At 42.1% G+C, this 69,802-nt stretch overlaps 5 protein-coding genes and 2 non-coding genes across 8 annotated transcripts; 6 read left to right on the top strand and 1 right to left on the bottom strand.

Moving 5' to 3' along the window:
* Positions 1-2,610: 2,610 nt before the first annotated feature.
* kel (Kell metallo-endopeptidase (Kell blood group)) lies at positions 2,611-15,375 on the top strand. The gene is made up of 18 exons (XM_072461305.1): positions 2,611-2,818; positions 3,021-3,249; positions 3,321-3,569; positions 3,639-3,760; positions 4,209-4,367; positions 4,436-4,507; positions 4,580-4,768; positions 4,835-4,995; positions 5,074-5,152; positions 5,214-5,318; positions 5,420-5,518; positions 5,580-5,654; positions 6,463-6,566; positions 7,857-7,946; positions 8,015-8,082; positions 9,543-9,703; positions 10,571-10,660; positions 15,095-15,375. The coding sequence occupies exons 1-18, from the start codon at positions 2,783-2,785 to the stop codon at positions 15,227-15,229; spliced, it is 2,223 nt and encodes a 740-aa protein (XP_072317406.1). The 5' UTR covers positions 2,611-2,782; the 3' UTR covers positions 15,230-15,375.
* A 2,120-nt stretch (positions 15,376-17,495) lies between these two features.
* On the bottom strand, positions 17,496-19,825 carry emg1 (EMG1 N1-specific pseudouridine methyltransferase). The gene is made up of 5 exons (XM_072460404.1): positions 19,635-19,825; positions 19,444-19,545; positions 18,706-18,847; positions 18,283-18,488; positions 17,496-17,635 (listed from the first exon to the last, which is right to left on the bottom strand). The coding sequence occupies exons 1-5, from the start codon at positions 19,779-19,781 to the stop codon at positions 17,522-17,524; spliced, it is 711 nt and encodes a 236-aa protein (XP_072316505.1). The 5' UTR covers positions 19,782-19,825; the 3' UTR covers positions 17,496-17,521.
* Positions 19,826-20,054: 229 nt separating this feature from the next.
* Positions 20,055-25,515, top strand: nop2 (NOP2 nucleolar protein homolog (yeast)). The gene is made up of 17 exons (XM_072460679.1): positions 20,055-20,118; positions 20,823-20,949; positions 21,026-21,068; positions 21,324-21,382; positions 21,463-21,615; positions 21,808-21,920; positions 22,392-22,590; positions 23,046-23,245; positions 23,329-23,418; positions 23,509-23,596; positions 23,669-23,809; positions 23,892-24,031; positions 24,145-24,234; positions 24,317-24,439; positions 24,518-24,615; positions 24,685-24,821; positions 24,894-25,515. The coding sequence occupies exons 2-17, from the start codon at positions 20,844-20,846 to the stop codon at positions 25,295-25,297; spliced, it is 2,184 nt and encodes a 727-aa protein (XP_072316780.1). The 5' UTR covers positions 20,055-20,118; positions 20,823-20,843; the 3' UTR covers positions 25,298-25,515.
* Positions 25,516-26,128: 613 nt separating this feature from the next.
* ing4 (inhibitor of growth family, member 4) lies at positions 26,129-39,448 on the top strand. Of its 2 annotated transcripts, XM_072461089.1 has the most exons (9): positions 26,129-26,207; positions 27,568-27,639; positions 27,710-27,876; positions 28,531-28,645; positions 28,891-28,956; positions 29,073-29,184; positions 29,654-29,798; positions 38,086-38,147; positions 38,229-39,448. In XM_072461089.1, exons 1-9 carry the CDS (start codon positions 26,171-26,173, stop codon positions 38,266-38,268), a joined length of 816 nt encoding a protein of 271 aa, XP_072317190.1. In that variant the 5' UTR covers positions 26,129-26,170; the 3' UTR covers positions 38,269-39,448. The 2 variants fall into 2 exon arrangements, with proteins under 2 accessions (XP_072317190.1, XP_072317191.1); XM_072461090.1 differs by lacking the exon at positions 28,891-28,956.
* Positions 39,449-41,000: 1,552 nt separating this feature from the next.
* Positions 41,001-63,936, top strand: ncapd2 (non-SMC condensin I complex, subunit D2). Its single transcript, XM_072460716.1, has 31 exons — positions 41,001-41,118; positions 41,202-41,277; positions 41,417-41,475; positions 41,551-41,726; positions 42,192-42,334; positions 42,831-42,958; positions 43,040-43,163; positions 43,236-43,383; positions 44,992-45,189; positions 46,130-46,264; positions 46,338-46,425; positions 47,501-47,696; positions 48,072-48,190; positions 48,426-48,626; positions 49,172-49,346; positions 49,618-49,702; positions 49,768-49,904; positions 51,219-51,351; positions 52,080-52,155; positions 52,216-52,428; positions 52,877-53,037; positions 54,369-54,477; positions 54,684-54,807; positions 55,687-55,842; positions 59,068-59,245; positions 59,712-59,806; positions 59,902-59,982; positions 61,671-61,854; positions 62,714-62,870; positions 62,948-63,061; positions 63,838-63,936. Exons 1-31 carry the CDS (start codon positions 41,001-41,003, stop codon positions 63,918-63,920), a joined length of 4,170 nt encoding a protein of 1,389 aa, XP_072316817.1. The 3' UTR covers positions 63,921-63,936.
* On the top strand, positions 44,585-44,880 carry LOC140374702 (small nucleolar RNA U85). Its single transcript, XR_011929106.1, has one exon. It is a non-coding gene; the product is annotated as a small nucleolar RNA U85 (small nucleolar RNA).
* Positions 46,631-46,927, top strand: LOC140374701 (small nucleolar RNA U85). Its single transcript, XR_011929105.1, has one exon. It is a non-coding gene; the product is annotated as a small nucleolar RNA U85 (small nucleolar RNA).
* Positions 63,937-69,802: the final 5,866 nt, after the last annotated feature.

Below are 69,802 nucleotides of genomic sequence, written 5' to 3'. Positions count from 1 at the left end.
TTTAACTGCTCCGCCAATCCGTGTCGGTTTGTGAATGTCGCCGTTCTTTTGTGACGCGAAGCTCGTTAGAAAGGCCACGCTTAATTTAGCCCAGAATAAAAGAATAATAAAAGGTGTGCGGAGCAGTCAGTGTTACATTTGAGATGCATGGTGATGTTAGAGCGACAAAGAACTCACGAAAAGCACAGATTTTTCTAAAGAACAATCCCAGAGAACATTGCTCGAGCGCTGCATGGCATAAACGGGACCCATCCAGAAGATTTGATATAATAGTCGTATGTTTTATAAGCGTTTTCCATGATTGTTTTAAATATTTAATTGTATACATTTTGATTTGTGTCCAAACCACGTGTTATTCCAGTGTTAAGGCGCTCAAGGAATAAAAGACCAAATATTTGGTAGAAAAAAGGGTATTTTGAAACGTAAACTTTTTTTTTTCTTCATCTTTTTCTGACTCCAGTATTTGATTGCCACACGTTGTACCACTATTCTGTGACTGTACTGTGTTATTGTACGTGTTCTGTTGCTACTTCATGTGTGTTTTTATCTTTCATCGGGCAATGTGCCTTTGACACAGCAAAATACTTTTAAGTTCTCTAATACCAAACTGTTCCTCTGCTTTATGGTGCAGCCGCTGCAGAAGCACCAGGACAACAGTAACTCAGCGCCATCTGCTGGCTGTAGGCGGTAGCATTTTCCTTATTGCTGTAGCAGCTGCTTGTTTTATCAATAGTTTATCATGAGATTATGTGACCATCAAGATGCCTTTGCTATTACTTTTATTTGTTGTGACATTTTATAAATTGTGTTTTCATATCTGTGGATTTGTACATTCAAAAAAAAAGTTAGCCTCAACTTGTGCTTTTTGGCTGTATTAAATAAAAGAAATCTGCTATTAAGGTGTGTTTTGTATTTTGTAACGGTGCCAATTTCAAGGAAAAATGGTTCTGTTTCAGTTAATGAAATGTAAAGATTGCTTAACAAAGTAAGCAAAAACTAGGAGAGCATGAATACTTTGTTTTGTACGATCATTCAAACATTTACTGCACAGAACAGATATTTTTAAATGAAAAGTTGTTGCATGAAATTACAGTTGTATTAATCATTTCTAAATTTAATACCAAATCTTTCCACGTGCAACATTCACCCACGTGTTCTAATTATATTATTTATATTCAACTAATTCTATGCTTTTATTTTTTTTTTTTAGTGCTACAAAATTGCTGATTGAATAGATTTATTTTCACATGGTAAAAAATAAAGCCTAAATCGAGGGTATTTTTACAGGCCTTGAACCTTAAACTTAAAGGTTGAATGGATGATTTTTTTTACCCAAATCTGAGTCTTATTTCCTCGTGGCGTAGACTGCCGATTAGTCCTGCCACGTATCAATCATAAAACGCACCTACCGCTCACCTGCAGCCTCGTGCGGCTCGTCCTCATGAGCAGCACGTTTCCCTGTGTTTAAATGCATGGATCTATCATAATATAGTTCCCTCAGTGTACGGGACGAAATGAAGACGGAGAAAGACTGTTTGAGCTCAGAAGAGACGGAAATCTACGGGAGACGAGAGATGTGATGCGATCCGTCGCACTAATAAACAAACGCACGGGGGAGTGGCATTACAATACGTATCCCGATTTAAAAAAATTAAAAAGGGTCTTAAAAAATTACCAAATGGGTTTTTACTCTGGATAAGACAATGTATAAAATGTCATGTTTATCCACAAAGCACTTCTTTATAAATCCATTCTGCTCTAATAACTTCATACATCCAACAACTGATCCAAATAGAAATATATGGAACACATTCTAGTAAAGTATTGTATGTTTCATGGTCTGAACAGCTGCAGCAGCATCTTCTGCACAGACACAGCTTCAGGTCCAGCTCCTTCTCACCTCGGCCAGAGGAGCAGCACAAACACATGATCAAAAGTACTATACTATAAGTACTCTCTATTCCGCCTCGTTTGAAGCCTACGGGCCACAAACTTTTTTTAAATAAAAAAATATTGATACTGTGACTATCGATACTGAGTCTGTGGCGATATATCGCCGTATCGATATTTTGAACACAACCCTAACTCAGATGGTCATTGACACACTTCAGATGGATCAGAACCTTCTGTGTGATGCATGATTTTAAACCAGGATCGTGGTCAAAAGAAATCCTCCTCATTCCAGTTTTAAAATCCATCCAAAACAAGTGTTATTTGAGCTCTTTTGGAGTCATGTGACCAAACCGTTCCATTACAAACCAATATGATTTATTCAATGTCTTGTTAAATATTTCCCAGATCCATTATCTCAAAAAATCATGATAAAGGGATTATTGTTCCCCCAAACACGTCCCCCCCTCTGTGACGCTGCTGCTGGTTCAGGCCGTGGGTCGCGGCTCTATCAGCTGTGTCCAGCTGTGTCCAGCCATGTGCGGCGCTGATAATGACGACAGCTCGTGTGCATTTAGCCTTGTTTACTGACGAACTTCTTTACTGAGAACTGTGAGACCCCCTCAGCCTATCGCAGCGCTGCACTGGGCCTGTTATGTACAATGTGGAGGTCTGCACTTCCCAAGAGCCACTGCTGGAGTATTGAATAAACAGAAGGTATGAAGACAAAGTCCACCGTTTATAAAGATTTGGAGATGATTTCTGGCACGAGCTGAAGAGGTTTTGTCATCGCCACAGAAGAAGAGCGTGAGGAGAGATAGTGAGCTCAGAGCACAGCTGCTTCACCACCGCCGAGCCGACCAACAATGCAACAGGACAGCACAATCCTCCTATGATGACTATGCCTGACACTCCAGCAGAGCCTCAGGTACGAGCTCATTTACTGCTGTAAGTTAGTCTAAGTGTGGGACAATTTAAGGCTTTGTAACATGTAAAGTGAAGAGACAGTTTATACATTTAAGTTAAATGTATTTTGTAATAAGAATTGTATTAAGATCAACTCTTTTACAATATAACCTTTGTTTGTGATCAAATGTGATGATTTATGATTTTGATTTCCACACAAACAGCAACCGTCCCAGATCAAACTGGACATCTTGTCGCAGACTCAGATCACAGAAATATCCTCTGAGCTCCAACAGAGCGACCCGACGGATGAGGACGAGGCTCCACAGAGAATACAGCTCAAACGGCTCTTCACTCTGCTCTTCATGGGCTCCTGTCTCTGTGCTCTTATTATAGGACTCATTTACTATGTTCAGCACCTTCAGACCAAGAGGAACGGAGCGTTCGGGCCTGGTAAGACCACTGTGTGTGTCCTCGTTATCTACAGTGTTTCTAAAGTGTTTCTAAAGTGTTTTCTCTTGTAGTCCGGCCGTGTGAGTCTGAAGCTTGTGTGAAGGCCTCAGCTCACCTGTCTGATGCCGCTGACCCTTTCTCTCAGCCCTGTGACTACTTCCTGTTCACCTGCCTCCCTGACTGGAAGAGGAGCGGGCAGAGGGTCCCGGGACGTCCCGAGGACCAAAGACCAGGTCCGGAGCAGGTGGACCGGCGGCTGAGGGAGGAGAATCTTACTGACAGGAAAACACTGCTGCTGCAGTATCTCAGGGACACTTTAGGTACAAACTCTTTACTGCATTATACAAATACATATATCAATGTGACATCACAGTATTTCTTCTTGTCAGACTCTCAGGAGAGGCCGGCCAGCTCTGCAGAACAGAAAGCCCAAATGTTCTACCAGTCGTGTTTGGACAGCAGGTCCATAGAGACGGCTGGAGCAGAGCCCTTCCTCACACTCATTCAAAATGTGAGTTCTACTTTTCCTTCTCTGATTTAAAAACATGAAAACAGAAGCTGCACGGTGGTGCACGGTTGCAAAGGCGGTTAGCGCTCTTGCCTCCCAAGAGGGATCATGGGTTCGATTCCCGGACCAGACCAACATCACATGATCTCTCTGGGTGGAGTCTGCATGTTCTCCCTGTGTTACCGTGGGTTCTCTCCGGGTTCTCCGGCTCCTCCCACCGTCCAAACACATGCATGTGTTAGGTAAGATTGGTAACTCTAAATTGGCTCCAGTGAATGAATGTGAGAGTGAACTGTCTGTCATGTCTCTGTGTTGGCCCTGCGACAAGTTGGCCACTGTCCCCGCCTAAGGCCCGAAGTCACTGGGATAGGCTCCAGTCACCCGCGACCCCGAAAGGGAACAAGCGGTAGAAAATGGATGGATGGAAAACAGAAGCTTTCTCTCTCTACAGCTGGGAGGCTGGGCCGTGTCGGGCCAGTGGAACCAGACCGACTTTAATTCCACTTTGGGATTGCTCATGAGAAACTATGGCACCTTTCCCTTCTTCAACCTCCTCGTGGGCAAAGACCCCAATGAAACAACTCAAGAAACATCAAGAAAATACATACAGGCCAGTAAAAAGCTTGACTGAAATATAACAGAACAGAGTGTGAATAATCCTGTCACTTTGGACCACAGATTGACCAGCCGGATCTGTTGATTCCCATCGAATGGAACAGTCAGTTTGAAAAGTCTGAAGTGAAGACTGAGGTTAGAGTCATCCTCATGAACTACGTCATGTCATTACACTTGCACTTATCTGTCACCTCTCGTCTCTCAAAGACCCTCCGGCCGTTCTTTTCGCTGTGTGAGAGGTTCCTGGCCCTGTTGGGGGCCCCGGTGAGCAGCCGCATGTATCACGTGGGCCTGTTCATCTCTCTGTCGTCTGAGCTGGCCGTGGCCACAGCGCCGCTGCAGTATCGCCTCAGCAGAGGACAGTTGTACCAGCGCATGACAGTCAGGGACCTGCAGGTGCTCACAGAACACACACATTTATCCTCTTTGGAGTTCATCTGTCACTCATACATGTGTTTGCAGAGTCAGGCTCCTCTGATCGACTGGCTGGGCTGTCTACAGACGGCCTTTGAACCTGTGACTCTCACTGAAGACGACCCTGTTCTTGTGCATAACCTGTTTTATATCATCAAAATGTCCCAGATCATCAGCAAATGGTTAAACAAGCCGGATTACAGCAACAGGTTCAGAGCACCAGAGACACAACACATGACTGTATACACATATTCAGGCTGTTTAATGGCAGGTCTCTCCTCCCTCAGCGGTCCTCTCCACACCTACATGCTCTTCAACCTGCTGCACACCATGATACCGGCGCTGGACTCCAGATTCACTGAAACGGTAAGACGCTTGTGCCTCTGGAGCTAAAAACACAGGCCACTGAGCCTTTGGTTTGAATCAGGTGGAGCAGGTGGAGCCTCGATGGAAGAGCTGCGTGCTGGAGACGGAGCGAGGGTTCGACTCCGTTCTCACACACCTTCTAGAAGAAAGGACGGCGCGGGCAGAGGTGAGAACACGAGACAAACGAACGTCTTGTACAGCAAACAACTGTGAGGATTTTACACACGCATATGTCTCCAAATTACAAGGACGATTACCTCTCCGCAGGCCACGGAGATGATTGAAAAGATCCTTTCCTCTCTCAAGCTCACAGTCCGCGGGCTTCAGTGGAACAATCAGAAGACTCTCAAGGTCGTTCTGAAAAAGGTCAGAAGGAATTGGTAAAGAAAGAGTCGTTTCACGGCGTCTTAAAGAGAATGTGTTTCAGATCCACTCCCTCGCTCCCAGACTGTGGAGCTCAGAGCCAACAACGGAGGCAGCGCTGGACCAGTTCTTTGCTGAGGTATCACAAATATATCATCAAACTGTAAATGTTCGAAAAAGTTGTATGACAGATACTAGTCAAAGTGCTGGTGATGGTACTTTTTAATGCAGTTTTAGCAGCATTTCAGGTCAATATTCTACACAAAACTTGGTCGATTTAACAGTTAAGACACAACACTGGTTTAACCTTTTTCCAAAATGGACATAAAGATCAGCACCAAACTTTACAGTCTTCTACATAACAAGATTACAGACGGGTTTGTTGATATCTATATATATAAGTCTGATTTATGCAGGTTTTTACTCCAGAAAATAAAGTAAAAATTAAAGTTGCTGCGCCAATTTTCGGTCAGATTTAGTCTAAAATTCTAAAATACTATTCAAAATTCCCTTGTAAATGTGTTTCTAATCTAATGTATCTAATCTAATGTTGTATCTAATGTAATCTAACAAAGGGAAGCGAGACATTTAAACCGCAGAACATCCAGATTTCAGACATGAAGAAAAAACCTGATAAGTTTTTGTTCTTACATTCGAGAAGAAGATATAAAACAGCAGAAGTTTCAAATTGATATTTCTGAATTCAAGATTTTTTCCTTTTCATCTGCAGCGTCTGAGTTATATTTTTAATAAGTTTTTTATCTGCATAATCTCTGAGCAGATGTTTGTAGAGAGAGAGAAGTACAGTTACAATCTTTGCTTTGCTTCAATTTGACCCAAAATATACACTTAAAGAAGTACAATTACTCCAAAAATCCTCTCATTCACAGTAATAACACGAGTATTGGTTCCATTGCAGTCGTTTAATCGTCTGAACCTGTTTCCAGATAAACGTGGGCTCGGACTTCTTTTGGAATTACGCTCAGCTTCTTTCGTTGTCGCAGAAAAGGAGAATTAAACTCCTGGAGGAGCAGCGCGAAGACCACGACGTGTGAGTGTGACACTGGAGGGTCCGCCACCTCCTTTGTCTGGAGTATTCCACACTACGGCATTACATTTATCTTTACAGGTGTTTTTATTGCTCAGAAATACTTTAAAATACTTGCATTGTTACTGTGAGTGGGGTCGCCGCTCCACAGATCCGGCCTCCAGGGAGCGAGACTTCCCAAATACTTTTAAAATCTTTTTCTTTGACTGCTACTTTGTATTTCTACTGAGTAATATTATTTTTGAACAAAGAGTACTTGAAGAAGACATATTATTGTAGTATTTAGTGGTAAACTTTTTTGTAAACTGCAATATTGATCCTAAACTTCTTAATAATCGTAATGATGTAAAGTGCATTGGATTTTACTTCATTTTTCATGTTGTTATGGTTGAAAAATGGCTGTGATATTTTAACCGAACCTGTTTTGACCCAAAGTCAAACAATTTTTATTATTTAAGATAAGCAAGAGACAACAACATTTTCTGTAGTATAGTAAGTAGATAGTAGATATCTGTAGATAGTAAGTATCTCTGTCATGATACTGTTCACGAAAAATATCAAGATAACATTAAAACTACCCTAAAATAGGATAATCTCTGTAACATGTTTCTAAATCTACAACATTGTTAAAAAAAACTTGAGCAGCAACAAATACAAATGAAACACGTTAGTATCAATAATGAGTCACAGAAGTATTCAACCTTCTTCAGCTCAAATATGATTGTACTTCAGGGAGAATATTAACAGAAAATATCACTGGTTTGGTCCTGTTTTACTCTCGCTTATCGATTCCACAGAAATGTCTAAAAACGTGTCTTTAAATGTGTTTGATGACTAAAATTACACACAAAAATGATCAATATCACTTTATACTCTTACTTTTGATTGTGGTCGCATATTTACTATTCCACAAAAAGTGCCATATTCCAATTTTGCACATCTTCAAAACAACATTCACATTCATATTATACTTTTTTTTCATATTTTGACCCCAAAAATTCCTCGTTAATGCAAATAAAACATCCACACGATGAATACTGAGCCCCAAAAAAGCAATTTCTTATTGATCGATAAGTCAACATCGTAATTATTGTAACAGACGAGTAAAAACACGGTTAAAAGCTCAGAAAAGTAAATTTTTGTTCATCACATGTCCCCTTTCAGTACAAGATTTACCCTCTGAACATAAACATAAATATAAATATAAACATAAACATAAATATAAAACCTAATGTAAGTTCAGTTATTGTTACTTACTTATAATAATCTGAATCTTTTGTCTTTTGTCTCAAGCTTGTCTGTGAGGCCGGTTCTCAATGGGAACGAGCTCGTCTTTCCACCGGGAATGTTTGTCCCGCCTCTCTTCCACCCCTCGTATCCACGGTAACCATCGTCTCCTCGTTCAACGCTTTCGCTCGCCAGCTTCACGTTTAAACTGTTTCCTCCGACAGGGCCGTGAACTACGGGCTCATCGGTTTCGTCGTGGCGAAGGATCTCCTGCACCTGCTGCTTCCCGACAGTGAGTACGAGGAAATCAGACTACTGGAGTAATCTGATAACCCCAGATCTGATTGTGGCGTGGTCTTTACATCTGATGATCACACGTCAGTTACAGTTAATCCATGACTTTTAGAGGAATGACAATAACTCTTTAGATCTTTCAACGTTTTCTCTTTTGTTTTGTCTTTGACGCATTAGTTTGTAGAAATCAGACTACCGGTACTCACTAAACGGTTGGATTTCAGTAATCTGATAACAAACATAATCAGATCTTTACATCTGATGATGAAGTATCAGTTACAGTTATTCAATGACTTTTAGAGGAATGAAAATAACTCTTAATTTCTCTTTTGTTTTGTCTTTGCCATGTTAGTTTGCAGAAATCAGACTACGGTCTTCACATCAGATGCAACTGTTTACATTTCAGTAATCTGATAACGAACGTGATCAGACTTTTGGCGTGTATCTTGAAGCTAACTACGTGTTCACAGATGCATTATGGTCCAACATTAGGCATTATTCAGGGTTCTTGAACTTCTTCTGGACACATTATTAAAGTATTAGTAAAGGCAAAACCAATAAAAGGATTTCAACTCAGATTTTTATCAACTTTGACAAACCAAAATGTCAGTGAGCAGCGAAGGACGAGTCAAACTGAAACGAGAAGCAGTTTAAACTAGGCACAAAACAGTATCTGATCTCTGAACATAAGAATACACTAGAATAATCAGACAACCAGTAATTAGTTCTAATTTTGGGCGTGAAATCTGATTATCAAAAACACCCCTAACATTAATTTGTGGATTTTTAGAGTAACTGTGTAACTTTGCCGCGTTGGTTTTACCTATGTTTGCATCGTTTTCCAACAATCATAAAGAAATCAGATTACTCTCATCAGATGTTTACGCTGCATTTCAATAATCGACAGAAAACCGATAATGATCAGATTTTATAGCATCTGAAAAGTATAAATGTTGAAATGAAGCTAAAGGATCTCAGGGAATTTGTTCAAGTTTATTATTTGTCTTGTGCAAACAAAGGAATTCAAAGGAAGTCTGATGAAAAACCACCTCAATTTATTATAAAAAACCTAAACTTAAAAAGAACAGTTAGAATAATACATCACCTTTAAAGCTCATACAGAGGTTTAACTTCTTTGCTTTTTCCCACCCATTTTTCACACGTGGAGCTTTAGTTTAGCCCAAATTAATGTTACACCTCAAAATAAAGAGCTTTTTTTATATTAGCTAACGTCAGGGGGAGATAAAGGACACTTGAGCTCCCCTCACAACACATGGACACGGTTCCTGTTGTTTATCTGGTTTTGTGTGACTGTTTATTCAATTTTCGTTCTTTAAATGTCAGTTGCAAACCAAACAGAGCTGCAGATCACGTACGTTGTCAGACTGCAGCCGCATTTATGTCGTGAAACTCTCTCACTATCGACTGTTCCCTGCTGTGTTTCCGCGCCGTTCGCAGTCGGTGGCCACAGCCAGAGCGTGCGGGCGGTGGCGGAGTGCGTGTGGAGCCGTTACCTGGGTGCCACAGGAGCCGGGAGCGGGGCCGGGGGCCGCTCGCTCTCCCCCGAGCAGCAGCAGGAGGTGTGGGTGCAGTACTCGGCCCTGGAGGCGGCGCTGCAGGTGAGGGTCCACGTCACAGCTCAGGCGACACAAAAAGGCCTCGCGAATGGTCCGAGTTCCACGTTACAGCATTTATTTTGTCATAATTTCAGAATTTACGGCTTTTTCTTGCTATGGACGACAAACTTAACAACAACAACAGTTTTTATAAAGGTCCAGAGTTATTCCTCACTTCTCTAAAGCCTTCAGAGCGTCACGATTCTTCACTGTAATGACTTTAGAAGCGCTTTTCACAACTTTCAGAGGCCATTTTAATGCTAACAACAACTTGCATGCGACCAGCGCACTTCCTGGTCAATACGCACTGTAGATAATGAACCGCAGACGGCACACAGCGGTCTCATTTTGACACTAAGTCATGTTTTTACGACGTATCTGTGCTGGGGCAAAATAAATGTTACTTTATAACATGGAAATAATCGGTTATATTGCCTTCAAAGCTGATGAAAGAAAATCAACGGCCAATTAAACAAAATAAAATTAAAAAAAAATCCAATCTTATTGAATTAAATTCATTTGTGTAAAGCCCAAAATGTTTTGTAAAGCAGTTTCCTCACAGGGACGACAGAAGGTCAGAAAATCAGACATTGTCATTGGTCAATAATGGAGAAGCAGATTAATCACAGTAAATATTAAAGTCCTTTCAACTGACCACAATGTCGCCTTCTGAGTAATAATGAGGCCACGTTCTGGAGCTACAAATAAATCATGATTTTCTCTCAGTTTGTGCCAGTTTTACTTTCATGTGGATTCAAGGAAGAATATCTGCATTTCGACAGTTACAAGACAAACTCTGAAAACCATAGAGTCTCGGGCTCCTGAGAATGAACTCAAAGTGAACCCAGTGACCTTTGACCTTGTCCTCAGGCGTATCACGGGCGTTTGGAGAGCGACCCGAGTGACACGTCCCTGTCTGGATTCTCACACACAAAGCTGTTCCTCACGGCGTTCTCTCAGGTAAAGCACGGCTCCTTTATACTTCTTTTTATTGGATTTGATCATAACAGTGTGAAGCTCTTTGGGTACAAAAAAATAAATAAATAAATTAACTAATAAATGATTTCCAATATTGTGAAGCCTTAATACTTGTAATTAGTATAGCCTGTTTTATTTATATTCATATACAAACAGAATAGTGCTCAGTGAACCAAATGTTAACACTTTATAACATAATTTTTTCTGCTATTAGATATTCATTATTTGTTTTCTTATTAGTTGAACTCAGATTTTGTTGCAATTCCAGTCTGAAGCCTGTAGGTGGCAGCGTGAGTCAGGGAAATACATGTTTGTATGGAGGGTGGTCTATTTATGAAACAATGTGAACATCTTATAACATGCTAATTATAATGTATCTGTCACTGTCACTGTTTATCTTTATTATAACATATAACACACACATACGTCATGTGACTAAAACTGAAATCTGAGGATTCACACTACACTGTGATTGGTTAACTCCACCTGTCATTTACTCAGAGCCGGACAGAATGGCCAATAGGGGGCGTGGGGGGCGTATTAGAACAAAGTAAATCTCAAAGTGATAATACGACGTAAATAGCCGATTGAGATGACGGTTCAGTGTTTATGACCACGTGGCTCGCCCGTCGTCCTGGAAACGTGAGGCTTTCCCGTGCGAGTTTACTTTACATACGTGTGCGTCGTCATGGAAACGTGAGGCTTTCCCGTGCGAGTTTACTTTACATACGTGTGCGTCGTCCTGGAAACGTGAGGCTTTCCCGTGCGAGTTTACTTTACATACGTGTGCGTCGTCATGGAAACGTGAGGCTTTCCCGTGCGAGTTTACTTTACATACGTGTGCGTCGTCATGGAAACGTGAGGCTTTCCCGTGCGAGTTTACTTTACATACGTGTGCGTCGTCATGGAAACGTGAGGCTTTCCCGTGCGAGTTTACTTTACATACGTGTGCGTCGTCATGGAAACGTGAGGCTTTCCCGTGTGAGTTTACTTTACATACGTGTGCGTCGTCATGGAAACGTGAGGCTTTCCCGTGTGAGTTTACTTTACATACGTGTGCGTCGTCATGGAAACGTGAGGCTTTCCCGTGCGAGTTTACGTTACATACGTGTGCGTCGTCATGGAAACGTGAGGCTTTCCCGTGTGAGTTTACGTTACATACGTGTGCGTCGTCATGGAAACGTGAGGCTTTCCCGTGTGAGTTTACTTTACATACGTGTGCGTCGTCATGGAAACGTGAGGCTTTCCCGTGTGAGTTTACGTTACATACGTGTGCGTCGTCATGGAAACGTGAGGCTTTCCCGTGTGAGTTTACTTTACATACGTGTGCGTCGTCATGGAAACGTGAGGCTTTCCCGTGCGAGTTTACTTTACATACGTGTGCGTCGTCATGGAAACGTGAGGCTTTCCCGTGTGAGTTTACTTTACATACGTGTGCGTCGTCATGGAAACGTGAGGCTTTCCCGTGTGAGTTTACTTTACATACGTGTGCGTCGTCATGGAAACGTGAGGCTTTCCCGTGCGAGTTTACTTTACATACGTGTGCGTCGTCATGGAAACGTGAGGCTTTCCCGTGTGAGTTTACTTTACATACGTGTGCGTCGTCATGGAAACGTGAGGCTTTCCCGTGTGAGTTTACGTTACATACGTGTGCGTCGTCATGGAAACGTGAGGCTTTCCCGTGTGAGTTTACGTTACATACGTGTGCGTCGTCATGGAAACGTGAGGCTTTCCCGTGTGAGTTTACTTTACATACGTGTGCGTCGTCATGGAAACGTGAGGCTTTCCCGTGCGAGTTTACTTTACATACGTGTGCGTCGTCATGGAAACGTGAGGCTTTCCCGTGCGAGTTTACTTTACATACGTGTGCGTCGTCATGGAAACGTGAGGCTTTCCCGTGTGAGTTTACTTTACATACGTGTGCGTCGTCATGGAAACGTGAGGCTTTCCCGTGCGAGTTTACTTTACATACGTGTGCGTCGTCATGGAAACGTGAGGCTTTCCCGTGCGAGTTTACGTTACATACGTGTGCGTCGTCATGGAAACGTGAGGCTTTCCCGTGTGAGTTTACGTTACATACGTGTGCGTCGTCATGGAAACGTGAGGCTTTCCCGTGTGAGTTTACTTTACATACGTGTGCGTCGTCATGGAAACGTGAGGCTTTCCCGTGTGAGTTTACGTTACATACGTGTGCGTCGTCATGGAAACGTGAGGCTTTCCCGTGTGAGTTTACTTTACATACGTGTGCGTCGTCATGGAAACGTGAGGCTTTCCCGTGTGAGTTTACTTTACATACGTGTGCGTCGTCATGGAAACGTGAGGCTTTCCCGTGCGAGTTTACTTTACATACGTGTGCGTCGTCATGGAAACGTGAGGCTTTCCCGTGCGAGTTTACTTTACATACGTGTGCGTCGTCATGGAAACGTGAGGCTTTCCCGTGCGAGTTTACTTTACATACGTGTGCGTCGTCATGGAAACGTGAGGCTTTCCCGTGCGAGTTTACTTTACATACGTGTGCGTCGTCATGGAAACGTGAGGCTTTCCCGTGTGAGTTTACGTTACATACGTGTGCGTCGTCATGGAAACGTGAGGCTTTCCCGTGTGAGTTTACGTTACATACGTGTGCGTCGTCATGGAAACGTGAGGCTTTCCCGTGTGAGTTTACGTTACATACGTGTGCGTCGTCATGGAAACGTGAGGCTTTCCCGTGCGAGTTTACTTTACATACGTGTGCGTCGTCATGGAAACGTGAGGCTTTCCCGTGCGAGTTTACTTTACATACGTGTGCGTCGTCATGGAAACGTGAGGCTTTCCCGTGCGAGTTTACTTTACATACGTGTGCGTCGTCATGGAAACGTGAGGCTTTCCCGTGTGAGTTTACGTTACATACGTGTGCGTCGTCATGGAAACGTGAGGCTTTCCCGTGTGAGTTTACTTTACATACGTGTGCGTCGTCATGGAAACGTGAGGCTTTCCCGTGTGAGTTTACTTACATACGTGTGCGTCGTCATGGAAACGTGAGGCTTTCCCGTGCGAGTTTACTTTACATACGTGTGCGTCGTCATGGAAACGTGAGGCTTTCCCGTGCGAGTTTACTTTACATACGTGTGCGTCGTCATGGAAACGTGAGGCTTTCCCATGCGAGTTTACGTTACATACGTGTGCGTCGTCATGGAAACGTGAGGCTTTCCCGTGAGTTTACTTTACATACGTGTGCGTCGTCATGGAAACGTGAGGCTTTCCCGTGTGAGTTTACGTTACATACGTGTGCGTCGTCATGGAAACGTGAGGCTTTCCCGTGCGAGTTTACTTTACATACGTGTGCGTCGTCATGGAAACGTGAGGCTTTCCCGTGCGAGTTTACTTTACATACGTGTGCGTCGTCATGGAAACGTGAGGCTTTCCCGTGTGAGTTTACTTTACATACGTGTGCGTCGTCATGGAAACGTGAGGCTTTCCCGTGTGAGTTTACTTACATATGTGTGCGTCGTCATGGAAACGTGAGGCTTTCCCGTGCGAGTTTACTTTACATACGTGTGCGTCGTCATGGAAACGTGAGGCTTTCCCGTGCGAGTTTACTTTACATACGTGTGCGTCGTTTAGGAAACGTGAGGCTTTCCCGTGCGAGTTTACTTTACATACGTGTGCGTCGTCATGGAAACGTGAGGCTTTCCCGTGCGAGTTTACTTTACATACGTGTGCGTCGTCATGGAAACGTGAGGCTTTCCCGTGCGAGTTTACTTTACATACGTGTGCGTCGTCATGGAAACGTGAGGCTTTCCCGTGCGAGTTTACTTTACATACGTGTGCGTCGTCATGGAAACGTGAGGCTTTCCCGTGCGAGTTTACTTTACATACGTGTGCGTCGTCATGGAAACGTGAGGCTTTCCCGTGCGAGTTTACTTTACATACGTGTGCGTCGTCATGGAAACGTGAGGCTTTCCCGTGCGAGTTTACTTTACATACGTGTGCGTCGTCATGGAAACGTGAGGCTTTCCCATGCGAGTTTACGTTACATACGTGTGCGTCGTCATGGAAACGTGAGGCTTTCCCGTGTGAGTTTACTTTACATACGTGTGCGTCGTCATGGAAACGTGAGGCTTTCCCGTGTGAGTTTACTTTACATACGTGTGCGTCGTCATGGAAACGTGAGGCTTTCCCGTGTGAGTTTACGTTACATACGTGTGCGTCGTCATGGAAACGTGAGGCTTTCCCGTGTGAGTTTACTTTACATACGTGTGCGTCGTCATGGAAACGTGAGGCTTTCCCGTGCGAGTTTACTTTACATACGTGTGCGTCGTCATGGAAACGTGAGGCTTTCCCGTGTGAGTTTACTTTACATACGTGTGCGTCGTCATGGAAACGTGAGGCTTTCCCGTGTGAGTTTACTTTACATACGTGTGCGTCGTCCTGCAGATCAACTGTGACTCGGATCCGTACCACGAGCTGATGCCCCTGGAGCCCTCGTTCCTGGTTGAAGTTCTCTGCTCCAAGTCTGAGGTGTGCGAGCTCCAGTGCTCCAGAGACAAACATGTGTTAAAGTCATGCTGATGTCACGGGACTGATCTGCGGAGGGCGAGCACGTTCAAGCACATTCAGCTGGAGAGAGAAGACACCTGAGCATCTTCTGTACAGCAATGTTATTTCATATGTTTGTGCATTTATGTCGTTTTGTCATTATAGGTTGTTTCAAATAAACATTTTATAAAATATGTGTGAAATAATATGATAAAACAATGGGAGATTTTAAGATGCTGATAACTAAACTCTTCAAAACTATTCTAACATTATAGAGTGATAAATGTATTTACCAGCAGTGGCTCAGCTGAATATCAGGCTGTTCCACTGCTTTTGTTTACTCTTTCCATGTCTCTACGGCTGTTTGGAACACCGGCTACAAACATGGCAGGTTTCCATGGTAACGGATGTTTTTTGACGTTCCATCCTGAGCAAAGCAACAACGCAATGGAAAACAGAAGCGGTTATGTTTAGTAAAAAATATAGCGGTATAGCTTAAAACATATACTTTATACTTTGAAGACGTACAACTACAGAAGACGTACAGTAGGGGGCGGTAAATACACTTTTTCAGTTGACCGTAAACGCCATTAAAAGAAACACAAAAACAATAAAAACAACAACAAACACTAGATTTGTTTTTATTTTATTTTTATTCAGTTTTGTCGCTACAAATATATAGACTTCAAATTATAACTTAAATCAGATCTTACCCCTTAACAGTTACCCTTTAAAATACTTTTTACTTCTACTTTGGCAATACTACGTTGAAATAACGTAACTCTTACTTGAATAACATTTTTGGGTACTTTGCCCGCCTCTGCAAATATTATATCTTTTTGAACTGGTCCTTGTGGCTGCATGATTTGTGGTCATTATAATGATGATAGGTGTTGATTAAACTCTGATAGAAGTGTTTTATATTATGTAATTTTATATTATGTAGCATCACCGCAGCATTGAAAAATATATGAGCCTTCATTAAAAAAAAAATTAAGATTTGTTATGTATTTTTTTCCTTTCATGATTTTCTCTAAAATACTTAATAATTGGACTTATCATATTTGTACGTCATCCAATACTCTACCGTATTATAGTAAATATAATTATTATCAATGGTTGAGTCTATATGGTGTGAGGACATACACATGGCTAAATTCAAAATAAAATACAGACCATTGCAGTATTTTAGGGTGAATATTAATTTTCATAATTAAGAGATAAAATGGCCATTTTGCTATAGATATGTTGAAATAATCATATATGAATGTTTTGCCGATTCTTTTTTTCCTCAGACTCGGATTTAAAATGACTAAATGATTATGTAAAAGCAGCGGCTCCCTCAAAGTCAAACGCAGTTACAAGCACGTTATAACCTCCAAAAGCTCGAGAAGAGCCCCTAAAGTCACAGAACCGGAGAGCAAACGATTGTAAAGCGCCACGAGCAAAGACGAGAAGAGCGAGGACCCCCACAGGGAGATCTCAGCTAAAGGCCGCTAAGGAACGTACGGCAGTGTCGACAGAGGACGAGCGGAAGGACAATTAAAACCCAGAGGAATAAAACAGACAAAACGTAACACCCAGAATAAGTCAGACCACTCGGGACAGAAAAGGACAAGAAATGGTCGCCGTTGTTATTCTTTAAGACAAATAGACTTATAGTTATTGACTATAGAATAATACAGTGTTCTTTTGTATTGTATGAAGATTTGTTATTGTGTTGTGCAATTTTAAGTACCGTATTTTCCGCACTATAAGGCTCACCGAATTGCAAGGCGCACTTGTCAATGAAGGGTGCATTTTTGATCCTTTTTCATATATAAGACACACCGGACTATAAGGTGCATTAAGAGACACAAAACGTGTACCACACAAAATCGCTTCGAGGTCAGTAAGCACATCCAGAAGTATTCCATATATAAAAGGCACACTGTCACAGGTCGTTTTTTTGAGAAAATTAAAGGCTTTTAAGTGCGCCTTATGGTACAGAAAATACAGTACGTTTGCTCCACTCAATGACAAAGATTGTGTGATTGAAACACAAAATATGCAACGGATGATCTAATCTGCAGCAGCTTTCAAATCATGAATCATAAATCAAAAATATTGAGTGAATTTAATGAAGCTCCAGTTTACATCTTCCACATATCACAAAAGAATCCATATAAATGTATTTCCCAAACGACTCATGAAGTACTTTCTGTGTGAGAAGAAACACTGTGAACATGTATATTTATAATCGATGGCGGCTAATCAGCGTTACACAAACACAGTCCACTAGAGGGCGTTATAGATGTGAAACACGAGTCCGAGGGCTGCACTTCGTCACAAGATTCCCCACACTTCTTCAAACGCTGAGCACATCTTTGCACAGGTCAGTGCTGCAGACAGAGGGTAGTTACTGATGGAAACGTTCTTTTCTGTGTAGTCCACGTTCACCTGGGCAAGAAGGAAAAATATCACATTATCTGTTGTAACTGTTGGTGTGAGAGACGTTCTGGTGAGCAAAACTAAAGCGTTTGTTTAACCGACGATTGTAGATGTGTTACAACAGCTTTAGGCCAACTACTATTTCAGCATAACCTAAGCTAAGTGTGCTCTATTTCACTTTAAACGATTGGAATCAGGACAAGAAAAAACACACCGAACAAGCCGTCGATTGTACTGGATTAATGCACAAAACTAAATCAAACTGAACTAAAACTGTACAGCACTTTAACGATCTATGACCTATTTTTAACCCACAGTTTGAGAATCACTGCTCTAAAGCTACTTTCACTTGAACTTTACAGCTTCTAATAGCATTTGAAAACTCACAATAGGCCAAATACATGCTTAGACCTCTCAGCCTCTGCACAAATGAACCTCTTCTTCTGACAAACAGATGCTCTTTGTGAGGAGCTATTTGTGAATCAAGTGTAATAAACAGTGGTCTCCAGAATGCACCTAGGCCCAGTCTTCCCCTGGCACTACGGGAATCTTTTGTAGTTCCCGGGACTTTTTTTTGGTACATTCTCAATGAAAGAAACGTCCCAAGAATGAAAAGCGTCCTGCAGTGTGAAAATGCAGAGGACACTATCACTCACCGCTCCGTGTGCGAACGCTCCTATGACCACGGCGGCCGGGCCATCGGGCACCATTGTTCGAGGGCAAACGGCTTCTCCGGCAGAAAAGGAGGTGCAGATCCGTGGGCAGCCGGGAGGAAGGTGGTCCGACACAGGGTTTTTGATCATTCTCAGGAGCTTCTGAGGACCGTCGGCTGCTCGGACACTTAACTTATGCAGCAATTGAACTAGAATCGATACATAAAATCTATTAGAATGGATTACCATGGAGGATAAACTTACGTGTGACAATAGGGGTGGGTGATGTGTAGTCGAAGATAAAATGTGTTGTTTTTAAGCCGTGCAAACTTACAAGACTGATAATGGTAAGAAAGCTGCTAAAAGGAACTGACTTAAGAAATCGCCCAGCCCTATTGAAGCGCAGTGAAGTGCAATAACGTTTACCCATTAGGCCACAGAAACGAGGGAATGTTCTCGGGATACGAGTTTGTGGGTTGATCTCTATTAAGGCGTTCTTCTCTGTGTGAATATAAACCTGCAATAAGCCGGCTCTGTTCAGAGGACTGTCCATCAGCATCAACAAACACTGGAAGAAAGAAGGAAAAGCAGAATAATATCAAGCAAACAGGTTATTATTTTTAAGTGCTGTACACTGGAAAAGAAATTAGGGAAGGATCAAAAACTGAGTATGTCATCAAACAGAAGGTCAATTTTGGCAACACATTTTGTTTCATAGATGAGTGGAAAGTAAGAATTATTCCAAATCAGTACATGTATCACATCAGACTTCAATAACTTTCTGCCACGGCTACTTGGAATTGGAACCTATTTAGTCACATTTCTATCCCCTGAATTCAAAGTGATATAATCTGGATTGGAGGTACTTGGAAAGCCAAATATAATGTGTGATCTAAAGTGGTACTTGGTGTGAAAACGTTTTAAATCACTGCTCTAAACTATGCAGAGGCTCATTTAAAGCCAGTTAGTCCCACTTCCAGCCACTGTTGATGCAAGCAAGGGGGACTGGATGGTTCCTCTGACTAAAAAGGGACTGTGGCATTATAGGGACTTAACTCTTGGTATTATCTATGTGCAAAGATGTCATATAGTGCGGCCATATTCATTCTGTAGTCAACAAAAAACAATAATTGGTTCCTGTAAACACAACAACAGCCCAAATACCTGATGAGTGATGTCAGGTCTTATATGTCCGGGGTCTCTTCCACTTTTGACAATGATGTTTTTATGTAGATCACAGTTCAACAACTCAAACGTTTTTCCAACCTGAAAAAAAAAGTGTTTAGTATGATAATGATTATTGTGGGAGCAGCAGCACAGTCGCATCTCACTCCACACACGTAACTCGTCTTTACCTTGACAGTCTCCAAAGAAGCTCCCTCCAGAATAACCACGAGTCTCCTCTCTGCCATACGATCGTGCAGGCTGCGGAGATATTTGGCTGGTTTAGGTTCATATTCGTCCAAATGCTCAAGACCACGCTTTTTGCCATCAGACGCCATGTTGCTGCTGAGCTACACCGCGTTTTTGTCGCACAATCAACGTCACACGAACAAAATGTTCAAAATGTTTTTTTTTTTTATTCGGCAAGTATCAATAAAGGATAATTTATTGATACTTGGCAAAGAGTTTTGTGTAGTAATCAATTAAAAAACATTTATATAGGCAATAAATTAAGATTAATATCTGCTGTTTACGTTGTGGATGGCCGGTTTACACGTCATCAGTGTGCGCCGGATGTTAGTCTATTCATCGCGCAGAAGAAAATTCACGTGTGATTTTACCCCGCATCGTGTACGCACCAAATCTGGATTTAACCGTATTTAACTTATTTAATTGGTGAGTATTTGTGCAATTATTTAAATGTGCGCTAACTTAATGTCCATAACTTCACCATGAAATGCGTGAATAGTTGCTAAACTAAGTTGTGTTGGTAAAAGCTGTCACCAGGCCTGAACGCTGCACTGGCCAAAAGCAGCATGTTCATTTTACTCTTGGCAAATAACTATGTCTTTAATGTTCACCTTAAGTTTAATCAATATTGTGCCAGCCTGTTAAAGTTAATTTTAAACGTGATTTGTTTGAAATGAAGAATGTAGAACAAGATGCACAGTATAGTTCAGATTCTGTTGCAATAGTCAAAATTCTTATTGTCTAGTTACACAATAAAACTTCCTAATTGCTTTTAAAACGTTGACTAACCTGGCAGTAAAATGTTAATGTTAAGTTTATTATGTAATTAAATTATCATAATATTATTTATTTAATTTATTATTATTAGTTTATTTTTGGTGGGGACGGTGCATGTTTATGAATATGCCGGATTGTAGTCATGGGGTAATTTCCATATGTTTGTCACAGAATGTATGTCACACAAACATTCTCCTTCATACACTGGACACAGGAGGCAAAGTGGGTGAAGTGCCAAAGTACACTGAGTATGCACTACCCACTGTTCCATCGCCCACTGTTCCCTCACCGGTGTTATAATGGTTAGAATCATGCGGTCATCTTTTGTTCTGAATTCGTCTTCTCTTCCTCAGGTGTAGTTTTAAGTGTGAGCAATGGGTAGAAAACTTGACCCAACAACTTATGTGAAAAGGGGCCCAGGAAGAAAGTCCCGAAAACAAAAAGGAGCAGAAACTGAACTGGCCAAGTTCTTAACTGAAGGTATTTTTCACTAATGAAAAAGAAACAAATGCTCTGTTTGTTCTATTTGACTCACCAAAGAACTGCTTTTCTACAGATGACAATGAATCCAAACGACTCTCAAGTAGAGGCAGGAAAAGGTAAGCATTAGATTCAGCTGTGTGCATTTAACAACACATCTCACTAAAACATACAATGACAATGTAGCTACATCACTCCCAGTTTTAAAATTTTGGTGTTCAAGTTACCAGAAAAAAAATCCTAGTTTAAAAAATTTCTTCCCATATATCCACTTTACTATCTCACCTAATTAAGTAATAATTGCAAACACATATATATTAAAAAAAACATCTGTCAGAGAAGCACTCTAACTTTTATGTTGTTTTCTTTCACAGAGCTGCAAAAAGAAACCAACCTAAAAAGCCAGAACAAACTGACCAGAAGCCAACAAAGGGTAAACAAAAACTCTGACATTGGACTTTGAAAATGTTTGTTGTCTAAATATATTTATATATGTTCGTCCCCATTATCTAGGATTCACTGACGAAAATAAGAAATGGCTGACACCAGCGAAAAGAAAGCGAACTGACGAACCAGAAGACGAGGACGACAGCGATGAACACTGGGAGGACGAAGATGATAAAGAGGTTGAAATGGAAAAGTCACAAACAAAGGGCAAGAAGAAGAGTATAGCTATCAAACAGGAAGAGGAGGACGATGATGAGGTCAAAATGGATAAGTCACAAACAAAAGGCAAGAAGAAGAGTATAGCTATCAAACAGGAAGAGGACGATGATGATGAGGTCAAAATGGATAAGTCACAAACAAAGGGCAAGAAGAAGAGTATAGCTATCAAACAGGAAGAGGAGGAGGAAGAAGAAGAGGAGGAGGACGACGATGATGATGATGATGATGATGATGATGATGATGAAATGGTGGATGACTACGGCACACAGGAGGCTGAATCTGAAGAGGAAGAAAGTGATGAAGAGGTACAGTGCCCTCTAATTATAATACTTTTAATGAGAAGGAAAATGTTGATGTCGTTTTTATCAACATATTCATGAATTTACTTTATTTAGTTTTAAAGTTTATCCATCATTGTCCTATGAATGTGTGTAAATATGGAAATTCATAAAGTCAAAAAGTCCCATTCAATGCATAAGTCCCAAGAAGACTGTTTTGATTTGTGTTCACAAAATAATAAGTACAGAAATGTTCATTTGCAAATCAGGACATTGCCCACTAATGTAAGTTTAAGATGACTGGATTTGTTATTTACACAATTTGAGAAAAGAACATTCTGAAGTTTTCTCAGATCAATAAGACTCAAAATCAAAAAAAAAACTTCTAAATTTACCTTCAAAAATGACCCTTTCTGAAAAAAAGATAAGATAATCCTTTAATGTCCACACAAGGGGAAATTTTGTTGTTGAAAATGTGTTGCTGTATATGTTTTTTAGCTTCTTCCCATTGAGCGGGCAGCTAAAAAGGCAAAGATGAAACAATCTGTGAGCCCTGAAAGTGACGAAAATGAGGATGATGAAGAAGTGAAAAGGGAAGACTCGGACGCAGAGGAGGAAGACACGGTACAAACAAACGTCGATGAAACGGACGAGGACTCCTTTCGACTTCCCAAAGCTGAAGAGCGTGAAAAAGAAGGTAAACGACTCATTAATGTAGTCAGTGTGTTAAAGGTGGTATGGACAATTTTTTTCAGCAAATTTTTTATCATATTTCCTCGTGGCGTGGATAAATCATTTGTCCTGCCACGTATCAATCATAAAACGCACCTATCGCTCACCTGCAGCCACGTCAGGCTCGTTTCCGCGTGCCTAAGCGCATAGATCTATCATAATATAGTTCCCTCAGTGTACGGGGCAAAATGAAGACGGAGAAAGACAGTTTGAGCTGACGCAGAAGTGGACAGAAATCTACGGGAGACGAGCGATGTGATGCGCTCCGTTGTGCTAATAAACAAACGCACGTGTGTGTTGTATCAGTCCACACGGGGGAGTGCGCATGCGCACTTCCGCCTGCGTTCTCAAATCGCCGAAAAATCGTCCATACCGCCTTTAAGTGGATCCATTGTCTGAACTGTCGTTTCTTGTTTCTAGGTGTCTTGCCTTTGGATCTGAAGCTGATCTATCAGAGAATCAAGGACAACGTCGAGGTTTTGTGTAACTTCTCAACAAAAAGAGAGGAAGGCAAAGATCGGTCTGAATACATCTCTCTCCTGAAGAAGGATCTTTGCACGTACTACAGCTACAACAACTTCTTAATTGAGAAGTTAATCGACCTGTTTCCTCTGTCAGAGGTTAGTTGTCTTTCAGGAAACGACTATTGCTCTACCTTTTGGTCATTTGCAGATGTTCATTTGTTCCTGTTGTGATTTTGCAGTTGGTCGAGTTCCTTGAAGCTAATGAAATCCATCGACCCGTCACGATTCGAACCAACACTTTGAAAACGAGGCGGCGAGACCTTGCGCAGGTAATGACCCGCTTCACAATGCTGGTTTATACTTTTCATTGAATATGGGATGTAAACGTGTATTTGTATATGTTTCTGATCTCGCTTTAGGCCTTAATCAACCGAGGAGTGAACCTTGACCCTTTGGGCAAATGGTCCAAAGTGGGTTTGATCATCTATGATTCCTCAGTTCCTGTTGGTGAGTTTGGTTTATATGTTTAATATTACAGTATATGTTGGAGATGTAACCGTGCGATGGTCTTGTTTCTAGGTGCCACGCCCGAGTATCTGTCTGGTCAGTATATGCTGCAGGGAGCGTCTAGTTTACTGCCCGTCATGGCTCTGTCGCCACAGGAAGGAGAATACGTGCTGGACATGAGCTCGGCCCCGGGAGGAAAGACCACATATATTGGTAAGACAAGTCATTTAAAGATGAGAGGACTATGCTGCTGATTATTCAGGGTAATTAAATGAATCTGTTATTTGTTCCCCAGCACAGCTCATGAGAAACACTGGGACTATTGTGGCTAATGACAAAAATGCAGATCGGTTGAAAAGTGTGGTGGGAAACATCCATCGTTTGGGCGTCACAAACACTGTCGTTTGCAACTACGATGGCAGGCAGTTTCCAAAGGTACATTTTTCTCACAGTTTGTCAGTACTTTTGAAGAACATTTATTAACGCTTGTCTAATGGTTCCTTATGTACTCTGAGATAAGGTTATGATGTAATGCTTTTTCCACACAGGTCATGGGTGGGTTTGACAGAGTTTTGTTGGATGCTCCATGCTCCGGTACAGGGGTCATTGCTAAGGATCCAGCTGTAAAGACCAGTAAGGTAAACGGTTTGTTTTATTTCATACAATCTGTGAAGTTTAAATTGTTGCCGTGGTGTTTATCTGTGTGTTGTTTTCCGTCAGGACGAGGCCGACATCCTGCGCTCGGCTCATCTACAGAAGGAACTCATTCTGTCGGCCATCGACTCGGTAAATGCAGAGTCTGCAACTGGAGGATACTTGATCTACTGCACGTGCTCAATAATGGTGTGTAAATTAAGTCGGAAATGTCAGTCTATATCTCTATGAATGAGATCATGACAGTTCTTGTTTTTTGTTGAGTAGGTTGAAGAAAATGAATGGGTGGTGGACTATGCTCTGAAAAAAAGAAATGTAAAGTTGGTTCCTACTGGTCTTGACTTTGGCAGCGAGGGCTTCACCAGGTAAATATCTAACAAAACCAATTACACATTTATTTATTTACTTAATATATATAACTTATTGTATTTTAGGTTCAAAGAGCGCAGGTTCCACCCGACACTGCGCCTCACCCGCAGGTTCTATCCTCACTCTCACAACATGGATGGATTTTTTGTAGCTAAATTTAAGAAATTTTCCAATGTGATTCCTGTTGTACCTCCAAATAAAGGTAACAGCTTCCTAAGTCATATTTAATGTTATAAACTAAATGGCGCAATGACTAAATCACACTTTTCTTTAGAAGGGGCAAAATTGGGAGCTGACGATGCCACTGCAGCGACGTCTTCAGAGGAAAAATCTCCAGAGGAAAAATCTTCAGATCAAATCGAGGTAAAGTCCACCAAAGGAGCAACTTCCCAAACGAACGGAAAGTCCACCTTGAAACCGGCCGCAAAAAAAGACTTGCCCACTGGAGCAAAGAAGGCAAAGATCCAAAAAGCTGATGGAAAAACTGTAGCGAAAGCTAAAGTGGCAGAAGCGAAAACGGACAAAAGTGGCACGTCAAAGTCTGAGAAGAAGGAAGGCAGCAAATTTGAGAAAAAGCTGGGCAAAATGAGTAAAACGCCCATGAAAGCCACAAAGAGGATTGGAAAGAACAAATTCAGGAAGTTGAAACATCTGTTGGAGAAAGCCCAAGAGCCGTAGTGTACATTGAGCTGTTAAATGTACATTGAGCTGTTAAATGTACTTTGATCAGTCTGTGAAATGTTGAAAATGGACTGGGCTGATTATATTGTCTCAAGTTATAGTAATACTCGAGTTTTCAAATGGATTGTTGATATTTTCTACAGTTCTTTAAGGGTAAAGCTTAATTATCATGAGCTAAACTGTGTATTTTGTATGTGTAATACAAAAGACAAAAAACGTCAGCGTATGACAAGCTTTGTATGTAGAAGTTGTCAAAAAAAACAATTTAATAAAGTTGTTACACATTTATTATATGGCTTGTCAAATATAACCAGATAACTGAATTATGTTCTGACTTTTGGTGTGGGTTTACATGCCGAAAAGAAATCTGATGATCATGTAATTAATCATTTGATTCTTATAACTGTTTGATTTGAAAGATAAAGTACAATGGATTTTAAAATGCCTGTTTCCCTTTCCCCTTTTGTTTTTACCAGATTAGTTTACTTTGTCTAAACCTGCACAGGTGTGAATATTCAGAAAGAAATCAAATGTAGGGGTGGGGAAAATAGGAATTTTCTGTGCAATAGTTGAACATGCATGGATCAATCAAAATACAACTTTGAGAGCACTAACGATTAGGAAACGCCGTTATTACGAGGGTAAAAGCTAGTTTTAAGTTTATTGAGCATATGTGAAGTTGCGCAGAAGATTGAATAAAGACAGTAACCCACATTGTATTGCCAAACATTTTATATATTTTTTTTATTTCTCCTTTAGATATTCACAAGTGCCACCATAGTATTTAAAAATGTGTTTTTGGAAATAAAATAAAAATGAATGAATCAATTCCTGTCCAGACCGGAAGCTGTTTTGTTTACATTGTCCAAGATGGCGGCCGGGATGTACCTGGAGCATTATTTGGACAGTAAGATCATTTTGCAGCTATTGAGCGGACGAAGTCGTTGCATTAAAACACAATTACGTTTCATTTTGTGTTTGAGGTGAAGTGACCGGGTTCTGTCCGTCTTTTAACGGCGCAATCCCAGTTATGAACGCGGTTCCTGGGATCCTCCGCTTTAGGCGCAGACTACGCGCTGGAAAATGAAATGACGGGGAAATAGATTGAAATAATCACCAGATCTCGGCAAATAATGACAGAAATTACAATGCTGTTCAGTCGGATATGGTTTAAAAGTGCTCGTTTGCTTGAGAAAATGAGTTGTGTTCGTGCTAACGTTGATGCTAAGCTAAAGGCTAAAGCTGCTGTGCGTCTTTTATTCATCTTATCTTGAGTTTATGGTTCATTTCGTCGATTTACACGAGCTAACGAGCTAAAAATCTCCTAGTTTCTTGTATGTTTGGAGTTTGTACAGTTTGTTCGTTTAACGTGGATAATTGTGACGTGTCTCTTCAATGAAATCTACTCATTGTGTAAGTTATAATCTGTTTGACAAATTAAAACATAACAGAAAGGCTGTAGTCGAGTAATGAAATCCTTGGTCGACTAATGACATGCCTGCAGACCGATTAGTCGACTAAAAAGGGTCCTATCAAAGGATCTTGTATATCTGACTATACTCGATTGTCGATACCAATTTTGATGTCACAATAATATATAGAAATGCTCTTTTAAGGTCAAGTTTTTAGACAATAGACTGACATTCTGAAGACAAAATCATAGTACTTTATTTGTTAAACATTGTGGCCTGATTCTGATCTGATTCTAGTTTTGATTTAGCTCAAGATCATTTGAAAACTGTTCATAAAATCCCACATTTTGTCTTCTTATTATGAGTTTTTTTAGTTCTGATACTCATACTTTTGACAACCCAACTGCACAACAAGAGAACAAAACTGGGGGTTCACGCTAAAACAAATACAGAAAAGTATCAGGAAACCATGTATTTATTTGTTAAAGTTTATTAGCAGCATGATTCACTCCGATATCAGCTTACTCACCTTTTTCCTGTTGTCCCATAACCACTTTTATTTGTTCCACAGTGGAGACATTCCAGTGTTGTAGCACAAAGTTCAAGAACAGCAGGAAAATATGGACGAGCAATCAAAAATCAAGATAAATAGCTTAAAAATAAACCTAACTCTAACCTAACTACGGCTGCAGTATCTACTCGACAATAAAATAATCATAGTCTTTTTCAATCACAGTATATTCGTACACTCTAGTTAAATGGTTAGATTGAAGTATATTTTTACTTGATTTTTTATTTCTTATTTCTTATGGACCTGCAGTGTCTCACCATTCAATCATTTGTTAATTATTTCAGGTATAGAAAACTTGCCCTTTGAATTGCAGAGAAACTTCAATTTAATGAGAGATCTCGATCAACGCACAGAAGGTAAGACTCGTCCTCCGAGTCCGCGTTCAACTATTAAATGAACGTAACATTTCGCTTTGGCGCGTTTCAGATCTTAAATCGCAAATTGACTCGTTGGCCAAAGAATACACCTCCAACGCCCGGACTTTTTCCTCCGAGCAAAAACTCTCCGTTCTGCGACAAATCCAACAATCCTACAGTAAATGCAAAGAGTTCGGAGATGATAAGGTGCAACTGGCGATGCAAACCTACGAGATGGTAATACTGTCTATTTATTTACAAAATACACTTCACTTTCTCCAACGGCTCGATTAATTAGTGCTCTAACAAACAAACAATTACAACAGTCCTGGTGCAATATTTTCTATCCATATAAATCCATTTAAACATTTTTTAATTTGTTTTAATTATAATTAAACCTGTTTTGTCTTTTTAAATTATACTATCTGTTATATTATACTATCTTAAACTATCTTTTTTAATTATTATTTTATATTATACTATATTATACAAATAAAAGTGATCTTATCTTATTTTATTTAAGTGATTGATCTTTTCCATTAGCCAACTATTGCTATTGGTACTATTTATATTCTTTCTGAGACTTTTATCAACCAAATACGTTGAAATATGGTAATTTACGGCTTCAAGAGCAATAAAATTTATGAATAAAGTGAAGGTCAGAAATAGTTATTCTTTCAACATTCAGATTTTTTGTTATGTCACTGTAAATACTATAAAAGATCTTTCAGTTTTAGCATCTGTGTTGATTGTTTTTCATTGTTAAGTCACAGTTAGACAGTGAATTGTTGCAGACCTTATTTTTATTGTGGCAGAAATGGATGTCGAAACCTCTAATGGCTGTTGTTTTATTCCTCCTTGTGCTTATCTCACTAAACTGTCTTATTCCAGGTGGATAAACACATCCGGCGCCTGGACACGGACCTCGCTCGATTCGAGGCCGATTTAAAAGAGAAGCAAATTGAGAGCACAGATTACGACTCCACATCGAGCAAGGGAAAAAAAGGTCTGTACGTGCGTATGCAGTTTACGACGGGACTGTGAATATTCTCTACATGTCCCAAATGTCTCTTCCCACTCTTTACATCTGTAATCGCTTCCAGTAATGCAGTGGTTCCCAACCCATTTCTGTTATTTGAACCCGTGGATATGTTGAGTCTTCATAATCATCTTGATGGCTGTAAGATGTTGTGCCATCGCTTCATATCATATTTCTAGAGTTCTAGTTTCGACCTCTTTTTTTGTTTTAAGAATCCCCAGTCGAAACCACTCCAATAGAGACAAAAAATCGTATAAAAACAAACTACAAAAAACAAGGTAAAGGCATTTTAAAAATGACTCACTGTATTTTTAAGCTTTCTAACCCAATTTGTGCTTTTTGACGCCCCGTGTTGTCCATTTCGAAAGTCTTAAAAGCGATGTCTTGATTCCAGGCGACACGAGACAGAAAGAGAAGAAAACGGCCAAAACGAGGTCCAAAGTGAAGAGTTCGGACGAAGACAGCAGCCCCAAGAGTGCTCAGAAGAAAGTGAAGCTGCTCCAACCGTATGCACTTTCTTTCATTCCATTCACTGCTTTCTGAAATCTACTGATGGTTTTCTTCAAGGTTTAGACAGAGTGTGTTGAAAGTGCTTATTCAGTTTAAAACGTGGCTGTGGGTTGCCTGTGACTTAACTTGGACATAGAGAACACAAACGCACATTTCAGCTCCATACTCTTGCTCATGGACCTCACGTGGACGCTCAGATCCTTTAGAGTTCACTCACTGAGCGCTAAATGCCAGAGTCTATATCAATAAACTGATGAACGGTTTGGGCTGTAGATCTTTAGTTGATCCGACGGTCGGTGGCGTCTCGTGTACGGGACATCAGCAGAAAGAAGACACGGAGTGAGTTAGCTTAGTGTGATTCCTGAGTTTAATCAGACTTTTCACGTGCAATTGTAGTATTTCAGTGGTTAATAGCTTATGTTAATGTATAAAGTGTGAATCATCCTGCCTTGTGCCCTTTATCAGTGGAGAGTTCAACAGTCCTTCCTCCAACTTCGGGAACGTGCATCCGTCTGACGTCCTGGACATGCCCGTGGACCCCAACGAGCCCACCTACTGCCTGTGCCACCAGGTTTCCTACGGGGAGATGATCGGCTGTGACAACACCGACGTGAGTTTATATTTCCCCTTTTGTTAAGGGAGAACGTTTAAAGGGTGAAATGTAGTATACAGTAATTCAATGTTGGTTATTTACCTCTTGGTTCTTTTACCAGTTGTCATTGTTGTCAAAAACTAACTAAAATTATTAAAATCATTGTTTTATGTTTGGTCATGAATCCTGTTTCTTTCCAGATTGTCTTTTATTAGGCCCGAGCCCCAGCAGGGCGGAGGGCCTATTGCTCCCGCAACGCTGCCGAAGGCAGCGTTGCAACTGTCTTACCAAACATGCGGGTGCAGCCCGCATGTTTGGTGCCCCGGCGCCCCTGGCAAGTACAGTGAACTAGCCCATGCCGAAGGCATGGATCATGCATACTTACTCCTGCTATGACAGAAACAGTCAACAATTAGTGAATGGGCGTAGCCCATTCACTAATTGTTGACAACAGCAGCGCGAAGCGCTGCATTCCTTCAAAAACCCTCCTGGCATCGTCCCGTATGCGAGAATCCATGCCGCAGGCATGGGCCATGCTTGTATCTGCTCAAATCAATGGAAGTCTATGGGGAGTGGGCGGGGCATCCCGACGGAATAGGGAGTGACGAGCGCGTAAGCGCTCGTAATGATGATTCCACCCCATGGCGGCATCGGGAAGGCTTAGAGCTTTCAAACAATGTATAATTTGTTGTTATAGTGGAAACGGCTATATTGTTTTTGCTAAAAATATTATTAGGCCCGAGCGCCACAAGCTGGCGAGAGGCCTATTAATCTCGTAAGGCCGTGCGAAGCACGGCTGCGAAAGTGCGCACATAGTGCGCACGAAATCGAGCGCGAAGCGCTCGCCCACTTCCAAACACTCACTAACGCACTCCTCCACTCATGCACGCCCCGTGCATACTAATTAATAGTAGGAAAATGGAACATTACCGTTGTAAACGGGCGAAGCCCGTGCAAAAGTGCGCACTAAACGCACTCATTTGCCCTAAGTAGCTCACGAATACGTTCCCCATCTCTTGCATGTTCCGTGCATATAAGCATGTAATGCAAAAATTGAACATTATTACTGTATAGAGGGCCAAAAACACAAAGTGGGCGGAGCCCACTCAAAATTAACGAAAGTACCCGTCAGTGACCAGGGACCCACACCATGAGGTAGGAAAGCACGAGCGTATAAATATATGTCAGAAATGGGAAAACAGCGAAATCTCTAAAATGACCACATTTTTACGCTTCACACTTTAACGAACTCCTCCTAGGGCGATTGCCCGATCAATCTCATATTTGGGGAAAATCATCTACACAAGCGGGGCATCAAAAGTCAGTCATATTTTGATTTCAAGTGGTACGGTCTCTGTGCCGTGGAGCTGCAAATATACTGTCACAAATGGGAAAACGCCAAATCTTTGAAATGTTCAAATTCATGCTTCACACTTTAACAAACTCCTCCGTGGGCAATAGCTCGATCAAGCTTTACTTTGGGAAATATCATCTACACAAGCGGGGCATCAAAAGTTATCCATATTTATATTCTAAGTGCTACGGTCTCTGTGCGGCGGCACAGCAAATTTGACTGACACTGTAGGCGTAATAAAAGGACAATTGGGGCGCGTTAACGCCCCCTCCTCTTGCGGCGTGGCGGCGGCGGCGTGGCGAGGGCCGATCATTGCCGCTTGCGGCTATATTTTTTCTTGTTCTTCTTCAGCGCTTTGAACTCTAATTTGACCCCCTGAACATGCTCAAAAACTCACCAAACTTTACCCAAAATTCAAAATCGGCGAAAAATTTAGTTTTTTCTGGGCCATTTTTTTTTTCGTTAAAAAATGGCGCGACAGCGCCACCGACAAAAGTCAAAATACATTGCACCTATGGGAGACGCCCCGAGGTCAACTTTGTCGTAGAGCTACGAAATTCGGAACACGCATTCCTCTCGTGAGGACAAAAAACAAATATTATTGTGGCCACGCCCCCAGAATTACCCTATGCCCGCCATCTTCCTTTGAAAATGAAAACACGCTGTGTTAGCCATTTTGTTCACGTCAAACTTTGACGAACTCCTCCTAGGGCGTTTTGCCAACAAGAAAAATAATAATAAATATAGCCGCAAGCGGCAATGATCAGCCCTCGCCACGCCGCCGCCACACCGCCGCCACGCCGCAAGAGGAGGGGGCGCTAACGCGCCCCAATTGTCCTTTTATCACGCCTACTGCTGAATCTGTGACGCTGTCACATGTTCTCCCCTTTGTTTTACCATCAAAAAGCAATTTTATTTTGAATTCTTGGCAAAATGTGCGGCTTTGCCGCACAGACACCGTGACTCTTTGAATGAAAATGTGGATAACTTTTGATGGTCCTGAAGATGAGTCTCACCAAATTTCAGGTTAATAGGGCTGACGCCCTGGGAGGAGTTTGTGAAAGTCTAAAGTGTAAACATGTTCTGGCCCCATTGGAATAACATGGGAGGTTTCGGTCATCGTTACGGCAACGCCATAACAATTATGACATGGGTCTCATTGACTTTTTTGATGGGGATGCTAAAATTGAGTTGTGTGTCAAATTTCATATAATTTCGCAAAACTAAACATTTAACCTCCATATAAAATCTGTAGGGGGCGCTGTGGCGCCAAATGAATTTATTTCACTTCAAGTAGGTTTAGGGCAAAGAGTTTAACAACTGATTCTAATTTGACGCAATTCGGACTTTATCTGCGCAAACGGCAGAAATTTTAAATATGGGAGATTTCTGAAATTTTAGTTACAGTTTGCGGCTTCGCCGCACAGAGACCGTGAGAGGTATCAATGTAATTTGGATAACTTTTGATGTCCCACTCCTCAGTAGCATTTTCACCAAATTTCAGCTTTTTAGGGCCAACGCCCTGGGAGGAGTTCGTAAAAGTACGACGTTTGGAAAGACTCCGAAGTCATGTTTAGCCATTTTTGAAGCAATATGGCCGACATTTGGTTCGGGGGACGGCGTTGCCGTAATAATATTTTTTACTTCTCTTGTCACCATCTACCTCTGCGCCAAATTTCATGATTCTACGATCAGATTTTTTTTGGGTCATTTCCCATCTCTCAATGCATTTTTGGTACATTTGGTGGCGCTGACGCGCCAATTTTTTTTATTTTAGAAAAGGGAAATAGCCAGAATGTAGAGAGGCACGATTTTTAGAGGTGTGCAAATTTTTGTGACTTTTCGTCAATGTTCACTGGGTGAAAAATAGGGGGGTTGGTCCCGAGAAGAAGAAGAAGAAGAAGAAGAAAGAAAGAAAGAAAGAAAGAAAGAAAGAAAGAATAATATTCCGATGCGAAAACAATGTTTCCCATTTTTCAAATATCATAAACTATACATTTTCGGAAAGCGCTCGCGCTTTCCTACCTCATGGTGTGGGTCCCTGGTCACTGACGGGTACTTTCGATAATTTTGAGTGGGCTCCGCCCACTTTGTGTTTTTGGCCCTCTATACAGTAATAATGTTCAATTTTTGCATTACATGCTTATATGCACGGAACATGCAAGAGATGGGGAACGTATTCGTGAGCTACTTAGCGCAAATGAGTGCTTTATATGGGGATGACGACCGCTTCGCGGTCGTCATCCCAATGTAAAGTGCTCGTTTAGTGCGAACTTTTGCACGGGCTTCGCCCGTTTACAACGGTAATGTTCCATTTTCCTACAACTAATTAGTATGCACGGGGCGTGCATGAGTGGAGGAGTGCGTTAGTGAGTGTTTGGAAGTGGGCGAGCGCTTCGCGCTCGATTTCGTGCGCACTACGTGCGCACTTTCGCAGCCGTGCTTCGCACGGCCTTACGAGATTAATAGGCCTCTCGCCAGCTTGTGGCGCTCGGGCCTAATTAAAGCCGCAAGCGGCATCCCCCCTATTTTTCACCCAGTGAACATTGACGAAAAGTCACAAAAATTTGCACACCTCTAAAAATCGTGCCTCTCTACATTCTGGCTATTTCCCTTTTCTAAAATAAAAAATTGGCGCGTCAGCGCCCCCAAATGTACCAAAAATGCATTGAGAGATGGGAAATGACCCAAAAAAAATCTGATCGTAGAATCATGAAATTTGGCGCAGAGGTAGATGGTGACAAGAGAAGTAAAAAATATTATTACGGCAACGCCGTCCGCCCAACCAAATGTCGGCCATATTGCTTCAAAAATGGCTAAACATGATTTTGGAGTTTTTCCAAACGTCGTACTTTTACGAACTCCTCCCAGGGCGTTGGCCCTAAAAAGCTGAAATTTGGTGAAAATGCTACTGAGGAGTGGGACATCAAAAGTTATCCAAATTACATTGATACCTCTCACGGTCTCTGTGCGGCGAAGCCGCAAACTGTAGCTAGAATTTCAGAAATCTCCCATATTTAAAATTTCTGCCGTTTGCGCAGATAAAGTCCGAATTGCGTCAAATTAGAATCAGTTGTTAAACTCTTTGCCCTAAACCCACTTGAAGTGAAATAAATTCATTTGGCGCCACAGCGCCCCCTACAGATTTTATATGGAGGTTAAATGTTTAGTTTTGCGAAATTATATGAAATTTGACACACAACTCAATTTTAGCATCCCCATCAAAAAAGTCAATGAGAGCCATGTCATAATTGTCATGGCGTTGCCGTAACGATGACCGAAACCTTCCATGTTATTCCAATGGGGAAATCGCCAGAACATGTTTACACTTTAGACTTTCACAAACTCCTCTTAGGGCGTTAGCCCTATTAACCTGAAATTTGGTGAGACTCATCTTCAGGGGTGGACCATCAAAAGTGATCCACATTTTTATTCAAAGAGTCACGGTGTCTGTGCGGCAAAGCCGCACATTGTGCCAAGAATTCAAAATAAAATTGCTTTTTGATGGTAAAACAAAGGGGAGAAGATGTGACAGCGTCACAGATTCAGCAGTAGGCGCAATAAAAGGACAATTGGGGCGCGTTGGCGCCCCCTCCTCTTGCGGCGTGGCGGCGGCGTGGCGAGGGCCGATCATTGCCGCTTGCGGCTATATTTTTTATTATTAGGCCCGAGCCCCAGCAGGGCGGAGGGCCTATTGCTCCCGCAACGCTGCCGAAGGCAGCGTTGCAACTGTCTGACCAAACATGCGGGCTGCGCCCGCATGTTTGGTACCCCGTCGCCCCTGGCAAGTACAGTGAACTAGCCCATGCCGAAGGCATGGATCATGCATACTTACTCCTGCTATGACAGAAAAAGTCAACAATGAGTGAATGGGCGTAGCCCATTCACTCATTGTTGACAACAGCAGCGCGAAGCGCTGCATTCCTCCAAAAACCTTCCTGGCATCGTCCCGTACGCGAGAGTCCATGCCGCAGGCATGGGCCATGCTTGTATCTGCTCAAATCAATGGAAGTCTATGGGGAGTGGGCGGGGCATCCCGACGGAATAGGGAGTGACGAGCGCGTAAGCGCTCGTAATGATGATTCCACCCCATGGCGGCATCGGGAAGGCTTAGAGCTTTCAAACGATGTATAATTTGTTGTTATAGTGGAAACGGCTATATTGTTTTTGCTAAAAATATTATTATTATTTTTCTTGTTCTTCATCGCTTTGAACTCTAATTTGACCCCCTGAACATGCTCAAAAACTCACCAAACTTTGCCCAAAATTCAGAATTGGCGAAAAATTTTGTTTTTTCTGGGCCATTTGTTTTTTTCTAAAAAAAATGGCGCGACAGCGCCACCGACAAAAGTCAAAATACATTGCGCCTATGGGAGACGCCCCGAGGTCAACTTTGTCGTAAAGCTACGAAATTCGGAACACGCATTCCTCTTGTGAGGACAAAAAACAAATATTATTGTGGCCACGCCCCCAGACTTACCCTATGGCCGCCATCTTCCTTTGAAAATGAAAACACGCTGTGTTAGCCATTTTGTTCACGTCAAACTTTGACGAACTCCTCCTGGGGCGTTTTGCCCACCAACTTTAAAATCGGCGTACGTCCTCTGGACAAGTGGGGCATCTAAAGTTATCCAATTTTTTGGTATACCTCTTACGGTCTGTGTGCGGCGCAGCCGCAAAGTTGGACAACTTATTTTGGGATATTGCAGATCTAAAAATTGTTCCCATTTGATCAAAACAAGTCCGATTAGGACCAAATTTGAATCAGTTGTTCAACTTTCTAGTTTGGACCAGTTTATGATGACAAAATTGAAATGGGCGCGATAGCGCCCCCTACAGAGTGACCTTTAAATTAACATTGAAGGTCAAAAATTAGTTTAACCAAATTTTTCTAAACTTTACCCAAAATTCTATTTTGGCGTCGCGATCAAAAAAGCCAATCAGACAAATGCCTTAATTTTTACGGCGTAGTCGTAGCGATGACATAAACCTCCCATGTTATCCCTATGGGAAAACCGCTAAATCTCTCGAATATCCACATTTTTCTGTTTCACACTTTAACTAACTCCTCCTAGTGCGTTTTGCCCACCGACCTCAAAATCGGTGTACGTCCTCTAGACAAGTGGGGCATCTAAAGTTATCCAAATTTTAAGGATAGCTTTTACGGTCTCTGTGCGACGGAGCCGCAAACGTTTCCCAGAATTCTGACTATTTGGCCTTCAGAGTGGCCTATAAACAATAGAGTTTTTCCAAATGACATGATATTTTGAACAAAATTCTAATTTGCCATCCTGATCATAAAAGTATGAGAGCCAAAGTCATATTTTGTACGGCGTAACCGTAGCGATGACAGAAACATCCCATGTTATCCCTATGGGAAAACCGCTAAATCTCTCGAATATCCACATTTTTCTGTTTCACACTTTAACTAACTCCTCCTAGTGCGTTTTGCCCACCGACCTCAAAATCGGTGTACGTCCTCTAGACAAGTGGGGCATCTAAAGTTATCCAAATTTTAAGGATAGCTTTTACGGTCTCTGTGCGACGGAGCCGCAAACGTTTCCCAGAATTCTGACTATTTGGCCTTCAGAGTGGCCTATAAACAATAGAGTTTTTCCAAATGACATGATATTTTGAACAAAATTCTAATTTGCCATCCTGATCATAAAAGTATGAGAGCCAAAGTCATATTTTGTACGGCGTAACCGTAGCGATGACAGAAACATCCCATGTTATCCTTATGGGAAACTCGTAGAATCGCTCAAATCACCACATTTTTACGCTTCACACTTTAACGAACTCCTCCTAGGGCGATTGTCCGATCAAGTTCATATTTGGAGAATATCATCTACACAAGCGGGGCATCAAAACTTATACATATTTTGATTCTAAGTGCTACGGTTTCTATGTGGCGGACCCGCAAATATATGTCAGAAATGGGAAAACAGCGAAATCTCTGAAATGTTCACATTTACGCTTCACACTTTAACAAACTCCACTGTGGGCAATAGCTCGATCAAGCTCATATTTGGGGAAAATCATCTACACAAACGGGGCATCAAAAGTTATCCATATTTTTATTCCAAGTGTCACGGTCTCTGTGCGGCGGACCCGCACATTTGACCGACACTTTTGTTCATTTGCACTGGATTTGCCATGTCAATTGTGTCGCCGTCTGTCAAGTTCTTTTTTAATTCAACACACAATAAGGGCGCCATCTTTATCAAGTCGAAAGCGCAGAGTCGGAAGGCCGGCGGCCCGCGAGGGCCGTTGGATGCCGCTTGCGGCTTTAATTTTGTTTGTTTTTTCAGTTTTTTTTATGTGTTATGTTTGACCAAAGAGTTTTAAATGAATAGGAGTTAATTCAGTACAGTTGGTCCAATGGCGAGTCGCATCCTTTAATGCTGACATTGACGACATATTAAAGACATTATTTATTTACAAGAAACTCATTTAAATCAGAATCAGAAAAGGCCATTGTCAATGAAGATAGGAACTTGCTTTGGTGATTTGACGCAACATAAAACAATGAACAATGATAAAACAACCTATATAAGTCAAAAAGCAAAACAATCAAAATCTGCTATAAGATCAAAAATAAAAAATAGGCTTACTATGTACACAAATTTATAGTTGAAATGTCATATTGAACACCAAAAAAAAACAACATCTGGCTTTACTAGACTAGTTGCAATATTGATTTCAAGTCAAATTACATTTGAACAGAGTTTTGACCAATGTAAATGTCTTGTGCCGTGTGTGCCATGTTTTTGTTGTTCGTTAGATTATTTGGAGGAGCTCATAATATGTTTTTAATCAATATAAGTCTCACAAATGACCTCTAACGTGTCCTTTTGATTCTCAACCTTACATTAGAACACAATGTTGCAGGTCATTGTTTGTTTTAACTCAAGAACGAGGCCTTAATGATCCTTTATCTCTCGTCTCTAGTGCTCCATTGAGTGGTTCCATTTCGCATGCGTGGGTCTGACCACCAAACCAAGAGGCAAATGGTAACCACAGAAACATGAACATCAACCGTGGACCTCCATTCATCACATCCGCCCTAATATTGTAATGTCTGTGTTTTATAGGTATTGCCCCCGATGTTCCCAAGACCGAAAGAGAAAGTGAAAGTATTTGGACGTCGCGACACGATAATAAGAAACACATGACTAATACTTCATCATTAATGCTTAGATTCGTTTTCCCTCATCCCATAACATTTGGTGCTTCTTCTGGTTTACATGTTAGCAGTGTGTTTGAAGGAACTACACGGTGGTTACTAATGTATTTATGTTTTTTTTATAACCATAGTTAGTTGTTTTAGTAATCTTCGGTGCTCTTATTTTTTTTTTTTACATTTCGTTTGGTTATTAATGAAACACTACAAACGCCCTCGATGAACTTTATAACGATACTGTAGGATGAAATTGATGTAATCCCTCGTTTGGAGTGGTCTGTGGTTTCAAGGGTTTCAAAGGTTTCAAGATTCAAATCCATAAGTTGTTTTCAACCTGATGGAAATGGTTTGAGCGTCCAGTGCCAAAAAAAGAGAAACAGAACCAAGGTGGCATTCTATTCTTCATGTGTCTGGTCTGAAAAACTACCAAAGGATTTTTAGACACTCTAATCAGGGCAAACAATCAACCGTTCATCTTCATTTAAAAGCAACAAATCACACGTTCGAAGACAGTGAGGTAAACAAAACATGAACGGGGAGAAGAGATGGTTTGAAAGAGACGCCATATTTTGTTAATAAATAAAACTCATCTCGAAATAAGAACAAGGGTCTAACACAACCTCCCCTCAGTTTACAATAGCCTAATAACGCCATGGCAGTATTCAAACCAGTCAAAGGCCAGTGAGGTGCTGGACAGCTCTTGAGGTGGAGGTAGCCAGACCTCAACAGGCCTTAACGACTTGTAAACAGGAGAGTAGAAACGCTGCTGCTCAAACCGTTTCCATCAGATTGAAAATGACTCTCTTGATTCATAAAACCATGTCCAGATAACAACGATCTTTGAAACCTTTGCTGTAGAGAGTTGTTAACATTTTTTCAACCGTTGAATTTGACATGTGATATTTTAATATGGCTAGATTTGTATGCATTATCTTGCTTTATTTTATTTCATTGTAAGGTAGTACAAATGCACAATTGTCACAGTATTAGTGCATTCTAGTTACACCATTTGACTGAGTGCTGTAACGTCAGACAACATTGATAAGAATTGTAACTTCTGTAGCTGACATTGGTACAAAGTCGTTGGGTGATTGTGTGGATCAATCAATTAAAATACAGCTACTACCTCAACTCTGTGTCACTGTGTTTTATTTCATTTGCTGCATAGTAACTGCCACAGTTGTAAATATTTAGTTTGTTAAATTTTTCCCTGTCTTTTCCTTCCATGTTTTTCTCCAAATGCAAACAATGAGATACAAGTTAACTGGAATTTTTGTTTGTGCTAAAATTATGCATAAAGGACATACATCTGAAGTTTAGAAACAAAAAGTAGACTCTTAAAATTACTTACCACAGTAGGAACCACATAATCACGATGGGGTTTTTTTTGGTCAACGCTCTTAACAAACTTTCATGCAGCAACAGCCAAACTGTCCAATCTGCAACTCATTAATTCATCACTCTTTTTGTACTTACGATTTTGAAAGAAGGGATTTGTTTATATTCTAATTATATGCTTGGTTTAACTCTAAAAAGTGGCAAAAATTATTCGTGCACCTATTTCCAGTACAAACTACGTTATTCGAATACAAAAGAAGATACCCAAATCCCCTTTGTATTTTTATTTTATTTTTTTCAACAAATGAAACAAGAAATGTAACCAACCCAAATATGTGCAAATTTATATCACTTTCTGTTTATTTTTGGATCCCCCGCTGTGTCTTAACATGTAAAATGCTATAAACGTGTATTTGTTGTGATATTTTAACGAAAAAGCAGAAGGTAAATAATGTCGCGTGTTGATGACGTCGCCGGCGCCTTGTTTTGGCGCGAGGTCGGCGCAGATTTGAAAAGCTCGAGCTCGGGACCGTTTGAGCAGTGGGACAGACACACGGGGCAGAGGCAGTGCAAAGATCGGCCAACTCCCGCGGACAGAGGCGGCAGAGGAGTGAACACTGACCACACACTGACCACAGGTAAGTGCGTCAAAAGAACATTTAACTACAGAATTCCAGTAGTGTCTCTGGCCCCGCTTTTTGAAAACAGCCCGTAGACTTGCTAACAGGCTAAAGCTAACGTTGACCACACGGACCTCGCTCGTCTCTAGACTCTGCTCCCAAACAGCAGCAGTGGAAAGAACAATGCTAAATTGTGCTAAAGCTAAAGTACACTTGTATGGCTTTTAAAGCTTAAAACTGTACATTAAAGCAACAGCGTGTAACTAACTTTTTGGAGGGGCACGTCACCTGCATGATTCAATGGAAATGGAAAGTTAAAGCCATACTTCAAAACATTTTCCATGCAGCTAGATGTGTTCTATGCCAAACTGTGGAATATTATAACCAAAGGGAAAAACAGGGATGCGTCTCCAGGTCAGAAAAGAGTCAGGTTTGTGGAGATGCAAGCACACAGTTCACTGTACAATTGGATGCATACTATATACTCTGTTACAATACAAGTATGTTTAAAACCAACTCGATAAGTACAATTCCTCAAAAGCTCTACTCTATTACAATGAATATGAGTGTTTGTATATAGTTATTTTCCGCCCCTGATAAAAAGACCATGGACTGTTCAATTGGCTCAAGCTTGATCCTTGTCCACTTGTAGTAATGTATGTAGCCGCTGTAGTTCAAGTGAAACAGGCAGAGCTCACATCCTGGTCTGTGTTTTCCTTTCAGACATGTCTTGGGACTTTATTTTGCCCGTGTGCCTTGGTGACTTGGTGAAAACCGGAGGAATCAATCAATACGTGGTGCAAGACGTGGTTCCCCCAAAACAAATACCCCAGTGTATCAGCCGTAAGCAGACCCCATCACGGAAAAGATCTCTCTGGTTTACTTTTTCATTCAGTCTTCATGAGAAGTCTGGTTTCTCTTTGTAGGATTCAAGGCAGAACTGCGAAGCAAAGGCCACATGTGCATTTTGCAGCACTTTGACACCGGATACAGCTTGCTGCAGTAAGTAAATGCATTGTTCTGTCTAATAACGCTACGGTCTGTTACTAAAATGTGCGTATTCTGTATAGTTAAGGCGTTTAAGTTCGAATTTTCACTGTAAAATGAGGATCTACATACGAATGACTGATTCTTTTTCCAGGCACAATAAATCTGTCGACCTTTGTGTGAAAGAAGATGCTTTAGAATTGCTGATTCAAGGTAAGTGCTCGTATAATCACCCCTCTGAACCTGTGCATTGACTTGTTAATGCGTCACTGTGTGTTTTTCTCGTAGTTGTCGGGGGCCTGGCTGCCTCTCTGCCCGCTCTCCTCATGTCCACCACCACGCCGGCCGCCGAGCGCAAAGAAAACCTGAACGCCGTCAAAATGAGCGTCTACCTGCTCTGCAAACTCACCGAGATGCTTGAGAGCGACTCCTGCAGACAAAGCATCATCACTGCGCCGGGAAAGGTATAACGCAACGGATTCAAAGCAATTTTATGTCAAAAACTCCCGTGTCATTCATCTGCACTTTCCTTTTGGCCTCTTTTCGCCCATTGATGAACATAGGCAGATATCTGATTAGATCAAACCGTGAGATTATCCTCTAGTTTTCTGTTGGGTGGGTAATCTTGACAGTGCGGTGTAGCTTTACTGCATTGTTGTAAGGGTCCACCCACAGTTAATCTGACAATCTTCTAACTGTCTGATTATTAAGAGTATGAGATTAGACGCTGAAGATGTCAAACAGCGAGTGTGTGTTTGTGTGTTGTGTGATTGTAGAATGGATTACTAGAGGATTCTGTTTCAATGGTTTGACTTGGTATGAATTTCTTCTTTGGTAATCTGAGGGCATCATGTACTCCTGTTTTGATAACTCGTCGAACTCTAGTGTGATGATTGTTGTGTATTAAATGTGTTTTCCTGTTTTTACAGGGTGGGAAAAAGGGGAGGGCCATCGAGGGGATGCACCAGTGGGACACCGAGCGGGAGGCCGTGCTGCAGGCCATGGTGCAGCTCTTCCAGTTGGACGTTCGCTCGCTGTGGAACCTCTCCCTGGTCGAGGAAGAGTTCATTAAGTATGTTGTGATGACGCGAGAGAGCTCAAGAAACACGAGCGCACAGAAAGACGGGGACGACAATCTGCGGCGTACATCAAGTGTGTGTGTGAAATGTTGGAATCTTGGTTGCAGAGTCAGCCCTGCTCCACTCGCGTTATCCACGGTCGATTTCATGTGACAAATGGGGAACACAAGCTCTCCGTCGGTGCGTGGTTGGATGTCTTGCATTAATTCCCTAGTGTCTTGTAGTGTGACATCGAAAATCTAATACAAAAACAAAAGTGTAGTGCACACCAGGCTTAAAGCAGATAATTTTAATGGGTTTAAAACATGACTACGGTTGGTTTAATTGGAGAAAAGCTTGATTGTAGTGCTAAATCATAAAATAAAATGCTAATAAATGTACAAAATAGACCAAACATATAAGATTTCTAATTTCCACCTTTGCCAAAAAGAGAGGTTTTGTTAAAGCTGTGTTCAACTCTTTCTTTACTGTTAACGCCTTCTCTTTCAGCTGCGTCACCTGTTGCTGCTACAAACTACTGGAGAACTCGACCATCGGCCACGTTAAAAGCAAACCCACGAGAGACGGCATCATCCACCTCCTGGGAGTAATGATCAAGAAGTACAACCACCTTCTCGGTGAGTCCCCTCGTCTCTAAAAGCGTGTAACTTCCTGCGTGCAATGATATCGAGCGTCTGTATCTGCCCCGCCCTCTACAGGTGCCAGTGTGAGGGTGATTCAGCTGCTCCAACACTTTGAGCAGCTTTCCTCTGTGTTTGCCCAAGCGGTGTCCGTCTGGAGCACGGAGTACGGCATCCGAGGGGTGATCGGAGAGGTCATAAGGTTAGTTTCCTGTGTTTTTAATTTTGCATCCTTGTATTTTTAATCATTTGTGTTTTCTGTACTCATCTTCAGGGAGATCGGTCTGAAGTCCAGTGAAGAGCTCGCCAGGGAAGGGTCGGGAATAAAGGCTTTCGCCGCTTTCCTCGCCGAGCTCGGGTCCCTTGTGCCTGAACTGTTGCTCCCCTTCATCAGCGTCTTAATCACTCACTTGGAAGGAGAGGTAAAGCCATTGAATCTGACTTTATTTGCACAAAGCTCGGGATAGAACGTCACAACTCAGGCATTATAAATCTTCAATGTTGCTGCAACGTCCAAAACTTTATTTTTTTTAAAGTTACTGTTAAACTTTTATCAGGGTGCAACTATTAAAAAAAAAATCAATAATACACTTAATTTGTTAATATTCTCTACCCAGAAGCCTTCAGTCCCCAAATTTCAACCTTTTTATATGGTTAATGGTGTTTTTAAAAGGTCGTGGCTGGAGAGCCGCGGCGCGATCAAATGGCCGCGCAGTTTCAGGGACCGCAGCATTTCCCTTATAGCCCGTTATTGCCTCATGGCTAACCTTAACCCGGCGCGGTCTAAAACGCGGTCAAATAGCTGCGCAGTTTCAGACTCGGTTTAAAAAATAACACGACCGTTTCAGCCGTGCGCCGCGGCACTGCAGACACTCCCTTTTTAAAAAGTCTCTGTACAATAGAAATAATCATTGGACTAATAACTAATGAAATAATAAAATCATTTGTTTCAGCCCTAGTTTAAATACCTTTTTTTTAAATATTTTTTATTTAGTTAGTATTTAGCATCTTAACTTGACTTAAAATCAGGCCTACTGAGATTTATGAGATGTGATGACATAATCCCGAGGTTCATAACAATACAGATTCCAAAGTAGTGTGCGTAGTTGTATAATTAAAATCCAGATTATCCCATGCAAGAAGACTGTCCTTATCTATTTATTACGTTTGGCTTGGAATTGAGACCATTTGCAGCCAACGTAGAGTTAAAGAGTCCGGATCTGTGGCTCTGCAAAGCTCTTGTTCTGTGTCACGGCCCCTCCCAAAGTGTCATTTACGTGTGTCCAGACCAGGCACGCCTAAGCATTAACACTTGAGTACATGTAAAACTGATGAAGTACTAAGTATGTCAAGTCAAACAGTGGATATGCAAACGGAGAAGTACAATGGTATTCACATTCAGTGATGCTGGAAAGTATTATCCTGGACCAACATTAACTTTCACTATGCAACGTAATTATCTTAGTAACACTAATATTTTGTCTTGGTTTATTATTGTCGCTGTAAAAAATAGCATTTCAACCACAGTAGTTCTCATTAGTGCATTGCCTTTCATTGGGCAGAACACGTGATACAAACGTACTGATGGATACAATTTAAAATTTGACTTTCATGTATAATTCTCCCCCGTGATGAGACCAAGGCGAATACGAGCTCACTGAACGGGAGCTGAGCTCTTCTGGCTCTGACTGGCAGGTAATCTTGGCTGAGCAGAGGAGTCTTTCTACTCAGCTGTAAGGGCCTGTCTACAGAGAGAGGCTTTTGACTCTGGGTTATTCCTCTAAAGTTCAGTGGAATAATGGGTCAGAGCCCGACAGTCTGAGCGTGTGGTCACCGGTCGCATCAGAGACACGGAGAGTATTCAGCTCCGTTCACTGTTCGGTTTGCCATGAGTTCTGTTCTTTGGTAATCTGAGGGCAAGAACTTTCATAGAACTCTTGAAAATGAGCCTGATTTTTGTATGACCATAAATGCTACGGCCGTATTATTTTGCAGCTTATCTTCAGTCTCCTTTTTGTTTTCTAATCCAGAGTCAGACGATGCGCACCGCCGTCTGTGAAGTGCTGGGCGAGATCCTGGTCCGGGTTCTGTGCGGAGATGGACTGGACGAAGCAGGAAAAGCCGACCGCGATCGTTTCTTCGACACGCTGCAAGAACATCTCCACGACACCAACTCCCACGTCAGGGCCCGGGTCATTCAGGTGTTCACCCGCATCGTCAACAGCAAAGTACGTCCTCATTTTGTCTTTTACCGGCACTATTTATTCTCTTACGTTTGTTTGTTTTTATAAAATTTATATGATTAATAAATTAATGTCGCCCATGGAATGATCAATGAAGTCTGTCCGTTGTATGCTTGTATATCTGGGCTTTTGGACACAATTGCCTTAGTATTTCATTCACATTCACAACATTCCTGTTCATTTTAAACTGGGCAACACTTTAAGACAAAAACTGGTTCATCCAATGTAGTTTATTCTGTCCAACGCAGTGAGGGAAGATGTGACGAGACCAAACGGCCACTGCACAAGCGGCTGCATCAACACAGTAAACACAGAGCACCGTGCATCTTCATCTTAAAGCCACAAACTACTTCTTTTAGGACTGTGAGCTGAAGATTCTAAGCAGCAGAAGAGATGGTTTGAAAGGAGTTAAAGAGGTCATGTTTGTTTTAAAAAGCGGGAGACTGGAGATTTAAGGTTAAATTTGCCCGTGGTGTAAAACAGCCTTATGAGACCGTGGGGCAGGATCAGCACTGATCATTTGGATGCTAATCGGGCACTCGTCAGCGAGGAGAGGGCCGCAGCAAGCTAACAATAGGATGGTCAATCACAGGACTGTTAGGGTAACAAAGGAGATTCATTTCAGGTGAAGCTTGGTCAATGTAAACTAATGGATTAAGTAGAGGCTATTATCAGGAGTATTTGTTTAATCTGTTTTTCACTGTCGCCCTTTGAGGAAACTTCTGTTATGATTTCAGGTGCCACGGAAAGAAATTTTATTGAAATTTGAATTTAATTGTGGAGCTTCCAAAGTTCTCAGACTAAATCTTCAGATTGAGAATTACTTTAGGATGAAAGTCCAAAATGATTAAAATCTTTTTCTCCAATGGAACACTCCTGGACAAATGTCTTTTAAATGAATACCTGCGGGATGTTTGTGTTTCAGGCTCTGCCCTTGTGCCGTTACAGTGAAGTGATGAAGCTCACAGTGGGACGACTCATGGACAAGTCTATCAATGTTGTAAAGAGCGCCATCCAGCTCCTGGCAGCGTTCATCGCACACAACCCGTACAGCTGCAAGGTAAACAAACACTGGACCAAATGTGTCAAATCAGTAATTTATTTGATATTTATATAGGTTTTTATTTTTTTAGTTGAGCAGTGACGACCTTAAAAAACCTCTGGAGAAGGAAAAGGCCAAACTCAAAGAGATGAAGGAGAAGTGCAATGGAAAAGTCCCTGGTAAGAAAAAAGTAACTGTTTAATTTTCTAGTTTTACAGCTCAAATCATTAACTAAACTTGGCGTTCAAACAAACCTGATCAGTAAAATGCATTAAAGAAAATAATAAGTACAAGTTGAACATTCCCCTGCAAATTTTGAGAGTCTGTTTCATTCATTGAACTTCAAGTAATCGCATAGTATGTGTTTTAAAGATGAGTTTTTCTGCCCCGTGATGAGACCAAGGCGAATACGAGCTCACTGAACAGGGGCTGAGCTCTTCTGGCTCTGACTGGCAGGTAATCTTGGCTGAGCAGAGGAGTCTTTCTGCTCAGCTGTAAGGGCCTGTCTACAGAGAAGAGGCTTTTGACTCCGGGTTATTCCTCTAAAGTTCAGTGGAATAATGGGTCAGAGCCCGACAGTCTGAGCATGTGGTCACCGGTCGCATCAGAGACACGGAGAGTATTCAGCTCCGTTCACTGTTCGGTTTGCCATGAGTTCTGTTCTTTGGTAATCTGAGGGCTGTGAGAAAGGGCCTGTGCAAAGGCCTGCTCCATTATGGGGGGGAAAGAATCTCAAACTTCTACTGAAAGTGGGAAGTTGTAATTTGTGAACATAATGCTAATATATATTTAATTTTTTTGTAATTGATTAGAGCATTAATTGAAATTTGATTGCACAGTTGTTGTGCATTGATTGACTTAAAGAGGTCATGGTGTGGAGCTGGCAAAAGGTCATGGTGTGGAGCTGGCAAAAGGTCTGTGATTAAGTATCTCTAAGATTTAAAGTGTGAATTCTGGGCAAAGCTCACGTTCATCTCATCAGGTGCCAGTAGATGGAGCTCTAGCACAAATCCTGACGAGGAAACGCCTGACCAAAATAGTAATGTGTGCTTTCAATAGATGCATTAAGTTCTAAAGCTTAGAGGTACAAGTGCATGTTTAAAGGACAATAACGGTACAAATGATGCAGAATATGTTCCCCTTAATTACATGTAAAATATAGCACTGTATAGTGCTATATGTAATTAAGGGGAACATATTGCTGTTTTCCCATGAATATAAATTAATTGGATGCGTTTGACTTTGTTCTGGCAGTCGCTGTGATAAAGGCATCTGAGCTGTGGGCCGCCATGGAGCCGGAGCTGCTCGTTACAGTCAGAGCTGAGCTGGAGCCCAGAGGAGAGGGCGAAGAGGAGGGAGAGGAGAAAGGCGAAGAGGAGGTAGAGGAGGAAGAGGACGACAGAGCCACAGGGGTTAAGATCGCCCAGTGCCTTCGTGATAACAAATACAGGTAAACATGGAGAAACACAGACCTGGTCCAGTCCTGTCCATCATCTGAAACGATATCAAATTCTACATTGTGAAAAGCCCTTTTGTTTAGTTTTAAATAAGAACAATCTAATCATGATCAACACAATATTACCCATACATATTCATACTTCAGTCTGAACTCTACTCTAAACTTTTAGTCTACACTCAACATAACTTAAAGATGATCATTAATTGGAAATGATTTGGATCCTCATGTAACATGTGACTGGCCTTTTTTGTTAATTTAATTGTAACCCAGCGTTCTAGTTTTGCATACCTTTTTTAAAACTCTCCAACTAACCTTGTCTGAGTCGGTTCACGTTCTAATTGTCCAAATCCTTTTCTTCCTCCACAGAAATGCCGTGCGCTTGTGCGTAAAGGCCCACAGCCGCTTCCCCGAGTCCGACATGTTCTCTCGTCTGTCCACTCTCTCCTCTCAAACCCTAATGGACACTCTGGCTTTCATTTTTAAAGGTAATGAACGGAGTGTCACATGCATCATTTATCTTTCTCCAACGGTGCCTACACTGAGTGGTTTTTACTTATTCTCAAACAAACCAAATAGAAGAACATTACATTCCGATTCATTACTGTTTATTATATACATTCTTTTGCCTAATGTCGGTAAAAAATATACCTGGTTTTCATTTAAGACTGCATTTATTTGAAAGGTCTTTCACTTCATTCTCATTTTTGCTCAATTTTGAAGGCTCTGACGAGGACTCTTCCAACGTGAGCCAGAATCTGCCCGCGACGCCACAAAAGGAGGAGGAAAAGGAGGGGAGCGAGAGCGAGCTGAACAAACAGGAGATGTTGGTCCAGTACCTGACCGACACGGAGGCGTTCGCTCTGCAGGTGGAGACGGCCATCGCGGTCATCAACACCATGCTCTACTGGAAAACCACCACAGGTAAAGAAGGGAATGCTGCACACAGTTTTATTTATCTGTAAAGTAAAAGAACATTCCCTGTGCAAAAGGGGATATGTTAAAGGTCTCTATGATTTGACCAAATATCTGGCCCAAGCTCACAGGATTTCATGCTAAAATGAAAACTATTTGTACAGAAAGGAGCAAGTTAAGTAAGTATTAGTGTGTAAAAGAAGGCAGAATAAACTACAGTATGTACACTAATCCTTTTAATGGTTCATCGACCAGTTAATCAAGGCAAGTTTATTTGTAGAGCACAAGTCAAAGTGCTTCACACAACAGGAAATAAAATGCATTAAAATTACAAAGAGTAATTGACAAATTACTTTTTGCTGTGATTATTGTTGACTCGGCCCTAAAACAGATTTGTCTTTTCTTCTGTGAGCTACCAGACTGTTAAAAAGCAACTAAAGGGTTAATTAAATGGAGGCACTTTATGGCGATTCGCTCTAAATAAAAGGATTGACTCGTGCCCCCGTTGCCCCCTCACAAACTCTTCTTCTTTTGGGTCGATCCGTGTCTCACAGTGGTCCAAGAGGCGGTGCAGTTCTGCGTGACGGTCTGCGAGTTCAGCGTCGCCAACTCCATCAGCGGCGTGAGGAAGATGCTGCCTTTGGTGTGGTCGACCGACGCTGCCATTAAAGACGCCGTGGTGCAGGCCTACAGGAGGCTCTACCTCAACCCCCAGGGAGACACTGTCAGGTCAGAACAACAAGGGTCCAAGTCCTGTTTAGAGTCTGCATAGTCCAGATAAGCAGGATCAAATCTATGAACGTTACAGGGCCCTGCAAGGCCCTACAGACCCTTGCAAGGCCCTACAGACCTACAATAGTGTACAATATACATAATAGTTTCTGCAGCAGTAATGAGAATCTAAAATAAAGAAGTGACATGTTTTCAATACACTGCTACCATCAGATAAACTTTACTAATCTAGCCCGAGTAACATCTTAATGGCTTCATGTCTGTTCAGAACGAAAGCTCAGACTCTGGTGGACAGTCTCTCGGAGCTGATGGTCGATGCGTCTCTGGGAACCATCCAATGTCTGGAAGAAATCGTGAGTTTCCCTTCTGGCGTTGCATCTGCAGCTATACGTTCTTTTAACTCTTAACTGATTCTTAGGTGCAAGAGTTCTTCGGCAGCGGGAGTAATCTCCAGTCCACGGTCATCCAGGTCCTGTGGGAACGGTTCACCGGGAAACGAGACACCTCCAGCCTTCACAGGAGAGCTGCCGTGCTGTTGCTGGGCATGGCTGCCAGGTGAACTTTATGCATCAAATATTACACGTAAAACTCTCGGAGGTAGAGCTGGGCGATGTGGTCGAGGTCCGATTTTTATTTTATTTGGGCTTTCCAAAAAAACAAAGTAAAAATAGCTTTTAGTAAAGATTTCAAAAACGTAAACTATACAGCCATTTTACACAAATAATATACAAATATATCGTCCTCCAAAGTCTGACCTCTGCTCTAAACCACATGTTTTTACTGACAGAGAAAAGACTGGACTTTTCGATTCAAAAACCTCCCAAATAATTGACGATCTCGCATGACTCGACCTGTTGACCTTTCGATTACTTGGGACCTTTAGAAAATATAGTGTTTATCCACATTGTTCCCTCATCAGAAACATACTTGGGAATGTATATATCTCTATCATATATGCCCAGCCCCCTTTACCAGACCAGCCCTAGTACAAAATATGTAACTCCGTTGTGTACATTTCTGATATTGGCCTTGAATAGCAGCTTTGCCTCTGCTGTTCGACGAAAGTCACGACTCGCAATCATTTAACTGGGCTTCGTGCCAGTGCCTAAAAAAAAAAAAAAAAAAAAAAAAAAAAAAAATTTCATCCCCTTCCGCCCAGCTCAAAGACTGACGTGTGTTTGGAAGCGTAAGTAGAGAGCAAGAACTCTCAGCAGCCCACGCACACTGCTGCCTCTCCATCCACCAGCATTTAGAACCTATGAAATCCATGTGCTTTCCCTAACCCGCCCTCCTACGCCCATTATCGCCGGGGAACTGTGGGAAAGCTGAACCAATGAAGACTAATGACTTTCTACTAGAGATGCACAAAAAGAAGCCACTGTGATTTTTCTCTACAGTTTCTATTGTATTGTGATATATTGACACCTGCTTTCTTTTGTTTGGAGAGAACATTCTGTGTCCTACTTATTACTTAAATAAGTGGAGCCTTTGCAATCTGATGTTTCCCACCATTTAAACTGCAATTCCAATCTGACACGGCTCTACTTTTGAGTAGTTTTTGTAGCAAAATATTGTTAAAGCCATTTATTTTATTATCTTTTCTTAATCACTTAGTACTGGAGATTTTTTACAAGATTTGATGTAGAGTAAACTAAAGACATTTAGGTTTTAGGAGTATACTGCGTGTACAGATGATTTTTTTTTCATCACAAACATTAAATTCACATGTTTCCAGTGATATTTTGATGTAATTACTGCTCAATCTGAGTCATAAAATCTTACCCTAACCCTTTTATTTTATCGATTTTTAACTTGTTATAGTCCTAAAGTATTATTGTTAACCTATGTTGTCCTGTGTGTCTTGACCAGGTCCGAGCGTGAGGTGGTGCTCAGTAATCTGGATACTCTCTGTTCCGTCGCTTTGGGAGAAAAAGTGACCGAGGATTTTCTTCTGGCTCGAGACGCGGTGATCACCATCTGCAGCATCACTGACCACGTCAGAGTAAGTCCAGCTACAACGCCCATGTTTATGCTAATATGCTTTTTATTTTCCATGTTATCAAAACTAAAAAAAAAATAATCTGGTGTGTTGTCATAGTGATCTGCTGCTGCTGCAGGTGATTAGATGTTTGTCTTTTTTAGCCCCATTTTTACACACTCAATGAATGACCTCCACACATTAACCTGCGGTCACGTTACCCCTGCCCAGGGACTAGAAAATGAGCTAATAGCTCTCTGGTGTGTGCAATAATATGACAATGTGCAATGACCTGTCAATAAGATAAAAGTCAAGGGAGTGTCTGTAGTGCCGCGGCGTGCGGCTGAAACTGCCATGTTATTTTTGTGCCGGCCGCACGCCGCGGCTCCTGAAACTGCGCCGCTATTTTAGCGCCATTTTAGACTGCGCCGGGTTAGGGTTAGCCATGAGGCTATAACGGGCTATAAGGGAAATGCCGCGGTCCCTGAAACTGCGTGGAAATTTGCCACGGCCAAAAGTTAAACGCCTGCATTGCCAGTATTGAAAGCCATATTTGTTTATTTGTTTTCAAAATAATATAATATAAATGCAATTTTCCAATTGCTTCAGCCAATCCTTCATGTCATTAGAGCGACTTCACCCTCTGGAGGCAGACCTCTTAATAAAAGATCCAAGCTGATCATTGATACATATTCCATATGTTTTTAGATTATTTGTGGGAAATTTATGCATAATTTCTTTCTTTTCTGTAGCAATCCAAAGGTGCCCCTTTTAGGCTTCCTCAGGATCACCAGCTCTTCACCCGCCTGTGCCAGGCCCTGGCTGAAGGTAGTTGCAGAAGACATTGGCCCAGTTGTTGTTTGGACTTGCTCTGACTCTGCCTCGTAGGTGTTGTGATGGAGAACCCGTTCTGGCAGAGCTTCATGGAGCAGGCCGTCAGACTCATCTACTTCCTGGCAGAGTCACCTGACCAGCTGTGCTCGCGCCTGCTCCAGCGCTGTGCTCGACTGTTACTTGACCAGATCGCAGAAGGAGGAGAAATCAACAAAAGCTCTGTCTCGATCCAAGATGGCTCCCAGGACGTGGAGCAAGGTGAACATGGTGAGTCTGACGCATTGGACATTGAAGTGTGATGTTTTGCACAGAAACATTCTGCACACTCAAAAAACACAGAAAAACATGGTTTGATCACACCCTGCTCATCTCATGCAGATTTACTAATTGCTTTGCCTAGAATGCACCACAGTAGGGCATTAAACATCTCCATGGAGATGCAATTTATACCTTCAGGCCAAGTGCAGAAGGCGACTGCTAATATATTTTGAACAATAAAAGTGCCTGTCTTTTAATTGCTGCAGGATATAAATGTTTAATGCCCTACTGTGGAACATTCCTGGCAAAGCAATCACCGATCAATGAAGACGAGAAAACGCTGGGCGCTTTCCCAGACGAAGCTACATGTTCCCCCTGTAATCATGATGTCCAGTTGTCTTGACACATGATCCTTATTCATATTTGGTCTGTGTCGTGGTCTCATGCTTGTCTGCAGTGAGCTGCGTGTGCCTGGCACAGCTGCTGGGACTCTGCGGCGCTGTGGCCTTCTGGCAAGTGTCTCACCTGGAGCGCAGTGTGAGCGCCGAGCTGAGGAGGAGGAGAGGAGAGACTGAGGAGAGGGAGGAGAAGGAGAAGGGCCCGTCCAGCAAGTCCAAGGTAAACCACTGACTACATAAGATAAGAAAAGATATGCCTTTATTGTCCACACATGGGAAAATGTTGGTGTTGCAACACAGGTAGATACAGAAGGAAAGGACAGACAACTTATAGGAAGTTTAAATAACACTCTTAATAGAAGAACTCTTATGAACAAAAACAAAAACTCTTAACAAAACTCCTCTCAGGTCCTCTCATATCTTAATAGGGAATGGAGGGAAGAAAATGAAAATAAAGAAAATAAAATAATAGCCGAGTACATGAACCTCCAGCTCCATAGCAACCGCTCAAACAGGAACATGAGTACGTTTTAGTATTAGACATTGATCAATATTTACACTTTTATCAGCCTTAAATATTCAACAGAGGCCTATATTGTTTAATGTGCTGACTAACTGCTTAAAATAAATACTTTAACACTTGAGTGCAAAGCATCATTGGACAAAATGTACACTTTTTCCTTATGATACTATTTATACTCCCGGTATAACATGTATGGGTTCTAAAATATCTGTATTGCCCATGAAAAAACTTATCTTATAAATATTTTACTTTGACTAACAAACTACAAGGAATCGGTTCATAAGCCACTATCAAAGTTGACTTCTAACTTCTTAAATCTTGTTATGTGGAGAGTAAAAGTGCTAATGACGCATTAAATTTTAAAGTAACGTTGCAGGGGGCCAAACAGCACCACAATTAATAAAGTGTCAGTCAGTGTGTCACGGCTTATTTTAGTGTCAAGGTAACACGAGCTGTAATTACTCTGCTCACCAGGAAACGGAAACAAATGACTTTTTAATTGGTGTTGCGGTGCTGTGTGTGTGTGTGTGTGTGTGTGTGTGTGTGTGTGTGTGTGTGTGTGTGTGTGTGTGTGTGTGTGTGTGTGTGTGTGTGTGTGTGTGTGTGTGTGTGTGTGTGTGTGTGTGTGTGTGTGTGTGTGTGTGTGTGTGTGTGTGTGTGTGTGTGTGTGTGTGTGTGTGTGTGTGTGTGTGTGTGTGTGTGTGTGTGTGTGTGTGTGTGTGTGTGTGTGTGTGTGTCACATGAAGGTGACTCATCGTGTTGGCAAAAGATCTCTGATTTTACCGTGTATCTGTTCTCAAAGTGCACTGACAAAGCTACGAGATTACAGGAGATCATGTTTACAGAAAACTAATGGTAAACTATGAATTCATTGGCGCAAAGTAAACTCGCAACAATTCACTCCCAAATAACTCACATTTCTGCTCTTGACTTTTGGTCGACCAAGATACAGTCAACTAATGTTTTATTAATCGAACAACAGCTGTTACACACAAACAGATTTACTGTCTCGTTTCTCCAAACGGCAGGCGGCCAATGAAAGCGCCATGGAGGAGGAGCTTGGTTTGATGGGCGCCTCGGCCGAAGACACAGAGGCTGAACTCATCCGGAAAATCTGCGAGATGGAACTACTTGCTGGTATAGTCTGCCTTTTACTTTCCTCATATCCTTACAACAGCCATCTTTTTAATAACAAAGTCCTTTTTGGATCAGTATTTCTTTCTAGTAGCCGTTATACATTTATAACACACATGAAAATACATGTTGTAGATTAGATATAGATTTGACTGAATAGTGCATGCAAGGGCCACAGTTTTCATTCATTCTCCTGGTTTCATCCGCAGAGGAAAACCTGCTGTGCACGTTCCTGCCTCTGCTGGTGAAAGTCTGCAGCTCTCCGGGACGATACTCGCACCCACAGCTCACCACGGCAGCTTGTCTCGCTCTCTCTCAGTACATGATGATCAGGTGAAGGACGAGGGCTCCTCAAAACTATCCACACTTAAGCACTGTATGATTAAGGCGAGACACAACGAGCAAATTGTCTGTTTTGAGCTATCAATGAGAAGCAGCAACTGTCCAATCCACACTTAAAGAGCTTTATATCTTTTAGTAACTTTAAAGGTAGTTCTTAAAATGCCTTTTCTCACATAGGGACGTAAAGATCAGCCTTGCACACTCGAAACTTTACAATAGTGTACTTTTAGACCTATTGTACTGAAGGATTTGTTCCAAGCCAGATTTATTTATGCATTTTTTTGTAATTGAACTCCAAAATGATTTGTATTTGCATCTGTAAAATATAGTTTACTCTGATTTTGGTTATCGTGTTAGAGTACCGTATTTTTGGGACTTTGGCGTATAAGTCGCACTAGCCAAAAAATGCATGTATAAGTTACACTGGAGTATGAAATGCCGTTTCAGGTGTGAAAATAACAAATAATATCACACATATTTATACTTACTGTCGGGATCACATGCAATGGTATTTATTTATTTATTTGTTTATTTGTCTATGGGAGTTTTTGTTTATTTATAGGAGATCTTCTGCTGAGGGTGTTTTTCATACTTCTTGTAGGTGATCTGTTCTTCTGCATCTACCTGCGTTGCACCAATGAAATTTCCCCATGTGGGACAATAAAGGAATATCTTATCTCTTATCTTATATCTCCGGAGCGACTTATAAGTCGCACCCCGGCCAAAACTATGAAAACGGCTTATAGTCCGGAAAATACGGTAAACGTTTTAGTATCAGATGTCAACAGAAGTGAAATGGGCGGGGCCAGGTTTATGCGTGTTATACTTTTAGTTTGTGTGTGTTTTAAAGTGGTGGTTCCTCCTGTGCAGCCCGTCCGCCTGCGAGGAGAACCTGCGTCTGATGTTCACGGTCCTGGAGCGCTCCTCTCTCCCCGTCGTCAGGGCCAACGCCATCATCGCCCTGGGAGACCTCACCGTGCGCTTCCCCAACATCCTGGAGCCCTGGACACAGAACCTCTACGCCAGGTAACGCCGGGAACACCGGGAGACACGACTTTACTTTGTCTTCTGAATCTGCCTGTGAAAGATCGACGTGTTCAGGACGAGGCGCGTCGCTTTTTCCACTGAGACCATGGAAAGTGTCTGTTCTGGTCAAATTTTATTTTTGTTTGTTACAACAGTTGTAAACGTGTACCTAAAATAAGCTCTAAGTAGTTTCTCCAAATACTCTTTTACTCGTGGGTAATTATTTGGGTCATTCCTTTACTCTCGCATTATTTTAAAGTAACGTTAAAACTGTAATGCATTTTAGCCTGACCCTTTTGAACCAAATTGTCACGAAATGTAGTAATAAAATGATCATAATACAGGCTGAGAAATAGATTTTCAAAGTTAGGGGCCCCCAAGCAATTTCAGGGGCCCACAAGCGCGCGCGGAGTCATAAGAACAAGATAAATTTGTTGTTTTAAACCTGGTTATTAGCATGTAAAACAATTTAAAGTACTTTTATCTATTATTTGATATGAAGAGCACAAATACTGAATCATATAAACCAGAGATCACGATCTTTAAAACATTATTATATTGAATTAAACAATTCAATATAATAATGTTTATTAGATACAAAATAAATACTGTTTACACCATTTGACACAAGGAGATCTTGTGGAATATATGAAATCACGTCCTACAAAATAAACTACTAACATATATACATTCCCCCGAAAATTAGACCGGGCATTTCCGAGGACACGTGAATGCAACACTAAGGCAGCGGCCAATCAGATGCCCGCTTTCATCGATATTACATCACGGAGACCGCTCGGCCAATGAGAAGCGTGTCTGTCAAAACGAATCTTAAGCGATGAAAATGCCCCGAATATGGCCAAATTACTAGTTAAATCTTGATTTTATTTTTTTTCGAGGGGCACGGCGCGCCCCCTCCTATTTCAAACCGCGGGCCCGCCGGAAATTCAACTGCTTGCGGGCCCCGGGCCCGTCTATTTCGCAGCCTGTAATAGATCAATTTATCAATGAAGAGCAATCTGTTGATGTACCATTATTCTCACTCTACTGCTCAATTGTTTACAAAAATGAAGAGAAAGTTGTCCACTAGTGCTAAAAACTAAACATTTTGCCCAAAAAAGTCTTGTCACTTTCTCGTTCGATCAATAAAATAGTATAAAGTAGTGATTATGACAGGCCTAGGATGAACAATGCACTGTAAAACTACTGCATGAATGAATATACTTGTCTCTTACACTTGTTGGAGGATAATAAAAATGTCTTGACATTTATTTATTATTAAATTTTAAGTGATCAGATTCCGCCTCCCGCCTTTGCGCTAACCCGACATGCCTCCGTTCCTCGTGCGATACGTGAACGATTGTCGTATGGATCCACGACTCTCCTCGGGTCGAGTCTGATCCGAGTCCAGTGAAGCGTTGCCGCGGCGCCGACACTTCACTGAGCCACGAGATGGGAAAAGTTTGCTCCTCGATCGAAGTGGTTTGGAGACGGAGAGCGTAAACTTTAGAGACGATCTGTGCCAAAGAGGAGACGCTCGGCTGGAACTGACCCCTCTGTTGCCACGGAAACCGGAGGGCGTTTCAAGCTCTGGCTCGAGTAGTGAGCAGGGGTGGAGGCTCAGACCCCCGCATACGGCGAAGGCATTGGATGACAATGAAACGTGTAATTACCGGTGTGAACGCCGCAGCGCTCGAGTTGTAATTATGTAGAACAATTGAGCAACGAGAAGGAAAACGTTCTGAGGATTCACAATTTATTTATTGTTTTTAAAAAGTAGTTTCAGATGAAAAATCCATCAACCAAGCAGCTTTTTGAAGTGCAAGTTTAATTAAAATGCTTAAAAACTTTCTTGTGGAGTTCTTCACGAGTCGTTTTTAAAAAGTAAACGATGATGAATGAATGTTTTTTCTGTGGTTTTTCTTGTTCCCGCTGCTTCTCTATCAACCAGCGGCGACGGTTTTTGAAGTTCAGTTTTAATTGTACTAGTTAATACTCGCAGGGACTTGCTTCTCGTTATGTAAAAGTATTCCGTTCTATTCCGAAGTGCACCGTCCTCCTTGTGCGCGACTAGATAAGCGTTTCAGAGCGTTGCCTAATTGTCTCCCACTCACCTCCACCTCCGCTGTTCTCTTCGCGGCCGCCCTGAATCCTCCTGATAAGAGCATTAGGAATTAATTGCCTGCTCATTATGCTCCGGTATTGTAATTCCCTGCTTTGGCGAGTTCTGGTGCCGCGTTACAGGCGTCTGATCCTTTGCCAAGAGCCGTGCTCTCGACTCAAATGGTGAACGAGGGGTTTTGTTCAGTGTCGTTTGGCAAAAGCATCGGTTTTAAAGAGCATTCCACACACGGCACGACTGCAAATGAGTTCTGTTTGTTTAGTTCAACATGGAATTCCTCCAGTCAAAACAATATGAGCCATAACCTTTCCCCAACTTCACTCCTAATTCATAAAATGAGGTTTGGAATCTTTACGTTTATAAGATAGAATAAAAATGCAACACTTTTTTTTTTTTTTTTTAACTTGAATTAATCTTTAGTTGTGGATAAGGTGCATCTGCATTTGACCCGTCCTTCAATGCCAGCAGCATTCAGGCCATTTATGAACATGATTACTGTGCTCGAAAGGGATAGAAAGGAGGGCAAAATATACCTTTTTTTTATGTTTAATTTGGGTTCAGAAAGTTGTTGGATATTCTACAGAGCCACTGCAATCACCTTGGCTGTGTGGGCGCGGTCAATGGGGACTGGGGCTCGGAGGGGGACTGGGGCTCGGAGGGGGACTGGGGCTCGGAGGGGGACTGGGGCTCGGAGGGGGACTGGGGCTCGGAGGGGGACTGGGGCTCGGAGGGGGACTGGGGCTCGGAGGGGGACTCAGTTCTTGGGACCGTTGTATCTGGTGGTCAAAGTCTGCTTATTAAAGTTCACATTTCTTCATCATGAGTGTGACGGGGCCATTTTAGACTGATTATTACATCTAATGAATAACATTTCCTCTTTCTAATGTTAATGTGACATGAACGGCCACATTTAACAAACAGTTTGTACTTCTTAATTTTTTAATAGAAATTCTGAATCCGAATATCACTTTACCCAAAGCTTGACCTCTTTTAGAGAAGACCAAAGTCAAAGTGTTTTAGTGAAGCCTGTAATAAGGCTGACCGAGCCGGATCTGCGCACGAGGACACAGGATACAGGATAATGACAGAACATGTTCCCTCAGGCTCGGCGACGAGGAGCCGTCGGTGAGGCAGACGGCCGTGACAGTCCTGACGCAGCTCGTCCTGAAGGATGTGCTCAAGGTTAAAGGTCAGATCAGCGAGGTCGCCCTGCTGCTAATTGACCCCGAGCCGCACATCGTGAGCCTCGCCCTCAACTTCTTCAACGAGCTCTCATCAAAGGTACGGCTGGAGTTTGTCATTCATACATTATTTTGAGAGTAGAACATTTCTGCTCCTTAAACCTTTTGCTTTTAATCTCTCTTTTTTTAATAAGTTATCTTTTGTATTCTGGAACTGATAAAGCTGGACTTGAGCATCTCAAATAAATGGTTTGGTTGATATCAGACATCGGCAGTAAATGGCATTTCTTTCCCTTGTTTTAATAAACATAATTAATGGTTTAACAGTTTGGTCACATGTTTTTTACTGTACGCTTCAAGTTGCAATGGAATAGTTTTTGTATAAAAGTTCAAACGTTACAGTCTCCAAAAATGCCCAGTAAATGGTAATTCTCTCCTTTTACGAATGATTGCGTTGCGAGACGCTGCATTATTTAGAGTTGTATAACATTAAAGTGTCAGCTATATGTTTAAAAAAAAATAACAACTTTGATTTACCGTCATTTTAATGTGGCTTCTTCTCTCAGGACAACGCCATTTACAACCTGCTCCCCGACATCATCAGCCGATTGTCCGATCCGGAGCGAGGAATAAACTCTACAGACTTCAACACCGTCATGAAGTAAACGCCGCGTCCTCCCACGTCTCAGCCGACTCTCTCCACGTCTGTCACGCTGACGATAATGTAGTAATGTAATGTTATAACTGTGATTTCAGGCAGCTGTTCTCTTACATCACTAAAGAAAGACAAACCGAGTCCCTGGTGGAAAAACTGTGTCAGCGCTTCAGAACCGCCAAGTGAGTTCTTCTTCTTTACTGTAATTGTCCCTCGTTAATATTCATCACATGTGGAAAATGTCAGCGCCGCGTACAAATCACAACAGAGATCGCTTTGATAAGTGAGCGTAATTAGAGCAGGTTTGTTTGTTCCGCCCGTTAAAACGCAGTAACAGACGACGCATTTGTGTTTTGAAATGGTTTAAACCTTTCAACAAGTTACAGAATGAACGGATTGACAGTTAAAATGTTTTTTTAACCGCACAAATTCTAAAGTGTGCCTCGTTTTCTTATAAGTCAAATATTTACAGACAGGATTCTTCATTTGGTCTCATTGAAGAATATGGGTTTATCAAGAGGTTTTTAGACAGATTCATGGTCAAAATCGACGTTATAATTGTCACTTATTTGCCCGCTCAGAGTCACGTTTGAATAATATTTATTCTCCTGCATAAGGCGCTACTTTGTCCTTTTGCCTTTTTCCGTTTGTCCTTTTGAGCAGTGATACGTGTAGCATCCAGCACGTTGCTCGGTTATTGTGGAACATAACGTGAAGAAACGTTGGCCGTTACCGTGAACCGGAGCTCTCGGCCTGCGTTTTGTTTTAATGACGTTTTACGGTGATGCACGCTGAAGGCGCAGCCAGCAATCAGTGGAAGTCACAGGCTAGTTTCCTTTTATCAAATCGTTTTAATAATGATAAATATGAAGAATTATAAAAAGCATTAGAGCTCCACTTGCTCTGCGGGATCATTTTTTAACAGTAATTGTTCCCATGATGCAACAGAGGCTCGCGGGGCGCACCACGAGCTCGGTCCGACTCACTCGTCCATTTTCTGAAACGAAGGGCATTTCTCTGAATGGAACGGAAGCAAAGTGGATTTAGATGAAAGACGTTTGTAGAAAATGAGATTTGGTCCAAACGCCGGAACAGAGTCGAGTTAATGAATGCGTCTTTGTGTTGGCCATGCGCTTCACGTCGTCCCGTTGCGTTCTAGACTAGAGAACGATGTCGGGTGAAGGGCAGGGGCCCGTGTGGGGGGGGGCCCTGTGACTTTGGGAGCCTCCTTGTGTTTGAAAGGATCCACCTGAAAATGCTGAACCTGATTTGTGGGCATCAAATTTGTCTAATTAATCTGAAGGGACACATTGTTTTCTGAACGGTTTCTCGACCTGCGACACTTATGAGAATCTTCTGCCGTTTTTAAGTCCATGGACCATCGCCGGACTCATTCTGTGCATTTCCACCGTTTAATCACGATCATTACGACTGCGTGCTTGAACCAGGACGTCGGCAAGCAGCTACAGTAGCATGGTTGTTTTATTAATTGTGTAATTCCCTCTGCAGTCACTAGTCGAAGCTCAGTTACTCTGGCCTTTCCCAAAGTTATGTTTTTTCCTTTTATGTTCATGAAATGCCAAAGTAAATAATGCCAATAATGCATAATATTTGTCCTCTTAAGGGCTTAAAGTATTTGACAGCTGTGCCGGTGTGTTCTAAAAACGCTTTTAAAACCTGGTAAATTAACTGAAAGTGCTGTTTTACGACGGGTTTAGAGTTTTCAAAGTCAAGTGACAGATATGAACTCAAAACATGAGCATTGGGGAAGGCCGCCTGCTCGTCATTCAGGATGTCTTTGCTTTGCCTGAAATGTTCCGCCGTGTGGCATTGTCCGAGCCGTGACCCTGACGTGCGGTGCCCCCTGCAGGACGGAGCGGCAGTGGTGCGACCTGGCCGTGTCCCTGTCGCTGCTGTCGGTGTGCGAGCGCGGCTTCAAGCGGCTGCAGGAGTGCTGGGAGTGTTACAGCGATAAGCTCACGGAGCCCGGGGTCTACCAGCCGCTGCTCAACATCATGGCCAAGCTGCGGCGAGGGGCCAAGGCGCAGTTCAAGGTGACTCCAGCGTTTAACCACGGCCGCTCGCATCGCACTCATGATCACTTTAATATTGCAACGTCGAGTGGTTCTGATGCTGAGTGCGTTGATGAACATGAACGGTCTTGCAGCAGAAAAGTGAAGCCAAAATGTCATGGTAGAACATTTTATTCTGACGATTTTGGAAGGAAATAAAAGACGATTGTTTCACACGTTACTTTATGAGATTGAACTTCCTGAAAGACAAAATCAAGTTAATATGACACAAATGGCCAGACAAAACTGTTCAGTACATTTAGATGAGTTTTAGATTGAATCCTTTGCTTATTCTTTTTCATTATTGATTTATGTAGTGAACTAAATATTCATGATAATCGATATACCAAAGAATCTAAACTTCTCTATTTGAAGATGAGATGTACGTTTCTAGATTTTCATGCCATCTTTCAGTCTGTGCCATCCTGAAGCTCATAACGGGCAGAGATGGTTACCAATGTAACCTCTGTCCCATTAAAAATGTAATATTTAGTGCTGCGCTAATGCCAAACAGATAGTTTCAGACACGAGCCATGTTCCAGCAGTTGGATTTCTTCAAGTCTATTGCATTTTACTTGTTTATCCCGAATTGTCATTTTATGGTCAACTCACTGAAGCGACGCTATATTCACGTTTTTAAAATGCAGCAAAGCTTTTATACCATGTTTGTTGTCAAATGATTAAAGTTTGAGTCGATACAAAATGGCGAATGTAACAATGAATGAATGAACTAATGGCATATATATATATATTTTATTTATTTTTTATTTTTTTCAATGACACACAAACGTCTCATAAATATACATGAGTGTTGTTTGTGCTAAACGCTGCTGTGTTTCAGGCTCAGGTGGATGAGTTTGAAAAGCGTCTCACGGCGGTCCACACCAAAGGTCTGGAGAACGTAGAGAGTCCAGAGGTGGAGGAGGAGAACCAGAAAACAGACAGAACGGCCCTGCGCACGCCGCTGCCCCCTAGAGGCCGCTCCAAGCCTAAGAAGGGTGCGTGGGACGTAACGTAAAAGGATCCACACACGCCACGGTTTAGATACTGAACGCCTTTCACTTTCCCGTCGCAGGTCAGTCCAAAGCGTCTGTCTCGAGCCTCGACGGCGACAGTTTCGTGACGCCTCGGAAAACTCGCAAATCTAAAAAGGCCATGATCACGTTCAGCAGCGAAGAAGATGAAGACGGTACGTTTTTACCCATCGATCTCGTGCGTTTGAAGCACCTGCACGTGCTCTCACAAAACCTAATTTCAAATTCACCAAAATTCAATGAAAGGCAATATTTTGTGCTGAAGGATTGACAAAATAGAAGTTTGTAGATTCATTCATGCCAAACGAAAGCTTTTTAGACCATCTACTATCAAACAGATACACATGACACATTATGTCAAATTTACTTTTTCAAGCTTTTAACCATGTTTGAATATAGTTCCCTCCATAAAAAAACACACCTTCACATGTATTAAGCTTAATTTATGCTTTTTTTTTTGTGTGTGTGTGTGTGTGTGTAAGTCCTCTCCCTCTGAGCCTCAGAAAACAGTCAAGTTTCACATTCCTCCGTTTTATCACGTCTTTGGCTGAGATTTGGATCTTTCCTGTGCCGTGCCACTCGTCCTGAGCATTTCTGCCAATCAAATATTGTACTATCGTGTTCATGTTTTATGGGCCAGCCGGCTTTTGTTCATCTCTCCTTTGTAATTCCCTCTGCTGCCAGTAGATGGAGTGGTAATGCGGTTTATGGTGAGGAAACGCCTTACGAATATAAAGTAACATGTGCGTTCAGTAGTTGCATTAAGTTCTAAAACATGAAATGCCAAAGTTAAAGGTCAATTATAACTACTACCTTCTCGTAACTACTACTGAGAACCTTAAAGAATCTACAAGTGAAGATTCAAACCATACATTTTAGATTAGTCTAATTCTACGTTCTTCCCTTGAACGGTGTTGTTCTTTCTCCCCAGACGCTGTAATGGCGGAGAGCGAGACCCCTAAAGTCACCACCCCCATCGCTCGCACCTCTCGACGGGCGCGTCTCAGGAATTAACCTCCTTTTTATCTTTTTACTTTGTTTTTATCCTTTTTTTCTCTTTTTACAATGCTTTTTTAAATGTTTTGTATATAGTTTTAACACACGACTGAAGCAACAGGCTCATTTTAATAAACCTAAATCTGGTTATTTGTGGCTTCTTTACTGTCTTTATTGTCACGATGGAAAGCGACTGATCACAAGTGCGGTTTCCCGAATAACCATGGCGACCGTACACGTGGGGACGACACCAAAAAGTCACAAAATGCTCCTATAAAACGTTTAGCAGAAGTTTTCGCTCTGCATCGGACGTATGCCACAAAATCGTGTTCAATTACAAATATTTTCCCATAAAAGAAGAGGGAAAACTCCTGAGAAGCACATGCTCTCCTCTCCACAGATCTGATCATGTCCTTGTAAGAGACAAGTGGCTCTTCTGTTCACACTTTAAACATCTTCATTAGCTCGACAAACGGGCTGTGAACGTGAAGTAACTGCGTGTATTTCGACTTTGTACAGCTGTTCTATTGATTTTGTTTGTGATTTGCCCATTTCCCACATTCGAACTGCAACATGTTTTTTATGTGATCTGGACACGGCGATTACACCGGACGATCCAGATGTGTCAAGCGTTTTTACACGAACATTTTCAACATCTGTCCATCGGAAGCTTTCAGAACAATTCAATACAAAACAAGTTATTGGAAGTATACATTAATCTCAAAATCATGTTTGCAGCTCTGGGCCCAATGAAAGAAAAAACGTACCGTCCAAAAGATGTTCTGAACCTTTGGAACTGCAGTCTCCGCAATACAAATCACACTTGGCTTTCTTTGCGATTTGCTAATTGTGATCAATGTAAAATCGACTAAATATCCAGTCTTGTCTTTCCTTCAAAACCTGTGAAATACACGGGATTCTTGCATTACTGTAGTTATTATATATTTACTATTTCTTATGCTCCTGGACATGCCTAAAATACACACTTTGAACGTTTGCAGAGTAAGATAAGATGAGTAATGATCCTGTTCAATGTTGGAAATTTCAGAGAAATTGCATGTATACATCCCGCCTGCCTCATTGGGTGCTCTCTGCTCTCTCTGGTCTCGGTGCTCCCCGTGGTCTCGGTGCTCTCCGTGGTCTCGGTGCTCTCCGTGGTCTCGGTGCTCTCCGTGGTCTCGGTGCTCTCCGTGGTCTCGGTGCTCTCCGTGGTCTCGGTGCTCTCCGTGGTCTCGGTGCTCTCTCTGGTCTCGGTGCTCCCCGTGGTCTCGGTGCTCCCCGTGGTCTCGGTGCTCTCCGTGGTCTCGGTGCTCTCCGTGGTCTCGGTGCTCTCCGTGGTCTCGGTGCTCTCCGTGGTCTCGGTGCTCTCCGTGGTCTCGGTGCTCTCCGTGGTCTGCTCTCGGTGCTCTCTGTGGTCTAGGTGCTCTCTGTGGTCTAGGTGCTCTCTGTGGTCTAGGTGCTCTCTGTGGTCTAGGTGCTCTCTGTGGTCTAGGTGCTCTCTGTGGTCTAGGTGCTCTCTGTGGTCTAGGTGCTCTCTGTGGTCTAGGTGCTCTCTGTGGTCTAGGTGCTCTCTGTGGTCTAGGTGCTCTCTGTGGTCTAGGTGCTCTCTGTGGTCTAGGTGCTCTCTGTGGTCTAGGTGCTCTCTGTGGTCTAGGTGCTCTGTGCTCTGGTGACAGGCGCTGCTGCTTTTGCACTCGTCCTGACAGTTGCATTTATTTCGGTTCTGCTCGGGACGTCCACATGTTTTCTGCAGCTGTCTCATTGTCTCCGAGCTCCTGCCACAGTTTGACTTTCTCTGGCTCGAGCGACACAAATAGTTCCCTCCATTTTTAGTCGTCAGAATCGTGCTCCAGGTGCGAGAGGCGGTTAAATAAATCCTATTGTCATCCACCAACTCAGATAAACTGTGAGAGTTTCTGAGTGTTGTTTTTTTTTGACCTTTTCTAATTATCCTTTTAGTTTCAGAGGAGTCGTTAGGGTTGTTGTCGTGGAGATTAAAGTCTAGCTTCACGTTTTATGACCACTTGGGGAAAGTCTAGCAAGTGCTGCATAAAAAAAGTCAAAAATTCTCCAACTCTATTTTGATATTAGGGAAAATACTCAATAGTACTTAAATCCCATTTTATGTCAGTTTTAGACGATACATTTTCAACACAAAATCTTTAGTAAACATTGATCATTCTAAAACTGTTCAATAGGACAAAATTCTGCTTTTTGTGAAGTGCATCTTCTAGTATCCATACTTTGATTTAAGCTTTGGGCTAATGCTTGAGGCGAATGCTAATGCTTGAGGCGAATGCTAATGCTTGAGGCGAATGCTAATGCTTGAGGCGAATGCTAATGCTTGAGGCGAATGCTTAAAGGCGGTATGGACGATTTTTCTGCGATTTGAGAACGCAGGCTTCCCTGTGTGGACTGATCAAACACACACGTGCGTTTGTTTATTAGCGCAACGGAGCGCATCTCTCGTCTCCCGTAGATTTCTGTCCACTTCTGCGTCAGCTCGAACTGTCTTTCTCCGTCTTCATTTTGCACCGTACACTGAGGGAACTATATTATGATAGATCCATGCGCTTAGGCACGCGGAAACGTGGGAATGAGCCTGACGCGGCTGCAGGTGAACGATGGGTGCGTTTTATGATTGATACGTGGCAGGACAAATGATTTATCCACGCCACGAGGAAATATGATAAAAAATTTGCTGAAAAAAATTGTCCATACCACCTTTAAGGCTAATGCTTGAGGCTAATGCTTGAGGCTAATGCATGGAGTAGATTGTCTTTTGAGTGGTAAAACATCCTCAAAAAGAAGAATAAAGTCATTACGCTGAATCCAGAAATGGGATTAAATACTAGAACATCACAAAAATAGATATCGCAACAAACTAAATATATCTCAGTTTTAACACAAATGTCCTCCATCTGACACATGTTCTGTATTTTTGAGAAAGTTGAAGACAAATGCATTAAAGCGTGACGATATTGGTTTTAAAATACCGGTACTTGAAATGATTGTGTCAAAAAGTATATTCAAATATTGTACACATCATTTACACCTCGTGCTTCACATGTTTCATTCTGTACAAACATTTTCAGAAGCTCTTGTGCTTTTTTATCTCTCCAGCCTGTTCTACCTTTGTGTTGTTTTTTTGGTTCCCTTTTGTCTTTGTCCTCCACACTCCCTCTCACACTCAACTTCTTACTTTCCTCCTCACTCCTCCTCCCACTCCTCCTCACTTTCCTCCCACACTACTGCTTACTTTCCTCCTCCCACACTCCTCACTTTCCTCCCACACTCCTCCTCCTTACTTTCCTCCTCCTACACTCCTCCTCCTCACTCCTCCTTACTTTCCTACTCCTCCCACACTCCTCCTTACTTTCCTCCTCTTCCCTCACTCCTCCCACACTCCTCCTTACTTTCCTCCTCTTCCCTCACTCCTCCCACACTCCTCCTTACTTTCCTACTCCTCCCACACTCCTCCTTACTTTCCTCCTCTTCCCTCACTCCTCCCACACTCCTCCTTACTTTCCTACTCCTCCCACACTCCTCCTTACTTTCCTCCTCTTCCCTCACTCCTCCCACACTCCTCCTTACTTTCCTACTCCTCCCACACTCCTCCTTACTTTCCTCCTCTTCCCTCACTCCTCCCACACTCCTCCTTACTTTCCTCCTCTTCCCTCACTCCTCCCACACTCCTCCTTACTTTCCTACTCCTCCCACACTCCTCCTTACTTTCCTCCTCTTCCCTCACTCCTCCCACACTCCTCCTTACTTTCCTACTCCTCCCACACTCCTCCCACACTCCTCACTTTCCTTCCACACTCCTCCTTACATTCCTCCTCCCACACTCCTCCTCCTTACTTTCCTCCTCCCACACTCCTCACTTTCCTCCCACTCTCTTCCTCCTCCCACACTCCTCCTCACTCTCCTCCCCCTCACTTCCCTCCTCCTCACTCTCCTCCTCCCACACTCCTTCAGAGCTCCTCCCCGTCTCTCTCCTCTTGTTTTTCACCCTTCTTTTCCCACACGTCGTCCTCTGAAAAGAGAGTGATCGTGTGTGATTTATGTAACGACACTTGCCAAAAGAGGAGCTCACGTTACATCATGGCCGGGTTTCATGAGGACAAATGTTTTAAACGACTGCGTCCCTGAGGTCCCACGTCCCTGAGGTCCCGCGTCCCTGAGGTCCCGCGTCCCTGAGGTCCCACGTCTCTGAGGTCCCACGTCCCTGAGGTCAACGCCACAGATTCTACACTTTGTCCTTTCGATTTATTTGTCAATTTTTCAACAATTTTTGGGGAAATATCTAATTACAATTTCCCTTTAAAGTATTTGTAATTAGCTTTTTGCAATTGTAAAACATTAACAGTAAAAATGCCAAACATCTTTTTAAACGTTTTTCCCACCGAATTATGAAAGCGTTAAATTTACTTTTTAATTGTCTGTCCAGTTCCTGCTCAAATGTAGTGAAGTAAAATGTATCCACTATAAAGTAAAGTACAGAGACTTTTGGACTTTGTTACTTTCCACCACTGGTTTAGTCCATTTCATCCACTTTTTGGTCGACATTTGGCCAATTATTTGTTCCAACTACAGTGAGAATGATGACGTCCAATTTTAGACCTGGAATTGTCTTATATAAGTATGAATTTATAAAAAGTATAAAAACTGCTGCCTTCGAATCCTTGTCATGATTTCAGACTTTACTTTGATATTCAGAAAGCCAATACTACAATCCTAATAAAACACTTTGTACAGTATTTTAAACGACATTTTAAACTTTTTCGACACAAAATGGCCGTGTAATATTAGAGCTTCTGAAATGCACCGAGATCTTTCCAGAACTATTAGACAAATGTCCACTTTTGTCCAATGTATGTGGATTTGTCAGTGTTCAGACCCGTTTAATATAATTTTTATTTGAGTTCTATCATAAAGTATCTGGGTATTTTTCAAACTCTGTTCTTTGTAGTGATGTCAGGATTATTGGGTTGATCGAAAACCACGATTATTTCCGTTGCAATATCATAAAAACGATTAAACTCAGCAAATTTACATGTTTTTTGTTGTTGTTTTTGTCACTTTTAAGTACAATTGCATAAAACCGATCACAAACTTGAGGAACAGCAACACGTCAGACCACAATCTCAGTCAAAGCCGTTACAACACTCGCGAATAATCGTTAAATCTTGACGTTTTCTCAAATTCAAATTCAACATCGTGACAGCCCCCGCTCCTTGGAGACATTTTATCTTTAGGCCTAATTAGTTTTCAAGCCACTGAACCTCTCTCTCTTCCGACTCACTTGTGATGGGACCTTCAGCCCTCCTGACATCTCCTCGTCACGTCCGTCTCGGTCAGTGTCACCGGGCCTGAAATCTGTCGTCCGGGGCTTTTATTTGTCCAGAGAAAACACCCGCACACAAAAGCACAACTGCTCTCGGGCGATGGGCGGGTTGAATTGTCCCTGGGTTTTTAGTGTCTCGCCCCCCGCGGCCAAATTGCAGCGAGCAGATGGACCTGACACGACGGTAACTCACGGACAAGAGCCCGCTGGGAAAGGCTTCACAAAAGAACGCTCCGGGGGGGATTTGTGAGATTACGGTGGTCTTTGTGAGATTACGGTGGTCTTTGTGAGATTACGGTGGTCGTGGCGCTCGCAAAAAAAATGTCACGACGACTTCTAATCCGATGTTTGTGGGAGTCTTATCGTAAATGCGCTGAGACGTGCAGAACTTTAAGAACCGTCCCAAAAGATCCTTGTGGAATTGAAGTGTGGAAATGTCGCTGTGTGTCCTTGATTGAAATGGTGACGCTGCAATTCATTTTTTTTCAGGGATTTAAAAGGAAATATTGGAGAGTATTCAATATTTCCAAAGGAGAACTTCAGTTTTTCCAGT

Source organism: Eucyclogobius newberryi, unplaced genomic scaffold, assembly GCF_026437365.1.
Source record: "Eucyclogobius newberryi isolate DKJ021-1_F unplaced genomic scaffold, fEucNew1.0.hap1 SCAF_3, whole genome shotgun sequence".
In the NCBI taxonomy this organism is placed as follows: Eukaryota; Metazoa; Chordata; class Actinopteri; order Gobiiformes; family Gobiidae; genus Eucyclogobius; species Eucyclogobius newberryi.
Note: the sequence above shows the minus strand (reverse complement) of the source record. Positions and strands in the feature narration are given on the sequence as shown.

Bases quoted from the DNA above. Each gene is read 5' to 3' on its own strand.
- kel (XM_072461305.1), top strand. From the start codon at position 2,783: ATGATGACTATGCCTGACACTCCAGCAGAGCCTCAG. The intron at 5,655-6,462 runs GTATCACAAATA...ACCTGTTTCCAG, and splicing joins TGGACCAGTTCTTTGCTGAG to ATAAACGTGGGCTCGGACTT. The intron at 8,083-9,542 runs GTGAGTACGAGG...CGCCGTTCGCAG, and splicing joins GCACCTGCTGCTTCCCGACA to TCGGTGGCCACAGCCAGAGC.
- emg1 (XM_072460404.1), bottom strand. From the start codon at position 19,781: ATGGCGTCTGATGGCAAAAAGCGTGGTCTTGAGCATTTGGACGAATAT. The intron at 18,848-19,443 runs GTATTTGGGCTG...TCTTTCTTCCAG, and splicing joins GACCTGACATCACTCATCAG to TGTTTGTTGATGCTGATGGA. The intron at 18,489-18,705 runs GTAAACGTTATT...TATCGATTCTAG, and splicing joins TCGTTTCTGTGGCCTAATGG to TTCAATTGCTGCATAAGTTA.
- nop2 (XM_072460679.1), top strand. From the start codon at position 20,844: ATGGGTAGAAAACTTGACCCAACAACTTATGTGAAAAGGGGCCCAGGA. The intron at 23,419-23,508 runs GTAATGACCCGC...ATCTCGCTTTAG, and splicing joins GGCGGCGAGACCTTGCGCAG to GCCTTAATCAACCGAGGAGT. The intron at 23,597-23,668 runs GTGAGTTTGGTT...TCTTGTTTCTAG, and splicing joins TGATTCCTCAGTTCCTGTTG to GTGCCACGCCCGAGTATCTG.
- ing4 (XM_072461089.1), top strand. From the start codon at position 26,171: ATGGCGGCCGGGATGTACCTGGAGCATTATTTGGACA. The intron at 27,640-27,709 runs GTAAGACTCGTC...GGCGCGTTTCAG, and splicing joins TCTCGATCAACGCACAGAAG to ATCTTAAATCGCAAATTGAC. The intron at 29,799-38,085 runs GTGAGTTTATAT...TCTCGTCTCTAG, and splicing joins TCGGCTGTGACAACACCGAC to TGCTCCATTGAGTGGTTCCA.
- ncapd2 (XM_072460716.1), top strand. From the start codon at position 41,001: ATGTCTTGGGACTTTATTTTGCCCGTGTGCCTTGGTGACTTGGTGAAA. The intron at 42,335-42,830 runs GTATGTTGTGAT...CTTCTCTTTCAG, and splicing joins GTCGAGGAAGAGTTCATTAA to CTGCGTCACCTGTTGCTGCT. The intron at 43,384-44,991 runs GTAAAGCCATTG...TTTCTAATCCAG, and splicing joins TCACTCACTTGGAAGGAGAG to AGTCAGACGATGCGCACCGC.